Source organism: Vigna angularis, chromosome 9 (genome assembly GCF_016808095.1).
Source record: "Vigna angularis cultivar LongXiaoDou No.4 chromosome 9, ASM1680809v1, whole genome shotgun sequence".
In the NCBI taxonomy this organism is placed as follows: domain Eukaryota; kingdom Viridiplantae; phylum Streptophyta; class Magnoliopsida; order Fabales; family Fabaceae; genus Vigna; species Vigna angularis.
The window spans coordinates 18662898-18734986 of NC_068978.1; the positions used below are offsets into that span (position 1 = coordinate 18662898).

General features: G+C 33.3%; 3 protein-coding genes and 2 long non-coding RNA genes across 5 annotated transcripts; all 5 read right to left on the reverse strand.

Moving 5' to 3' along the window:
* Positions 1-17417: 17417 nt before the first annotated feature.
* LOC128193909 (uncharacterized) lies at positions 17418-17885 on the reverse strand. The gene is made up of 2 exons (XM_052868101.1): positions 17662-17885; positions 17418-17523 (listed from the first exon to the last, which is right to left on the reverse strand). Exons 1-2 carry the CDS (start codon positions 17883-17885, stop codon positions 17418-17420), a joined length of 330 nt encoding a protein of 109 aa, XP_052724061.1.
* Positions 17886-18499: 614 nt separating this feature from the next.
* Positions 18500-18967, reverse strand: LOC128193910 (uncharacterized). The gene is made up of 2 exons (XM_052868102.1): positions 18744-18967; positions 18500-18605 (listed from the first exon to the last, which is right to left on the reverse strand). The coding sequence occupies exons 1-2, from the start codon at positions 18965-18967 to the stop codon at positions 18500-18502; spliced, it is 330 nt and encodes a 109-aa protein (XP_052724062.1).
* Positions 18968-33928: 14961 nt separating this feature from the next.
* Positions 33929-34841, reverse strand: LOC108347057 (dirigent protein 22). The gene has a single exon (XM_017586171.2). It carries the CDS (start codon positions 34737-34739, stop codon positions 34161-34163), a length of 579 nt encoding a protein of 192 aa, XP_017441660.1. The 5' UTR covers positions 34740-34841; the 3' UTR covers positions 33929-34160.
* A 609-nt stretch (positions 34842-35450) lies between these two features.
* LOC108347337 (uncharacterized) lies at positions 35451-37918 on the reverse strand. The gene is made up of 3 exons (XR_001833863.2): positions 37525-37918; positions 37325-37421; positions 35451-35522 (listed from the first exon to the last, which is right to left on the reverse strand). It is a non-coding gene; the product is annotated as an uncharacterized LOC108347337 (long non-coding RNA).
* Positions 37919-38897: 979 nt separating this feature from the next.
* On the reverse strand, positions 38898-46752 carry LOC108347235 (uncharacterized). The gene is made up of 3 exons (XR_001833851.2): positions 46357-46752; positions 46148-46278; positions 38898-39117 (listed from the first exon to the last, which is right to left on the reverse strand). It is a non-coding gene; the product is annotated as an uncharacterized LOC108347235 (long non-coding RNA).
* Positions 46753-72089: the final 25337 nt, after the last annotated feature.

A 72089-nucleotide genomic window follows, 5' to 3' on the forward strand; every position in this document is an offset into this window, starting at 1 on the left:
TCAAAATCATAGCTTTCATTCTCCCCTTCCAACAGATTCATCATGTGAGATTTTTTTTTAAAGTGATCTAATGTTGAACCAAGTTGGATCTAACAATTCAGCTTTTGCTTCTCAGTTTTTCTTATACTTTTTGTGATTTTGTAACAAGAGAAAGTGATGAATGATTTACTTAAAGTGAATGTGCAATGGAATACCAAGCTATGCCTATGTGCTGTTCTTGTCTTTTGTTCCGTAAATGAAGACTTTGTGGCAGTGGTAGAAACAGTTTTGTACAAACCATTCAAATGGGGTTGCAGAAATTGAGCAATTTTGCCAGCAAACAGACAACAAAATTAAAAGGTGTGGAGCAGTGTGAAACATACATCACTATCATGGCGACCATGGCTAAATGACAATTTTTTTATTTTAATAATTACTGCATAAAAAGGTTTAATTTATAACATAATAAACCATTAAACTCCATATCACTAATGGGTTTGTACTGACATGACAACTTTATATTCCACTTGCAATAATTGCACAATAAGAAAAAAAAAACGATTTTTTAATCAAATGTTGGAAAAGTACATGAATATAATGGTAACTTAATTGAGTTTTGATCACATATAGTTAGGGTTATCAACTAGGACAAAGTCTAGCTAATTTGGATTATGCTCTTAATTATGACTTCGAAATTTATTAACCCAGTTCATTCTATTGCTAAGCACACATCAAACTATTAGCCATGGCGCACATTATCTTAAAACAATATTTCTTATCCTTAAATTTTTTAAAACAAAAAAAAAAAACATAACTTTGCCTTTTTGTTTTCTTCAAATACAAATATAAGTTTCTGAATCATATTTTGTTAGCTTTGTCTCAAGTTTAAATATCTAATCTAGATTAATAAAAAACAAACAGCAAATTTAAACATAATTAATAGTTGAAAAAGTAAATAAATAAATGTTGAGTTAATGCGTAAGCCTAGCCCATTGTAAACCAACTTATATTGGGCCATGTACTGGTATGATTAAGTTATGTGGGTTTATTTAAAAACAATATGGGTGTTGTTCCCTCCACCACCACCATTTCTCCTTCCATCTTTCCAATCTTTTTGCAAAAAAATTTTAATTACAAAAATAACTTTTTTCACTTTTAACCTTATTTATTTACTTTAAACTGAAACCCCATTTTTCTATCTATTTTTACTTTTCACTCAGCCCATCCTCCCAACTCTCATTTTCTCTCTTTTCAAATTCCCACCTTCCCTCAATTCCTCCACATCCGTTTATTTTAATTACAAAAATATTAATATAATAAAATTATATATTTCATATAATTAAACTAATAAATAATTTTTTATATAATTATAAAATTTTCAAAGAATACAAAAACCATATATAAAAAATATATATTATACAAAAACATAAAAAAAAAACTAATTATATATAACTGCAAAATACAAAAAAATATAAATATAAACTAATAACAATAAAGATCTTCAAAAATACATTATTAAAATACATCAAAAATATATTAAAAAATAATACATCAAAACCTATCAATTACATTATTAAAATATTTTCAAAATTAATATAAAAAATAAACTAATAAAAATAAACTAGAAAATAAACATGTAACTTTAAACGGATCTGAGCATCCGTCAACAGATGTCAACATTCGTTTAAGGCAAAACAGATATCGACATCCGTTTTCCCTTAAACGGATGTTGACATCCGTTGAGGGATGCTCACATCCGTTTAAAGATTATACGTTTATTTTTTTAGGGTTTATTACGCACCTTCACGACGAATCCTTCAAGTACCACCACACCACCACCACCACACATCGATCTTGACACGGCTGATCAATTGCTTCCACCACCACTTACAATCTCTCACTAAGCACACCAACTAATGAAAGTCCACCACACTGTGAGACCACAATTCTATCACAATTAAAGAATGAGAGGAAGAAATGGAACTTGAAAAAGAGGAAGAAAAACACAATGAAACAATGAGGGGACGAACGATAAAGAGGAAGAAGAGTTGTCGTTGTATACATGTAAAGGATTGAAGTGGGTAGAGGTTAAAAAATATTAATCCTAAAATTTTACTAAGGGTAAAATAGGAATGAAAAAATAAAGAGAGGGGTAAAACAAGAATGGAATGGTGGAGGGAGCGAGGAGTGATGGTGGAGGCAGCAATACCCAAACAATATCTTATGAAAATTTCAAATTCAATCTATACTTTCTAGCAGTCTTAAGAAGTATAAGCTCAAGTCCTGTTTTGAGAGTAAAACATATAAACATTAGGAGAATATCTTTCTTGAGAGTTTTAAAAATTAAAATTATTGAAATGGACTTTTATATAACAAGTTAATAAAAAACTTACGTTCTTCATGGTGAAGAATGACAGTGGTGCAGTAAAAAAGAAAAACAGAGGTAGTCTGGCATTTATTTATGCTTACTATCAAAGTAAGGAAAAACTTAAATTGAATATATACTTAGAAAACCAACTTCTTATACTATATCTAGTATAATTATTGTGTAGATCATATGTTATAAGAAACTTTTTCTAATATAAGTTATCTATTAGTTGTAGAAAACATCTATTAGAAGTTTTTTTTACTAATAATATTAGTGATTAATATTTATTAGAAAAGAGAATTAAACCTACAACTTATTTTATCGTTTCTTATAAATCCATCAATGACCAATGACCATCTATAAATATTTGATTAATTAATTAGATTTCGTCTTTTTAATTGACTAATAATTGTTTTGTACTCCTTTATAAAGGTGAGTGTTGTTCATAGATATGCAATATATGAAATATACATGTACTACAAAACAAATTTGACGTATACAATAATGTTTATTATGCCATATACGAGACATATTCATTTTTATTTTTGAGTTTGTTATTTACTTTTGACTTTCAGTTAGTGTGATTAACTTTATTGTTCTTGGGCTTGTTTTCTGTATTTCAATCGCATCATGCACCCAAATTTCTCAAACTTTCAATTAAACTTTTTATATTGAGTTGCATCTACCTTTCTTTTCGTCCGTTTTCTTTCCTGAGTTTCAGTTTTGGGTGAAAAAGATTTTGTATTTTTTATCTTGTATTTCTTCAAAATATCACCTGCATATGTTTTTTGGGAGATAAAAATATAATTATTTTGTCGAATGATTTCATGCAAAGAAAATATAACATTAGGACAAAATCATTCATTTGAGAATATCATATCATATCACATCCTTCTTGAGGTATGCAGTCATCATTGAATTATTGCTACTAAATATTAATCATTCACTTAAAAATATAAGACTCATAAAAAATATTTATAATAGTAAATTTTAGCATTTTATTAGTAATAATAATTTTAATGGATAGAAAAATTTAAATTTTGGATATAAAATTATAGTAATTTTAGAAGGAGAGGTTCAAATTTTTTATAACTTATTTAAGACTTTTTTTAAGAAAAGTGAATAGTGAATAGTAAAAAATGAATAGTGAATAGTGAATAGTAAACAAAATTGAAAGGATAAGAATTCTTACGTAGCATGGAAGGAGTTAGATCAGATTTGATCAAGTGGATGCTTAAAATATTATTTTAAAATAATATTAAAATAATAAATAATATTAAAAAAATTAATGAATAGTAAATTTTTTTACCTATAAATAGCCATGGGAGGGAAAGATATTCTGCACAAAGAGAGGAAGAATCAAGAGAGAAATCTTGAAATTTAGAGAAGAAAGAGTTAGGAAGAAATTTTGGTTGTAAGAAGAGTAGAGATTCTGAAGAGTTTTTGGAGAACAACTTCTAGTAGGAAAATAATTCTGAAGAAGAGGTAGGGGAATTAACCTTTCTAAGCTTTTATATTATGATTTAGTATTGTTTTATTACTATTCATGTCTTGAAATTCTGTGTGAATACTGTTAATGCTTACTGTATATTTATTTATGTTGAATTTCTGTGTTAATATTATATGCTGTTATTTTGAATCTGTAAATAAGAAATTGTTAAAACTAGTTGAGGAACACTTTGGCTAAGGAAAGACTTGGTACTTAAGTTGTCCATTGTGACGCACCTCTCTTTCCTAGAAGTCTACTCGACAAGTTTTAACTTAAATCTTGTTGAACAGATTATGTACTGTTAAACTATTGTGCGATATATCTCGTTGGAATGAATTCATGTTATTGTGATAGATACGAAATTTTTAATTATAATTGTGATGGTAGGATAGAGGAATCTTAAACACCGGAGTTGGTACATCCCTGATCATAGAGCAACCCTGGTCTAATCCAGTAAGTTGTGACTAGTCATATGTACTGGCGTTTATGGTGAGTTTGATTCGTCAAACATTTGATTCTTCTCCGGTGACCATTTATAGTGATATTTTAGTATTGTTAGTTTATTTATACATTCATTTTGTATGATTTATGTGAGGATTGCATTTTATTTGAATTTATGCATCTGAACATGATATGAGTATTATGGGGAGATTTTGTAATGGTATAATGTGAGTTGAGGAATATGAGCATGGTATGAGTCTCGTGGAGAGATTCTGTAATGATATGGTATTTGTGTATGTGTTGATGTTGAGGGTCCTGTTGTTGGAGGTTATCCTGATACTCTAATAATCATCCAGTCTCAAGTAGAGAATGATGAATTATGTGGTGAGAGGGGCAGGAAGTCCTGGTCTATGTGCTGGTTTTGGACATAGTGTTGAGGACTGACCTTGTGAATGGTATGAAGTATTTTGGAAGTGTATTTGTAAGAAGAAGTAGAAGTCATCACAAGTGCATAACCTCCCGTGACCGCTTATCAACGTATCATCCCGATGAGTGTCTATTGGGTATTGTGGAATTAGTGTCTATTGAGTATCGGGGGATGAGTATTTATTGGGTATTGTGGGACGAGTATCTAATAGGAATTGTGGTATGATGCTATGAGGGTGTCTGACATAAATATTATATGATGTTTGTATCAAAGCAATTATGCATGTTTTATAAATGATTTGTTGCATGTTAGCTCACCTTACTTGTTTGTGTTTGTGCATGTGCGATGATCGTATAATTCGTTATACGGGAGTAGATGAAGGAATGTCGTCTGATCCTGTGCAAATGAAGAAAGAGATAGAAGAATAAATTAGAAGAATTCGAGTTATATTTATGAGTTGGTGGTTGAAATCTGAGTTTAAAACATATGTATAGATATATATCAACTATAAATTTTCAAGTGTGAGATTACGGGGTGTTACCGTAAATGTAATGTTACAATATGTAAATTATGAATTATCAAGTGTGAGATTATAAGATGTTAAAAAAAAAACGTTAATGATAATATCCATAGATTTAGCATATAAGATGTTATCAGTAGGACCTCACAAAACCATGCCACTTAAAACAGGAATCAATTTTATTAGACCATGCTCATGGTTCCTGTTTCATCCCAGACTGAACTTTCTTTAATTATTAATTTTATGTTCTATTTTTCCAATAATTACATATCACGCAGGCTGCTAATCATATATTTGTTGTCTAAAATACTATTCTAAAGGGTTGATTTAAACATCTTGCATTTATTTTGAGCCAAAAGAGAAAAAATAATGAAATTTGTGTAATTTCCAATATATTGTGATCGCTCATTTAATTAACTTGGTAAATTAAAAAAATGTGAATAATCTAAATTTATCTCTTCATTTTTATTAAATTGATCATTAATATTAATTAATGATAACTGAGACACTAATTATTTAATATTCAAAATTTTGATAGCTAATGTTAATAATTAATTTAGTATCTAATTCATAAACTAATTATAATTTTTTATTTATAAAATTAACTATTTTAGTAACCAATAATTTTTAGTTTATAAATGAGTATCTAAATTAGTTATTATTGTAACATCCCAAAAAAATTTTGCCCTATTAAAAATTCAAAATTTAAAATATTGTAATAATACAATTACGGTAACACTTCGAACCTCAAACTTAAATCTATACATAAGTTTTAAGCTCAGACTTAACAGTAAAGATAACCTTGAATCCTTCTAATACGTTCTTCCATCTTTTCCTGCACTTGCGCCGGATCACGCGACATTCCTTCATCTGCTCCCGTATAACAAATACGTTATACGATCATCGCAAAAATATGATTTTCCGATACATGCACAAAAAGTAAGGGTGAGCTAACATGCAATGTAACATTTATAAAATATGCATAATTGCTTTGATATAAACGTCATATAATATTTAGGTTAGATATCCTCGTATACCATCATACCAAAATTTCTACTAGACACTCATACGGATGATACATTGATGAGCTACTCAACGGAAGGTTCTCCACTTGTGATACTATTCTTAGTCCCCTCAATATATCCAAAATTGGCCCACAATTCAAGACATCCAACTACAGTACCCTCAACATCAATATATACACAGATACCGTAACATTACTAAATCTCTTCCTGAGACTCATACCATACTCATATCATGATCACATGTATAATTCCATGTCAACATCATAAAATTTATTCATCATAGTCAATTTATCATATTTCATGTATTCATATATTTTTCCCATAAACCATCTCAAAATATATATCTTCAAAACACATTGCACACTTAAACAAGAGGGAAAAACTTTGGAACCGAACCCTCTTTGCCGAGCACCATTTGGCCGAACGCTATCTGGACGGACGATACTGGACGAACGCTACTGGACAAAGCTATTCCCGAAACATTCTAAGACCGGATACTATTTGGACGGACGCTATCTGCCGAACGCTATCTACCGAGCGCTATCCGCCAAACGCTATCTAATGAATACTATTTGGCTGGATCCCATTTGAACGAACGCTAGGTGATCATGTACTATTGAGCCGAACGCTAAACTCAGAAAACCATAATGACCGAACACTCTCATAATGAACACTGAGATCAAACACTAGGCCGAACGCTAAAAACCGAACGCCAGATCGAACACTATTAGGCCGAACGTTATCTGCTTAAACTTCACAGAAACGAACGCTAACTCAACGAACTTCCTATTTATCGAATACTGTTTGCACGAACGTTAAGATTGATCACTTAGGCTCGACACTAGACACCAAACGCTATTAGACCGGATACCAGTAGGTCGAACACCCGAATGCTAAGTAAGATCAAGCACTTAGACTTCACGCTGAGACAGCGCACTCTACTAGAACAATTACTATTATTTCGAACACTATTCAAACGATCGCTCAAAGATCAAATCTCGCGCACCACAAATTAAGTACTATTCGGACGAACTCTTAATTGATCACTTTACTGGATTTAACACTATCTGAGGGCAACATCATCGAGACTGGACGTTCCCTACGTAAGACCACTAACTGTTAACAATCCTTATGTGAGACAAGCGTCATCCAAACCGAGCACTACCTATGAATGATCACTGCCTGAATCATGCATCATCACGACTGACCACTACTTATTAATCGATCGCTACCTCAACGAATATCAAGGCCGGTCACTCCCCATAAATGATTGCAACCTCAGAGTAACATCATCAATAAAGATCATTCTCTAAGAACGATCGCTACGAGACAGAACACTATAATAACGAACGTTTTGAGTCTGGGTTAAACGTCTAGAGTACTTTGCCGACCACCTAAAGTACTGACCGAACGTAATCAAACTAAACCTCAGGGTACCAATTTAAGACCGGACACTAGCTACCTGAGAACAACTAACATCAAGATCAACAGTTACCTAATAACGCTCGCTACCTGAAAATAAATAACACCAAGACCGAACGTCACTAAAAGAACGCTCGCTACTACCCATAGACCCAACACGTTTTACTTCCCGTCTCTCTCGAAGAATTATTCCAAATCCAACTTTATCTGCACTACCATCTCTCCCGTACCAGTACGATCATCACGGGTGGAAACCACAACCACAACATGCAAGATGAATAACCAGAAGTATCACATCATAAACCCATTACATATACTATAACAATTCCCATGATAAATCGACCCACATGACATTGCAGACTAGTCTTTCATAAACTAATGTCGTTTACTTGTAATTCGTCGTCATAACCTGCTCTCAATAACAGGCGACCCGAATCGTCTTCCATCGCGACTTCAGACCTATCTCCCCGACTCCTCAAGGACTAACGAGTAAAAACATCGATACTACGCGTAACGATGCACTATACTCAACACGAGCCGAAGTCATTGGGCGAGACATTCACCTCCTCGCGCAGAAGAAGGTGACACTCGAATCTCAGTCTCACGCGAGACTAGCAAAAATGCTCAAAAGACAGACGAAGTTACAAGTAAATAACATAGTGTATGTACCACCTCCAACAGAATAAACGTGCTCAATCACGAATTCATACATATTCTCAATAACATGTATAAATAAACCGATATTAGATCAAGAAAATAACCAACAATTCTCAATAATTGACTTAAAATACTCCCAAAGAAATTACGGATTCATACATTATCGCCGAACGTTATTTTCAACTCGGATACAGTCTGGACGAACGTTCTAGGATCAATCATCATCAAAGACCGAACGCTGCCTGTGAACACCAAACGTTATTAAACCGAGCCCCCAAAGGACGAACGCTCAAGGTCAATCCTAGTCGTAACAATACCTCTGACGAGTACTTCCTGAGGATTAACATCATCGAGATCTATCGTTCCCTACGAACGATCACTTTGGGACAGAACGCTCTAGGGACGAACGTTAAGGTCGAAATTCATTTATCTGAATATTTAAAGATCGAACGTTAGAGTCTTGGCCGAACGCCTAGATCATGTTGCCGCTCCTTTATAGTGTTGGCCGAACGTCTGAAGTATTGGCCGAATAATTACAACTTAACCGAACAGTATGATATCAAAACCTGACGAACGGTATTAAGCCCATTCTGACCGTGTGGTATTAAATCAAATCCTGAGGTACTACTATTATTCGAACGCTACAATTTCTAATACACCAGAAACGTTCAACACTTAAACTTAATAATATCCAATTAAGACTGCACATTCCAACCACTAATACAACAAAACCGAACGTTCAAGATTCAAACCTAAGAATCCATATTAAGGACGAATGACTGCAATCACTAATACTCAATACCGAACGCCCAAGATTACTTCTTGTGGATGCCAATTTAGGGACGAACGCTCAAGTTGAAACCTAGAATACCAATTGATAACGAACGCTCACAATCTTTACAATGCGAATACTAAACTAAGTACGAACGTCTAACATCTCTAATTCACTGGATAATATCTTTGACGAACGTCTAATATTTAACTAACTCAAGGACGAACGCTAACGCTCGTTACATGAGAATACAAAACCGAACGCTCATATTAGTTTGGCCGACCACTAATTGGTCGAGCACTGTTGGGACGAACGTCCAATTTTGACTCACCAAAATTGGACGTACGCGCGTTCTGCAAAATTCTGCAGAATCGCACCAGATTCTAGAGAAACCCAGAAAACCCCTTTTTCATCCCCATCGGTCCATATTTTACCCAGATCTACAGCAAACACAAAATATCTCAACAATCAAGGAAATAAATCGAACTCCCCTTACCTCTTGAAGACTTCCTTTGTAAAATTAGTGATCTGACTCCTCCCAGACGTGCAGCTCAAGATCTCCTAACAACTTCAGCAGCTCTCCACTTCCTCTCCTAGATCTTGCTGTAAGGACTCCACTATCACCAGATGCCCAACCCAAATCCTCCTCTCCGCCCTTCTAAAGTTGGTATTGCTTCCCTTCGGTGCTCTTTGGACGATTGAAACGGAAGAAAGGGTTCCCTCCCTCTGGGCTGCTCTCCCTCAAGCCAATAAATGAGACCCTCTCCTTTTGGTAAGCTTCCCCGTAATAATGCACCTCCAATAATTGCATTCTAATAATGCAAGAGGTGGGTGACCACCGTGCCCCCACCACTTCTAAAAATATAGGTTCTTACAATTACTTTGACCAATTATTTTTTGTCTTTAGAATTAGTTGTTATTTAAAGATTTATTTGTAGTGAATTCTGTTGTTCTAACTTCCTTCAAACACTTAGACGATTTAATTTTATATAAACATGTTTTTACTTATATGAACATTTTAATATGTATTTAATGGAAGCTTTATCTAAGAAGTAATTCACCTCCACCTTTCGAATTTCTTTAGTTCATGATATGAAGCCTTGAGTTCATTTTTTCCAATGTGTCTAATGAAACATTTTAAATGAAGTCTTGCATATCGTTTGACATATGTTATTTATGTTGGTTAAATCAAGACGTGTATAATAAAATAATTAAATAATCTAAAATTAATGTGATTTAAAACATTGTATTGAGAAAGTATTGTATTGTATATTTGAGATGTTACAAATTGTGTCTAACCTTGGAACAAAAGAAAATACCATAAAATTGTAAATATCTAGTTTTTTCTTGTATCCTTTTGCATTTAGCTTTAGCTTTGGAGTAATCAATTTTTCCTTTAGTATTATAAATCCTCTTGTATATCCACTTCACTTAAACGTGCCTTATATTTCTTAGCATATTCATTTCTTCCATGCTTCATTCTTTTTCATTGAGTGAGTCTCATTATGTATGTCTTTTTTCTGATTTTCATCACTTGAGAATTGTTTGAAGGTCATTAACTCGTGATATGTGTAAGTAAAGTAAAATTGATAATCTCTTCATCGAATTGGTTGTGGTATTATCTATTAGGGTGACAAAACGAACTAGTCAACCCATTTTACAGTTTTTTATGGTTTATAGATATGTTTTAAGTGCATGTTTATGCTCTTTCTTCATTTTGAATACATGAATAACTTTCAAACTTCTCACAAAATTTGAGTTTTCCTTTCAAATAAAATTTTGACAAAAATACAAATTAAACCATTGGAATTGAGATTTTGGTCATTATGTCTTTAACTGAAGTAAGTAACCATAACTAAAATCATAACTAAACTCCATCTTGTGGTATAAACATATATAGATATCCAAACAAACTAAACTTATTCCAAGTGTAGTAAAAAAAATAATACATCACAAGTATAATAAGAAAGTCATTGAGTATCACAAATTCAATTATCCTTAGTTAAATTATACTAGTTTAAAAGCGTTAAATATGCTTTTAGTCTCTTAACTTTCACTTAAAATTAAAGTTAGTTGTTCTATGAAACTTTGAACCAATTTAGTCCTCGTCTTTAAAACTTCAAGGGTATAGTCATTTTAACCAAATTTTGTTAAATTTATTCGATGTTTCAAACATGATAACATTTAAGTTGTTTACACCATTGGACACATTTAAGTTGTTTCAAATCTACGCATTTTTCTAAAGTTGAGGAATAAATTAAGCCACAGTTTTGAAGATGAATTATTACTAATTTAACTACAAGTTAAGAAACAAAAAACATATTTAACTCTAATATAAAATACTAATTTAGTCTATATTTTCGTTCAGCTTTGTCAATTCAGTCCTAATATCTTTTTTTGTTCAATAAGATCCCAATTTCATCAATTTTGTTCATTTTTGGTAAATTTAGTTCTATTTTTTTAAATGAAACACCTTTGTCTCTTTCTAAATTGAGACAAAATTTAATTTATATATATATGTTATATTGATATTTTTATTAAAATGAAAATTTTTATTACCTAGTATTTTTGGAATCATTTTTAATCTAATTATAATAATTATATTGTAATAACATAATTAGAGTTGGTTTAAAATATGATAAAAATAAATTAAAATAGTAGAAAATTTAAAATGGAATGATAATATAACTAAAATTAATAAATCATTTTTAAATTTTTTTAATATACATATTCGAATTTAGAAAAATAGAATAAATTTAAATTAAAAACAACTATTCAGTAAAACACGAGACTTATTTTTGTTTTCTTCCAAATTTTACAATTAAGTTGGCGGCAGGAAATTTAATGTTGTCACATGATTTTTAATATTTTTAAAATTATTTTTAAACCAACTCTAACTATATTATTAGAATATAATTATTAAAATTGGTTTAAAAATAATTCGAGAAATACTAACGTGAATTTTAATAAAAATATTAATATAACATTTATATAAAAATTAAATTTGGTCTTACTTTGAAGATGAACAAAATTACTCTATTTTAAAAGTAATTGGAACTGAATTAAATAAAAATAAAGAATATAGGAACCAAATTGAATATAAGATATTAACACTGACATGTGACACTGATACATGACACTACTATTGCCACGTGACATGATACTGACTTGAATGTGAACATTTTTTTAAATTAATAAAAATTAAAATAAAATTAAAAATTTACAAAAAGTTATGAATTGACAAATGACATACAATGTTCAATGTCCAATAATTATTTAAACGACATTAGCAAAAAAGACTAAATTAAACAACATAAACAAAAATTGGGATCTTGCTAAACAAAAAAAAGTTAGGACTTTCACATTAAAATATAGTCATCGATAACTCAATGTGACAGAAAAAATCATATTCCACAATAAATTGAAACTAAAATCATTCACCATGTTCCTTTCCAAGATTATTAGAGAAATCCATAGAATAAGTCTCATTTACTCTTCCATCTTTGTCACTTTCTTCATCATATTTAATAATATGACATGAAATTGAAAAAAAAAAGTTAGAATTTAAAAAATTGTTTATCAAAGGAAAACAAAATAATGAGATTCAAATTAGACAAATTACCATCTCAAAAACTATAATTCTAATTAGAAGTACAAATAATTATTTCTACATTTTCTAGCAAAAGATGACTTCTAAACTTATTAAGAATACTCAAACTAATGTTGAATACAAATTCAAATGCAAATGTAGTAAGCAACTTTACTTAGCAAGTCCCTAGCCATTAATGAAAGCTTTAAAAAAGATTAACTGATGCTCTTCCACCATGGATGAACATTCTTATGTTAAGTAAAATTAAGATGTAATGTTGATTTATCCAAATATATATCAAGTTGATTCATTCTCGTAGTAGCTTTAAGTTTTTGTTTCTTTTAATTCCTAACATGATAAGCAAAAAATAGTTTATTTATATGAAAAGCAATAACTAGTTAGAAAAAAAATAAATAGCTTACATAAAAAAGGCTTGACTTTATGGAAACAACTAAGCATGACAAATCACTATGCTTACATTCTAGAACAATTGAACTTGAACTCTTTGTACAATATTGAGAGAAAAACATGTACATTTTTTCTTTTATAGTAGAATCTCAATGTTTCCAACTTCATCCTTAAGTCTAAAATTGCTCCAATTGCAAAAAAACACCACCATATTCATCCCACTATTTATCAAATTTCACCAGCAATTTTTTAGCCATATCACTTATAACTTCATCTTTATCTTTTACACTTTCTATTAAAAAGCCTTGAATTTTCCAAACTTATAAAACCTACAAGTTGGATGTAGGATAACTTGAGGGAAAAAAATTAGATTTGTAATATAATAAAATATCAACAAGGAAACTTTGATGAAAAATCACATGGACAATATTTGTAATTTTCATGAACTCGGTGTAAACTTGCAAAAACTCGTTAGTACTTAAGAACACTTTGAAGTATAAAAGAAGTTTAGTTCCATCTTGTAGGAACATCTAGACACAACCCATTTGATGCATCAATGTCCTCTATTTCTTTAAGAAATTGTATAAATTTAATCATTATACTCTTATAAACCCTAACATACTTAATGATCTCCTTAATTTGATCTAAAGCATCACCAAGTACCTTCTATTCTTCTTGAATAATCAAATTTAAAATGTGGGTACAAACAATGCACACGAATGAACTCACCATCACAAACTCAATGGATTTTGCAAAACATGTTGACTTTTTAAAGTTTTTAGAAAATCATCAAGCTAGAAACATTAAAGATAGAATATTTTTTTTTTCAATTCTCCCATCATGCAAAAATTCATTTATCTTCCAATTTTACAAATGGAAAAGGTTGAGAATTTTGAAACCATATTTCCAATTGGAATTGACACAATGTTTTCTCAAACTTATATAACATTCATAGTGCAAAATTCCCGTAAATCAGAAGTTAAACAAATATAACTTGTAACGTTGTTCAACTCTTCCTTCAGCGTGCTCTTTTCTTTCATAAGTATTCTCAAAACGTCGATCTTAATAGTATCTCTAAAAACTAGAGTTCCACCGAGAGTCTAAAACTTTTCCAAGTCCTAAATCTCGATACTCAACAAATTTGAATGGTAAAACATGTGAGATAATTAAATTAGCACACAACTTACTAGATACCATTTGATATATATTTTTTGTTTAAGCTTTCTTTGCATTTCCATAATCATTTGACTCACATCTTCCAATTTTATTTTACAACATCTTTAATATTACACTTTCAATGGAAAGTTCTATATTTTTTACTATCAATAATATATGTTTTTTGTTAAACCATTACACCTTACACTCTTTTTTCTATCATCACAAACATCAGTCCTAATAAAGAATTTCCAACAATAAGAATTTGTAGACTTATCATTTTTATTAAGTTCAACACTTTTGGTTCTCAAAACCATCTTGAACTTCATTCTTAATTACGTGATTGTCATGGACATCAACCTCACCACCACATGTTATATTATTATTATTATTATTATATTGCAAAAGTTAAAACATTAATGTGGAAAGTTATTAGAACGTTGGTATATATATTAATTGGCAACGGGGAAAAGAGGAACGTTGTATTGCAACATTAGTAATGGGTAACGTTAATATTTTTTAATTGTCAATGGTAACATTTTAAGAGCAACGATAAAAAATTTTAAGTGCTCCAACTTTTATATTACAACGTTCATTTTACAACATTAAAAATATTTATGTTTTTTTATTTTATTTTATTTAATTTATTCTTTCCTAGCTCTATAAATAGAGAGCTCTTCCCCCATTCCAATACACATCCGAAATAAGTTTTTCTCATTCTCCTTTCTGGGTTATTTTTCATCCTTTAGCTCTTTTCCTCTTCTAAAAATATTCTGGGTTATTTTTTATACTTTTTTCAGAGATCATTGCTAGTTCTGAGATCCTCATAAATATTCTGGGAAGTTCTTGTTGTATCTTGGGGGACTTACGCAATACACCGCAGATAAGTCCTTAAGGATAGTGGAACTACATGCCTCAGGAAATTTTGTTCGTGATTCAGTAAGCTTTTATACAACAATCTTAAGGACTTATGGCTGACATCAACAACATGCCTTTGGGGAGCCAAACCATTGTTTCCGAAACCCAAACGGTCTTCGCAAAATCACTTTTGGACATGTAAAAAATAGAGGTTTTCTCTGGACAAAACTTCTGACGCTGGCAAGAATGCGTCTCCACCCTTTTACTCATGTATGGACTTGTTGTTGCTCCCAAAAGGTACGTACACAAACTTGATCACAAAAGAAAAATAATTTTCTTAAATTCCGTCCCAATGAATCTAAACCCACCTGGCGTAGAGTAAGAAACGACAATCCTCCTAGGGCAAATATAGTCGAAGAAGATGACATTATTGCTGCGGTCGTTTCTCAAATAAATCTGATGACCAATGTGAACAAATGGGTGGTAGACTCTGGTGCTACCAGGCATATCTGTGCAAACAGAAGTGCCTCTACCTCTTACACTAGTGTAGGGGATGGAGAAGAACATGTCTACCTCGGAGATTCCAAGACCACTCATGGTTTGGGAAAATGGAAAGTTCTTCTTAAGCTCACATCTAGAAAGACTCTGGCCTTGAGTGATGTGCTACATGTGCCATTAATCAGAGTTAATTTAATCTCTGTAGCACTATTGGGAAAGGTGGAGGTTAAAGTGTCATTTGAGTCTAACAAGATCATTATGACAAAAAATAATGTTTTCATAGGGAAGGGATATTGTGATAAAGGACTCTTCATTCTAAATGTTTTTGAAAATATTAATGAATCAAATTCTTTTGCTTATATTGTTGACTCGTATGATATATGGCATGCTAGATTAGGTTATGTGAATTCCTTACATGTTTTCAAATTACAACGACTAAGATTAATTAATATGCATGATAAACAAAGTAGTAAATGTGATATATGTGTAGAATCTAAATTAACAAAGAAAACATGTTTTTTGACCTTTATAGATGATTATTCTAGATACACTAAAGTTTACTTAATCAAACATAAAGATGAAGCCTTCGATGTGTTTTTAACCTATAAAGCACAAGTCACTAGTGCAGTAAAGGAAAACGACAATAGTTATTTTCGCTCATAGGAAACGGTTCCTGAATCGAGGCATATACAAGCGAGGCAAAAAGGGGTAGGCTTTTTGCCTCGGTTCAGAACCGAGGCAAAAAGGAGTGGGATTTTGCCTCGGTTCACAGGTAATCGAAGCAGTAGGGTTTTTTCTTTTTTTTTAAGGACTTTTCGCCTCGGTTCCTTCTGACCGAGGCAGTAAAGCATTTTTTTTTTACTTTTTTGCTTTCTATATCTTAGCTCCAAATGGTGATCAAGCCTTTTTTTACTTTTCTTACTTTTCTTTAAATATCTGAGATCAAGACTTTGCCCATCATCTCAAATGATGTATTGGGTCTTGAGCCTACTACATATTGATTTGATTTGATAGGTCTTCTAGATCTTTGAGTAGCCTGCAAAAATAAATAACAACTAATCAATACTTCATCAAAAATTAAAAAGCTGATGAAGATTATAGGAAGCATATATCCATAGTAAAAAGTTAAAAGATCATGATTCTTACCACTCTTGTTCATGCGTATTCCTCTTAGATTTCAATAACTTATTATTAATTCAATAAAGTAAACAAAATGAATATTTCCATTGACGAGAATATTTCCATTGACGAGCATATTTCCATTTGGCCGTGAGACACGATGACCAAGTTCATCTCTGTTTTCCTCTCCTCAGGTGGCTGATACCTTCGAATAATAATATTTGTTCTCAACCACAAGTATAAAACTCTGCATCAGTACTTAACTTCATAACTTTGATTCCCGAACAACATATATGTATTAATATTACTAGTGATTTTATCATACACATCAGCCGCGAATTTTCCATCAGAAAATCGGTAGAAGAAACAACCATAAAGCTGCCGAAGTGCCTTTTCCACTCGCATCTTTTCTCTGTTTTGAAAATCTCCTTTTGAATCACCAAAAGTATATATCTGTTCCTTTCCTGTCTCTTAAGATTCTCATTGTGTCTGATGATCATTGCCAGCCGACAACCATCCACAACGAACTTATCATGCGCCGTCGGCAGCCATCACTGCAACCTAGCACCACCGCTGATCATCTTCACCGTCATTATCGTCGTCATCAAACCCTAATTTGCACCACCACCATCAACACAGACCTGTAATCAGAAAAACCCCATTCGAAAGTCGCCGTACTCATCTTCTTCACTAGAAACCACCACCATCACCACCTAGCGCTGCCGCCAACCTCCATGTTCGTCTCCATGGCGCAACCCTATTCAACCTCCATTCATCATCATCAAGGAACGACAACCTGCAAAATTAAACCAAACCCAAAAATAGATAAATCCTAAATCCTAAGTCGCGCCTCCATGACCGAAACCACAAAGCTTCCACCTCCAACGAGAAAAGCACCATACAGAAATCGAAACCTGCAAAGGATGGTCTGAACCTGCAAAGGATAGTCTGAGCCCTATAATCGCAGTGAAAAGGGGGAACCTTGACTTTTTTTGTGTCGACGCCGAGGACGGAGCCTCCACCGTGGAAGGGTCCCAAGCTTTGACAAGCCACCTGGAGCCACCCTCCAAAAGCGCAACCGAGGTCGAGAACGGTGGTGCCACGGTTGATTATGTTGTGTTGCTTTTGAATATGAAGCAGTTTGAAGGCGTAGCCCATCTCTCCCCATGCTTATAAGTTATTCAATTAATGTGCTTCGGGTCCCCAAGAGGCAGAATATCAGGATTCAAAAAGCAATTTTTCAAGTGTTAAGGCCACTGCGTGTCATATGGTGTATATGCCTCGGTTCCCCTTGAACATAGGCAAAAAAGTTCAACTAAAATACGAAAATGCCACTGTGTTCTGATAGGCTTCGGTTGCTCCTAAACCGAAGCCTATTGTGCGAGTTTAAATCATTTTTTCTTACTAGTGAGTAGAAAATCAGTTGAATAAGAAAATCGGTAGAAGAAACAACCATAAAGCTGCCGAAGTGCCTTTTCCACTCGCATCTTTTCTCTGTTTTGAAAATCTCCTTTTGAATCACCAAAAGTATATATTTGTTCCTTTCCTGTCTCTTAAGATTCTCATTGTGCCTGATGATCATTGCCAGCCGACAGCCATCCACAACGAACCTATCATGCGCCATCGGCAGCCATCACTGCAACCTAGCACCACCGCTGATCATCTTCACCGTCATTGTCGTCGTCATCAAACCCTAATTTGCACCACCACCATCAACACAGACCTGTAATCAGAAAAACCCCATTCGAAAGTCGCCGTACTCATCTTCTTCACTAGAAACCACCACCATCACCACCTAGCGCTGCCGCCAACCTCCATGTTCGTCTCCATGGCGCAACCCTATTCAACCTCCATTCATCATCATCAGGCAACGACAACCTGCAAAATCAAACCAAACCCAAAAATAGATAAATCCTAAATCCTAAGTCGCGCCTCCATGACCGAAACCACAAAGCTTCCACCTCCAACGAGAAAAGCACCATACAGAAATCGAAACCTGCAAAGGATGGTCTGAACCTGCAAAGGATGGTCTGAGCCCTATAATCGCAGTGAAAAGGGGGAACCTTGACTTTTTTTGTGTCGACGCCGAGGACGGAGCCTCCACCGTGGAAGGGTCCCAAGCTTTGACAAGCCACCTGGAGCCACCCTCCGAAAGCGCAACCGAGGTCGAGAACGGTGGCGCCACGGTTGATTATGTTGTGTTGCTTTTGAATATGAAGCAGTTTGAAGGCGGAGCCCATCTCTCCCCATGCTTATAAGTTATTCAATTAATGTGCTTCGGGTCCCCAAGAGGCAGAATATCAGGATTCAAAAAGCAATTTTTCAAGTGTTAAGGCCACTGCGTGTCATATGGTGTATATGCCTCGGTTCCCCTTGAACATAGGCAAAAAAGTTCAACTAAAATACGAAAATGCCACTGTGTTCTGATAGGCTTCGGTTGCTCCTAAACCGAAGCCTATTGTGCGAGTTTAAATCATTTTTTCTTACTAGTGAGTAGAAAATCAGTTGAATAAGAAAATTAAGAGGATTAGATCAGATAGAGGTGGTGAATATGTGTTCTTTAATTACTTTTGTGTTAAAGAAGGAATTATCCATGAAGTGACCCCACCATATTCATTTGAGTCTAATGGAGTAGTTGAGAGAAAGAATAGAACTCTTAAGGAAATGATGAATGCTATGCTTGTTAGTTCTGGTGCACCTGATAACCTTTGGGGAGAAGCCTTACTTACTACACGTTTTTTACAAAATAGAACACCACATCAGAAAACCAGTAAAATTCCTTATGAGCTTTGGAAATGATACCAACCTAACCTTAAATATATAAAAGTGTGGGGGTGCTTAGCTAAGGTGATGTTACCCGATCCTAAGAAAAGGAAAATAGGCTCTAAAACCTCTGATTGTAAGTTCTTAGGTTATGCTGAACATAGTGCTGCCTATAGATTTTTAGATGTCAAAAGTAACATACTTGAGAGAAATTCTATAATGGAAACGAAAAATGCTGAGCTTTTTGAACATGTATTTCCCTTAAAGGTTAATGAGATGTCTCAACCTGTTAATGATAATGCCATTGAATACAGTGGATTTCTCGTTGTACTAGAAGGGTACAGTGATGCTAACTGGATATGTGATTCAAATGAGACAAAATCCACTAGTGATGATGTATTCACACTTGGGGGTGATGCGATTACATGGAGATCAGCCATGCAAAAATTTATTGCAAGATCAACAATGGAATATGAGTTTGTTGCTCTTGAGATGGCTAATAATAAGGTTGAGTGGTTGAAAAACTTCTTAGCGAACATTCCACTAGGAATGAAATCAACCCATCGATATCAATTCACTATGATTGCCAATCGGCAATAGCTATAGCTAAAAACAAGAATTACAATGGAAAGAATAGACATATACAATTGAGACACAATTTGGTGAAGTAGTTGCTAAAGAGTGGAACTATTTCCATTGATTATGTGAAGTCAGAACGAAATCTAGCAGATCCTCTAACAAAACTCCTAGGAGGAAAAATGATATTAGAAACATCGAGGGGAATGAGACTTAAGTCACTTGCAAACAAACAAGTGATGGTAACCCGACCTTTGTGATTGGAGATCCCATGAATAAGGTTCATATGGGTAAAAACAAGTCACTTGTTAGTTTTGATAGCACTAAATTTATTTTAATCAATTATGGCCATTCCTATGGTGTGTGTGAAAGTGCTAAAGACTGCATTATTGAGAGGGTAAACTTTGTCATTAAAATTCTATGTGATGAAAGAATTTTAGCTTAAACAAAGTTTTTAATGATTTTCATATCCCTTATGGGTGGTGTATGATTTGCAACATACACTTGATGAAATCACCGATATGAGTGTCGAGTGGGGCCGCTTGCATGAGATCTTGGCATGATCTCTAGAGCACTCATGAATACCTGGCACGCGCATGGCCTAGTAAGCGCAACACAGTGATAACAACAAGAATTGTGGGGCTGTATTGTGATTGATAAACCTCTAACACACGTCAAGTGTCTTTGGTTCATATAGCTTGCTATACCAACTATATTGTGTGTTAAGTATCTCAATATAAGACTGGTTCATATAGCATGCTATACCAACTCTGATGCATTACATCCTATGAGATCCAAAATAAAAGTTTCTTATCTTTTCTTTCAACTATCTTTTACAATATGTGGGGGATTGTTATAATATATTATTATTATATTGCAAAAGTTAAAACATTAATGTGGAAAGTTATTAGAACGTTGGTATATATATTAATTGGGAACAGGAAAAAAAAGAACATTGTATTGCAACGTTAGTAATGGACAACGTTAATATTTTTTAATTGCCAATGGTAACATTTTAAGAGCAAGGATAAAAAATTTTAAGTGCTCCAATGTTTATATTACAACGTTCAATTTACAACGTTAAAAACATTTATGTTTTTTATTTAATTTATTCTTTCCTAGCTCTATAAATAGAGAGCTTTTCCCCCCTTTCAAGACACATCAGAAATCAATTTTTCTCATTCTCCTTTCTTCTTTGTTTCATCCTTTAGCTCTTTTCCTCTTCTAAAAATATTCTGGGTTATTTTTTATACTCTTTTTAGAGATCATTGATAGTTTTGAGATCCTCAGAAATATTCTGGGAACTTCCTATTGTATCTTGGGGGACTTACACAATACACTGTAGATAAGTCCTTAAGGACAGTGAAACTACATACATTAGGAAATTTTGTTCGTGATTCTGCCAACTTTTATACAACACCATCAAGTTTACTAATTGACTCATCCATCATTTATAATGTTCTATCTTGTTACAAATTAAAACGTAAACTCAATTCCTAAAATAAAAGTAACTTTTGAACAAAACATTTATATTTTTCTAATTAACGCAAAGTAGTACTATAAACTATTTACCTTTTTGTTTTAAGGCCTTCCTTTTCTAGTAGAAATAATCTATAAATATTGTAATTTTTGTCTTTATGCTTTTAAAGTTAAGTGATATACATAAAAAAAAAATTCATAACATGATGTGTCTATATCACATGTTAAAGGTGTCAAGGGAGAAACCACAAAGAAGGGAGAAAAATAAGAAACTGTTGAGAATTCCTTTGTAATAGCCAACACGAAACATACACGTGACACAAAAGTCAAGGAAGGACATGAACCTTACGTTGAAGTTTAGAAACAAAATCATAGCAAATATAAATTAATGTAAAACTAAAGGATGAAAAAAAATCACCAAAATACTTAAGTGTTTAGAGAGAAGCATTAAGTCAAAAAGTAGTCTTACTGAAACACCAAATTAGGGAACATTAAGGCAAAAACCAGAGAAAGCTTTGAACAAAAGAGAAAATGAACCTAGCGATGAATAATGGAGAATGATTGTGACTTAGACAAGATGGGATCTGCTCTGCTTCAATCCTAACTCTCCTCTACTTGTTGATTGAAAGAATATACTGAGAAGAAGATATGATCTATTGTGTGTGGTCGAAAGATAACACTTTAATATAATAAGCTTACGAGCTAGCGTGATGACCCGCTCCACCTTGCATATGGCCTGACGGGTTAGCATGCTAGGTGGGCTAGGCTACTATCGATTGATAAGTTAAAAAATTTGACCCAACCCATGTAAAGATTGTCAAGTTAACGGGCGAGCCCATTGAGCCTGACCCACTTTTCCACCCATATTAACCATAACCCATTATTGATATATGATTGGAAGTTGATGATTTTGGTACATAAAGTGCTCAAGTTAATCTTCTTTCAATTTTATTTGTTGTTGTCAAGAAACATTATCTTCTCCTTTGGGGACATTAAGGACCAATCCCATATGCCTTTCTCATCATATGTTGCATATCGAAATGATCAATTTCCTTATTTACAAATTGTAAAACCTCTATACTTTTTAGTTTGTGTTATAACTAATGAAGACACAAATTTCACCTTTGTCATCTAGTTTTTTTAGTTGGTCTAGAACGTGTGCATATGCTATGCAACCAAAATCTCTTAGGTGTTTCATTGATGGTCTCCTTATGCTCCAAGTTTTTTTCAATGTCTTGTCACAAACATCTTTCATGCACCTCTATTCAAAATGTACATAATATAGTAACCGATTTCACCCAAATGTTCTTTAAACATTTTTCTTTTAAGAAACTCCAATTTTCTAATCTTGCATCCAATCTTCATTTGGTTTTGAACTCATGTTAAAAATATTTGTACATGTAAGGTGTTTTTGACCTTTATCTATTCTAAGTACTTTGATTCTAATCTCATTTTGCTTTCTTTTTTTAACAAACATCTTGAGCATCGTGAAGAAATCACATGCTTATGATTTCTACTTTATGAAGTAAATATTTAGAATAATCAAATATTAAGTCTTGGATGTATTACCTTTTGAAGTGGTGCAACAATTATTAAAAATGATTGAATGTTCAATTATTAAAAATGATTGAATGTTACCTTAAGACAATGCCTCCAATTGCTAACTTAGAAGTCTCAAGTTAACTTCTAACACTTTATGGATTCACCTTTAATATAAGTGGATATAATCTAAATTTGAAAAAAGTACATTAAACATTTTATTTTCACCATAGGTCATTAATATGCATTCAGACCATAAGAAACTTCCTACTCAAATGATCAAATAGTAGCCTTAGAACTAATCACACCTAAAAGTTTATACATAATGATAATAATAAACATAGTTTGATTTTAGAATTGATCATGCATGCATAGAGTTATGGACCAAACTAAATTGAAAAGCCAACAAATAAAATAATTCTAATCACAACATAACGAGAAGCAAGCTATCATATGTAGAAGGGCAATGACTTATTGATTTGTTTAGTTTACAAAGTCTAACTTCACCTTGCAAAAAAGGTTTATAACAATAGCATTCCCAATTTTACTAATTTGAATCCTTTTCTTTGTGGCCATGTCAAAGGACAACATTACTCATCCATTTCCAACTTTAAGGAATCTCACATTTTCAACAATTAGCAAACCTAACTATATAGTCCATTATCTATTCAATGGAACTTATTCTTGCACAACCTTCCCTATAAAATGGAAACACTCGCAAGAAACCTACACCACTATTCCACACTCTTCAACAAAGTTGATGTACAAAACCACTTATTAAACATATTACTTGATTCATATTCCTTTACATTTTACAAAATCAATATTTAAATAGAGTCACAAGCACACAAATAAACAAGAGACAAAGATTTATCAATGAGTGAAAGTTAGATGGAAAAATATACAAACCTGATTTTGGTTTTGGTGATGTTGAGGGAAAACTGTTAGGATACAAACAAAGTCCCACATTAGATAAAACAAGAGATGAACATGAGTTTATATACACATAAGATACCTTCCTTGGTAAGAGGCCTTTTGAAGTGGTACCAAAAGCAAATCCGTGAGGACTTGACCCATAGTAGACAATATCTTACCTGTGGGGAGATCTATGATTGTGTTGAACCTCCCTACAATTGGTATCAGAGCCGATGGTTCAGGTCTGGTGACCAGGCTCAGACGAGTACGTCTCTCCATGGTAAGGTGAAACCCTAGCAAGTAGCCGGTGACAGATAGCCAAATGAATCATGAGAAGTGGAGAGCAAGAGATGCTCGGTTGTGTGACCATGGGTGTGCAGACCATGGTATACTCGAGGATAAAAAAAGACTTTTGTTATAGGGGAGGTGGAGAACCATAGTCTTTTATTTGAGGAAAAGATTGTTAGGAGCCTTTTGGAATGATACCAAAAGCAAATTCATATCGAGAGAACAAAATGAAAAAGGCAAAGAAAAGAATGTTGAAAGGTATAAGACGAAAGTTTAGGGTTTGAAAAAATAAATACAAACAATTGAAGGACTTATGAACATAAAATTAACATAATAAATTTAATCTTTATTACAAATATACCACTACACAGTTTATACTTACTAGGAGATTACACTTACACTTTACATAATGAGTTGATGCTCTTTGATAATTTTTTTTTCATGAACACTATCAACTCTAATTTTTTATAACAAGTAAAAACACGGCATTTCTAACTCATTCAACTTTTGTTTTTTCATTCACATTACCCACCTTACTTTCTAACTCTAATACCAACTTTATATTACTGGGATGAAATATTGATAACCTCATCACACATAATCAGGATCTTGGAAAAAAAAGAAGAAGAAAAATAATAGAAACTATTATATCATTCAATATTTCAACATTTCAACTCATATGCAATGTATGTGTGCAACCCATAACTTTTTTATAAGCGAAGTTTATCAATAAAAAAAACCTACATTCTTCATGGTGAAGAAATGAAAGTGGGAGGTGCAGCAAAATCAGACAGTACTAAGGTAGTGCGCGGTGAATTCATTTATTTGTGCTTAATATCTAAGTAAGAAAACACTTGATTGAAAAGAAAACAAGTCTTCATGCAAGACAATATATATATATATATATATATATATATATATATATATATATATATATATATATATATATATATATCTTAAATTTATTTATTTTCTATAGAAACCTATTTTGCATATATCACTTTCAAGAGGGGAAGAACTATTACAAGAAATGAAATGGGAATATTATATGCGTTTTCTTTCCTTTGGTATTAGTATTTCTTTTGAACGTCTTTATGCCTTATACGGAGCAATTTTGTACTATTTTAAAAAAGTGTGGAAAACACAACTCCATTCTCTTTTGTATTTTTTTTTCACCCTACAACATTCTAGCAAGGGAGTAGAAGGTTATGTGTAATTTAGTATAATTTTCAACTTAATTTAATTAAATTTTGTCATATTGAGTTAATTTTTTTATTTATCAATCTAATCCCACTATAATTGAGTAAAGTTAAATCATTCAATAGAGTAATTAAAAACACATTTTTAGCTCTTTAACTCTTAAAAAGAACACCAAATCAACATTTTTAATGTTTTCTAACATAATATTTATAAGGTAACATTACGCAACAACCTTCTAAGATATTGTTGTCAAATATGAAATATTTAGTCATAACATATGTGGTATGAAATGTTTAGTTATAATAATATTCATAAAAGAAAATTTATATTATCAAAACCAAAATTATTACTTTATAGTAAAATGTTAGGGAAATTAATTTTATTATACATTTATTATGTAATTTGGTTGAATTGAATTAATCGGGTTTAAAGTTCATAAATATGTTACCAATTTAATATTTTAACTGGTTGTACGGAAGGGAATCAACTAAACCTAATCACTCAGCTACCCACAAAAAAAATATAATTTAATTGGGTTGATGGGTAACATATTTAGATCCTACAATTTTAACTGTGTAATTTTAATTAGATTTATCAAAATAGGTCGGACGGTTTAATTATAGGGTCAATGTGATGACTCAAATCAAAACATACTGTAAATTTTAAGTTCAATTCGACCTCATATTATATAATAAGTTATTTTGATCCCTTTCTAAAGAAATTAAAAAAAAATTAGATCCAAAATTTAAAAGGAATATATTTTATTTTAAAATCTAAATCACATGAATGAAATTGATTTCAATTTAAGTATAACAATTTGATATAATTATACCACATATATTAATGAAGTAATACTTATTTTTTTTATTTTTTAATAGTATAATTAATATTTTTTTAAAACATCACAACCCCCAAAAAGCTGAGTCCACTTCATCTAAACCCATTTTATTTGCATGTTAAAAGCTCTAATTAAAACAAGGCAATTCAATTTAAATTACAAATTCACGTTTAGAACTCATCCATTTTAGTCACTCTACTCCTAGTTTGTTTCTATTTGTATAAATGTTATGAACTACAAACATCTACTCTCTCTTTTTGTTTGTTAACCTACAACCATCTACAAATTTAGACCAGGAACACCTAAATATTCGGGGAAAATTTGGACGTGGAAGGGGCTTAATTAGGTGTGAATTTCATGAATTAGGTTGATTGGTCGGTAACCTAAGTTATTAAATTTGAAGAACTTCAAATCACTTGCTGGTTATAAAGTTTATCTACGAGAGTCCATGACTATTTGTTAATTGCATACAAATTTACCTTAAGTGTTCTATAATATAATCTTCTCTCAACTTGAATGGAACAATTGAATAGATTTTTGAACCCTTTTGTTAAATCCCAAGCAACAATGGGGATACTATAAATATGTTCATACTTGTCATATGTTCCTTTATCATATAATAATAGGTGTAAAACATATGCCACACACATTCTCAAACTTAAGAAATAAGTCACTCAATACCTACCATCATAACTAAAGTACCACATGAAGAGCACAAAAGCAAGAAAACACCAACATATATGGTTCCAAAGTCCAATATTTCTCTCACCATGTACATGGCAAATGACTAAAATGTCTTTTCCCTGAAAGACGACACAGCTATGTTTCACTACAATCGGTAATGGAATCTGCAAGCAACAACACTAAGATTGGGTTTGTGTTTGTTTCCACACCAATTTAATGTGCACGCAGTTAGAAAAGCGACTGCTTCATCTGCTTGTTTCCAACTATTGCCAGCGGTTTTACAATGTGAAGCATTAAAAATGAATTCAGGAAGTTATTTTACAACTATTATTACTTTAATGTGAAGCAGAGAGCGTAAAGACAACTCATCTCTAAGAGTTATTTTACAACTGCCCTTCCCATGATATGAAAGGCAATAAGCAACTACACAGTGTTCTGCTATCCTGAACACTGGAAAACCCTTCTCTGCATCAAGAGCACTGAGATTCAACTATCATGCGTAGCATTCATTTTCAGCCAAGACACGATCAATTCTCTTCGGCTTTCAACATCTCTCTTCTCAAGAAACATTGAATAATGACACTGAAAGGCCATACCACAGACACTCATTTCATCTAGCACCTTCTGCATACCTCTGCATAATGCTGGTGCCAGAAACAGTTCCCACAGTTTCCTTCACTCATCTCATTCATAAAATAAAGAAAATTTCAAGAGAGCTTCATTGGGTCAGAAAAAACAAAAGTTTGAATCGCACGCAATGTGTTACATATACTGTCGGAAATCAAATCAACCACACAACCACGTTGCAAACTCTGCAACTTCATTGTACGGCAACGCTATAGCTACAATTATTCTGGAGTGCTTCTCCCAGTTCACATCCTTCATTTAATAAAATCTGAAAATAATACAATAATGATTTAATTAAAAACCACAAAAAGACAATAAATTAAATTTAAATTAATAAACTAATCAAAAACTAAAAAAATACAACAAATAATTAAATAATAATTTATATTGAAAAATAAAATATTAATAAAGAATTATAGATTAAAAAATTAACAAACAAATTTAAATTTGGAAATTAACAAAATTAATTACAGTAAAAATAATATTTAAATAAATATCAAATATAAAAAAAATACAAATTAAAAAATATTAACGGTAAAATATTAAATATTTAAATAAATTAATAAAAAAATAAAAAACAAATCAAATTAAAAAAAACTAGTAAATCAAAACAAAACAGAAAGAGTAAGAAAGCATTCTTCAGTACAATTCAATTCTAGACCTAAATGAGTTGCACTTCGAAGTGCGGCTACCGCAGTTCCCACTGCGGTGTGATATGAACTGCGTTTTCAATTACGACGCGATGTTCACTTCCAATTGTGGTTACGGTGGACATTCAATCGCACTTTCAATTGCGGCAACCTCTGCTACCATTCTTTCGCTGACATGCTCTCAACCACTAGGCCTCGACTCGATCTTCATCCCAACCAACCCAGAAATACATCTAACCCATACCTTCGTCTCATCTAACCTAAAAATGCATTCAACCCAACACTGACGTCCTCTCAATCACTGCGATTAAGGCATCGACCTTATTCTTATTCAACCCAGAAATGCATCTAACCCAGAAATGCATCTAATCCAGAAATGCATCTCAGCACATATAAACAACACATACAAATACCACATACAAACAACAGTGAAAAGATTTTTTATAGTTACATGCTTCTGACAAGGGCACAATTGAAATAATCGAAAAATAAAGAGATACAGGATGAGACTGGTGAGGTGCAGGAATAATCACTCGTTATTCTGTCACTTGAATCCTATCAATATGTATACAGTAAAATATGGAAGTGGTAAAAAATTAAAATATAAATAAAACATTATAAAAGTGTGATAGTTTTTATAAGTATCTTCAATATCTTGAATGGAAAACATATAGATACTTAAGGGCAAATCTTAGAAGCGAGGCTAAAATAATTCTCAAGCTAATGTACGAAAGAGCCTTATTATGGAAGATTTGGAAAACGTCACAATGACGATTCTAGAAAGCACGATCCTAGAATAAAAGAAACATATACGACAGCTTTTGAGGATTTTGCCGCATGACACTATTATTAAAATTTGAATTACTATGGTTTGGATCACATTAGAATCGGCATTACCTAATCCACCACACAAAGAGACCAAAAATTACAGTTGAAAACACGAAAAGGGTACGATTAAATATAAAAAAGAAAAGAAGACAAATTTTAAAGGGTATATAAGATGACACCACTGTAATGTCAATGATTACATGATATCAGTTCGAATTCAAATAAATTTGACTTCAACAACCCCATTTCAGGGTTGGGCATTATATATTCAAACATTTGAATGTGTTCATATCTTATGTTTCCTTGTAAATAATAGGTACACATGAACCACAGCTAGATTAAAAAACACGCGTGTATCATAAAACCTTTCGCAACTTATAAAGTTAATCGATACTTTAGAATAACGTCAGGATGAAGACCCAATTTTATTAGAATCTCTTAATAAATTTTGGTAAAAAAAAGACTTTCAATATGGCAAATAAATTTTTGTTTTATTTTGTGATTTTGAGGTTATAGATTCTCAATATAGATTTTTCTTTTCATATTTAATTGTAAATAAGAAAAACCTATGTAGAGAAAAATATTAAGCAATTTTAGAGTTTATCCTTTTTGCACAAAAATATTAAGCAATATTAAAATGGCACTTTCAAGATAGACTTTCAATTGCTCCAAGTCTTTTCATAACTTCATCATTCATCAATAATAGACAAATAACTTTCAAAACTTATTTTCTTACACATTCTTGACAATATATTAACATGATGGTTATAATTTCTCGAGTCTTCAGTAAATAATTTCTTCTTACACTTTCTTCAATACATTATCTTTACACCTTTCATCTTTGAAGACAATTATCTTTTTTATACGAATTTACCCACCAACACTTTGGTTTTTAGGGCTAATCGATATATCTAAAATATGTTGATTTACAATTTTATTATTTATCTATATGAATAAATTGAGTCGACTACTTTATATTTTTCCTTCTTTTTTTCGTGAAAATCTTCCATTTATAAACGTTACAAAATTTGAAGATCAATAAAAAGTAGTAATATTCATAAAATTGTATAATTTATATTAAACTTCAAGTATATTCAAAAGATTGTGATAGAAACTAGAAAGTGTTTTAATATTTCTCTCACCAAGAAGGGTGAAAACAGTAACATATAAGAAACATTTTTTCGTCTTAGAAACTAATATTATGAAAAGAGTTAGAAAATAAAGTAACTTTTAATCGAGTTACTTTTGGTAGCATGCGTAAAAATGGAGTGAGACAGCCTAACTCACCTAAGTAGGCTGTAAAATTTTGATCATCTCAATTCATATAAACTCTTTTCAAATTGTACATTTAATAGATTATATTGAATATAAATAAATTATTTTTGTGTAAATAGATATTTCATTTATTTCATATATAATCGATGAGGTTGGGACATAATTGATTATACCAAGCTTTTTCAAAAAAAAAATTCAATCTTTCGAAAATAATCAATTAGGTTTAAACAATAATCAACTAGACTAGTTTTGAAGTATTTGGTCGATGATTGAACATATTAATAGATTATTTTTAATGATAACCATTTGTTTATTTATTTCAATTTATTTTAAAGGGAAGGTCTTAGAATTACAATTTTTTACCTTTTTTTTTTAAATCAAGACAGGTTTTTATTGTAATTTAAAAATATTTTTGAAAAATGATTTTACATAATAGAATAATTTTAAAAGAAATATTTATCGAGGTTCATCAAGGAAGAGTTATCAGTTGTTAGTTGATTTGTTGTGAAATTTGTCACATATCATTTGATATTTTTTCTTTTATTGTAATTTGATTTGTTAGTCTGCATAACGTTTTTGGTGTATGTATTTTAGGTATTTGAGTGAGTTTCACCTAATGCAGATCCTCTTAAAGGTGTTTCAATAAAGTGTTTTTAGTTTTCTAGATGCTCTAGTTTGGATAAATAAATTGTTTAGTGAAAAAAAATTCAGTTCAGGTTTTTTTTATCAATTGGCTAAATATTCAAAAAGAATTGAACTAGTATACACATTTTTGGGTATTCATATATATGTTTTATTTCCTATTGTTAAGAAGTGAACCTTAAAACTTTAAGTCTAACTCAACCTCATAAAATCAGTTTATAAGGTAAGGTTTATACCCACTTATTTACTATAAATTGACCTTATCTCTAATCGATGTGAGAATTTTAAGACTTATCATTATCTTGAATTCTTTGTTGCTTTTTGATGTTCATTGAATATTGCACTTAATTTTTCTTATCATCAACAGTTTAAAACCAATTTTATTCAAAAATTATAAAAGGTTTTTTTTTTCAACTAATTCACTCTCTCTCTTTGTTGTGTTTTTAGTCATTTTTTGTTTACATTTTTTATGTTTTTATGTTGTGGAGAATAAGAAACCATTTTAGGTTATAAAAGAGTTTGAATTTGGATATGGTTATATACACAATTCAATGACACATCAAATTATTAGATAATTCCTCAAATAGTCTTCGGAAAGAACTTAGACTTCTACAAATCATTCGGAAGATGTCTAATGTTTTTGATGGATTAAAATCAATACTGATGGAGCTATTAGAAGATGAAGTCATGCTGCTTGTGGCAACAATTTTAGAGGAAGTCATCGTGAACACGTTGACAATTTCTCTTCTTGTCTTGAAGTTAATAAACTTCTATGTGTAGTTTTTGGATGTTATTTTTGCCATAGAGATTTTATTGGCTTGTGGTTATACATATTTGTTGTTGGTATGTGACTCTACCATGATATGTCAAGCTTTTTTTTCTCTTTAGCCTATTTCTGGGCCTCTTAGAGGAAGATTGATGAAGTGCATTAAAAGTTGTGATGATACAGACTTTAATATCTCTCGTATTTATCTTGAAGACAATCATTATGACGATAGTCTTATTAATTTTATGATTAATAATAAATTATATTTTAAGTGATTTATTGTTTTAGTTCCTGTGATTAGTCTAGAGTTTTTTCACAATTGATATCAATCTCTCATTTTCGTTTTGCTTAATTATTTAGTGTGAGTCTTATTTATTTATTTTGTTTATGAGCATGAGTTTGATTTGGACAGGTAATGTTTTTGTATTTGTTCCTCTTTTATATTCAAATTTCCATGTAATATCATATTATTGTTACACTTTAGACGTAGTAGAGTAGCTAAAGTGTCAAAGCTCATGATATTACTTAACATATGCCGTTTTTTTTTAATTATCTTTATTTTAAATTTTAATTAAAATAGTGGACTAACGAGTCAGTTAGTTTTGTGATGCCTTTAACTTGGGAGACAGATTCCGCGAAAAAATTACATAACTTGTATTAATTTTCGTGTATTGAATGACTAATTTTAATTTTTAAAGAAAAAATATAAAAAAAATCAACTAAAAAAATTAAGCAAAATTACGTGAATTTTCTCGTAAAAAAGTCACTGAATCCGTCCTCCTAATTGAGAGGTTTGTTGGATCGGATGAGACAATTAGTGAATTGAAAGTTCTAACTTAATCTACAAAAATTTAATATTATGGGCTAATGAATTACTTTGCTTGGCGAAACTACCCTTTAACCCCTATTATTAGTTTTAAAAAGCCAAAATGTTGAAAATAATTAGAAAATAAAGTCCTATATAGATGCATCCTGAATCTTGTAAAAGGTAACGTATTGGTGGGGTTTCCTTGATGGTAGATATATAGAAAACTTTTCAAATGTTGGTGAAGAAAAATGTTTGAGCACTTATTACATCTATGTGTTGTGGGACTTGGACATGGCGTTTGTCCTCAAGTTTTATGACTTGAACGTGTCGTGAGGACTTGTGAGTAGTGGGTCTTTGAGATTTTCTACATCAAATATAGTACATATATTAAAACGTAAGTTTTGGTTAGAAAGCAAGTTGTTTGCTTTTCTATTGGTCGAAAACTAATTCTTGTTCGTCAAACAACTTTTCAAGAGTTTTTATGGAATTCATTAGATTTATAGTTTTTTTTTAGTTATTAGAAATCTATTTTAATAAGTTTTATTCTATATCTTGTGAAAATGAATTATTTAGTAAGCTTTTATTAAATCGAGAAATTTTTTGTTTAATCAACCAAATTCTTATCTTTAATGGCTCATTTATATCAGAGGACCAAACAATATCTAAAATTAACTCATGTCAATTAATGAATATACTCTTAAGAGTTTTCTTTGAGGTACTCTCAAAGAGTTTGTAATTTGATACCAAGAATGAAATAAATTATTAGATATAATATTTCAAACTGATGCTAGAAACCCTGCACCTCTGTAACCAAAACCAGATAACATACCATCTGTCCATCTCTTGCAGAAGTGACAATGTAACTTTCATGTCAATTAAGTGATTAATCATAAGGTGAAACAACGCCATGATTCTTAAAATGTTGCGTCAATTAGGGAAATAAATCTAGAAAAGCAGTGTGAAATTGATTATTCGAGTTAGAGACACTCCACGCAGGTAAAATATATCAGCAATTAACACTGTAATGTGAAAGTTCTGGTATAATTTCGCTTTCCGTCTCAGTAATAATTTACCCTCCTGAACTATGTACAATCAAAATCTGCCAAGTGTAAGATATGGTGCCACATTCTTATGCAAGAAACCATCCATAGTTTATTTCATTTCAATACAATCATAATGTGGAAGATGCAGAAGGAAATTTCACACTGCTAAATGGACCATACTTGAGTTTCTTACATGTTAGATTGTGTCTATTGCAGAAAGCCTTTGCTCCAATTGAATCAGTTCAAGACATCATACATTGTTTTCCAATTGCATGCAATATAAAGAGGATCATAAGTTATTATTCTAAATATCACACCAACCACAAATACAACATAATTAAATAGGGAACAGAGATGGGTTCATAGCAATAAGCCCCATTTCATGAAAAGGCAAAGGTAGGCATCAAAAGCAAAAGCAAATGCCATATCCCTCAAAAGAAACAAAGAGTGAGAATTGCTAAAGAAAAAGCCAAGTGTATATGATCTGTTCTATACCATAATCAAATAAATAATCAATAATGCATAACATAAACATTGTACTCAACAATAGCATCCCCACTCTTGAAATCAACCCAATGGGTCCTAGCCTCTGCATAGCCTCTTGCAAACCTGAAAAGCCCACTGCCTCCGATCACAGGCATCTCCCTCACCTTGTTGAAAACACAGTTCCTCCCCAAGATGGTGATGGTGCTGCCATTGTACTTCCCGTCAGAGAATGCAAAGTTCATGGCCATGAGAAGATCAATCTCGGTCTGGGAAGCTGAGGCATAGAACCCCTGAGCCTTCCCCACAAGCTTGGAACTCAATTCGGGCCCCAAAGTCAAAGGGTTGTCGATCATGTTGACCAAGCCGAAAGCTGTGGTGGTGTTGAGCTTCAAAGACGGTGGAACAACCGACACTGAAGTGGGGTTGCGCCCAGTAAGAATGTCATGCCAATAGAACTTGAAATGACTGAGTTTTTCTTTCCTCTTTAGGCCTAACAGCTTGCGGTCTACGGCATGGCCAAACTGAGAGTGTTCTTGGGCATTGAGAAGGTGGCAAGAGAGGAGAAGAAGGAGAGAGAATGTGAGGAAAGAATATGGGTTTGGCATGGTGTGTTTGGTGGCAAATTTGGATGGAGAAGAAGGGTTTGGGAGTGGAAAAGGGGTGAAGGGTGAAAGGCTTATAAGGAGACAAAGAAGTGGAGAAAGTGGGGAAAAAGATGAATGGGTGGGTGTGGTTGTTGGTGGCATCATTTCCTAGAACTCATTGGTGGTGTATAGTGTGACCACATTCATTACTTTCTTTCACAAAATACAAACAAATTGTTGTGACAAAAGTCCTTAATAGTACTTTTTACAGTGCTTCTTTTTTTCATCTAATTTTATTAACATTATTTTGCTCCTATAAAAATTATTAAGTGATATTAAAATTGTGTAGAATAATATTTTTCTAAATTGTTGTGTAGTGTAAAACATTTTTATATTTAAAAAGTATTGATTGAAATTTATAATATCCATGAACATTAAGATAGGTTTTGTAACATCCCAAAATTATACAGTCATCAACCATATACCTAGAATAATTACACGTATCAATAACCCAAAACAGTTTTTAAAAGTAAAAGAAACAGATTAAACAAATGGCCGAACGGCCTTTCATATATTAGAATTAACGAGCGTTTACAAAAAGGGTAAGGACGAACGGTTTTCAAAAATAGTGACCGAACGTCCAACTATCTACAGTCAAAAGAGCGCTCGCTCACAGCCGCTCGCTACTCTAAATACACTAACTAGAACCGAACGTTCACTGTTCGGCCTTCACTTCAACTTCGACGAGGTTGGCGTCCTCCAAATTTTCTTCTTCCAGCGTTTCTTCAAGTAACGCCTCACCATCTGCTCACATCCACACGGATGATCATTGCATTTGACAAGACGGATATACATAGACAAGACAACACAATGGAAATGCAAGGGTAAGCTTATTGAATTTAATTCAAGTCAAACATACAGTTCATACATAACAAACATATCAATTTATTCGTAACACATGCATTCAATTCATACATTAACTCAACCAAAATCCTGATACTAGACCGACCGTCCGGACTGTATGAAACCTGTGTAGCTAAGGCGTCCGTGCACCCAGGTGAGTGACTGGAATACTCATCAGTAGCCACCTGAGGTTAGTCTTTTATGTCCAAGTTACAGTTATGGACTAGACCTCCTGCCATTCCCCCGCATGACATACTCATCTCTACTTGAGAACGAGCACTCACGGAATATCAGGATGGACCACCATCTAAGCTTACCACGTTCATACTTACAAATCTCAATTTCCAACCAAGAGTCGTTCCTCCCTGGAACGCTCGTTCAAAACCAACAATCACAATTTCATTTCTCATGGTGTTCGCACATCTTAATATTTCATCTTATTAACACTTTCATTATTAGTTTCACTTCCATAAAAGAACGAACGTCCAGCCCTCTTTGTAATAGAGGACGAACGTTAATGCAATACCAAGAAGGCCTGTTCACGAACTTGAGTCAGTTAGATGAACTGAATCTAGAATGATCTGAAATTTACTTAGAATAATTTAAATTCAATAACTCTGGAACGAATCAAATGGATAGATATATCACAACTTATTTAGATAAAGAATACGAACATGATTTAATTCAAGAGACAGCCGCCAGTCAATGACCGAGCACTAATTGAAAGTTTTGGACGAACGTCACTGAAATATTGGACGAACGTTACTAGGATTATTGGACGAACGCTATTTAGATTTTAAGGACGAACGTTATTTCAAATTTGGGACGAACGCTATTACCATTCGTTGATAATTTAGGAAGGAACGAACGTTCGGTATAGGACCGAGCGTTCTTTATCGCATACGCATTTTGGACGAGCGTTCGGTATCAGACCGAGCGCTACTTATCATTCACTCTTTTTAGGACGAGCGTTCGGTATCAGACCGAGCGCTACTTATCATTCACTCTTTTTAGGACGAGCGTTCGGTCTAAGACCGAACGCCACTTCAGGACGTACGTTTTTAGGTAGGGAACTTTCACTGATTCAAAATCAAAAGAAGTTTGGGATTTCTATAAGATAAGATACTTCAAATTTTTGTCTTACAAATTGACTAAGAGTTCAAAAGGATGTTATCAAGTTTCTCAATTCTCACGCAACACTCATGAAGTGTACGTCTGGCCAAATGCTCAAACGTAAAGCTATTTAAGAGGGCGTTCGTCCTCAAAGGGAGTCCTTTCCAAATGAAAGGGTCCGACTACTACAAGAATTTACTGATAATACCGAACGGTCAATGACCGTATCGATACGAACGTTCATTTTCATAGGATTTTCATATTTACATTCCACATACAGTAACCATATTTTCCAGTATACACTTTCATGCATTAAATCAATCATACCATAGTATTTTTCCATGCTTCTCATGCTTTTAATCAACATCATATACTAACATTCAGATATCAAAATCATCCACATACAACGTTACAGAACATTCATACACTCAGCATAAAATTTCCAGTACATACATGCATCGTTTTCTCATATCATCTCAGAATCATATTCATAAACTCCAAAGTCCAATATCATAAATCATATTTCCAGCATCACATAACGCACATGCAGTACAGAAATTGCATGAACTAAACCAATAAGCTTCCCTTACCCGGATTAAGCAACGTGCGTTCGTTCTTCAGAGAGAGAGAAACAGATTCCAGTATACTCCTCTACCCTTAACGTTTAAAACCCCAAAACTCCTCAAACTAAAATTACAGAAAAACCAATACTGGTTCAGAGAAGGTGCATGCAGATTAAAACGAAGCTTGCATGTTGAAAATGAAGAGTAGTTGAGGACGTGAAACTTACCCGTTTCAGAATCCAAAACCAATCGGTTTGATGGAAAGCTCACGGTGCAGGGACGCTTCTCACGGTGCTGAAACGTGAACGGAGCAAAGGAGGGTGAGTTGCAGAAGAGAGAAGAAAAAAGGTCTCTAGAGAGATGGAGGAGAAAAATGGAGGTTTGGTTTTCTGAGGAAGATGAAGGAGCACGCAGAGAAGGGAAGAGTGTTTCAGAAAATTAATTTTTTTCTTCCCAAGTCAAACGGACACTCTCTCCTGCGTTGCCACTTGGCTTCCACTATCAAACTCAGAACCTTCCAATTTGACACCTGGCGGTGGCATGCAGAGTGAGGGTGTGTGCTTCTTTAATGGCACGGAACACGTGTCACACGTATTAATGGAAGCAGGGAGGTGACTAAGCAGAATAATTAATGGGGCGTGACAGGTTTAGCCTGAGATAGTTATAATTTTAAATAAGGAAAAAAAACAGAAAACAAATATTTAATAAATGTATTTGTATCATTGTTATTTATATTTTTATTAATTATATTTTAAATAATATAAAATTGAAGTTCTTAATTTAGAAAAAAAAAAGTTAATAAAATTTAGAAATTGCCTAAAGTTGAAATAAAAGAGAAATTGTTGCATAATTTAAAATTACTATGTATTTATATTTATTAGGATCCATTTATTTATCAGGTGAAGATGATTTTTTTTATAAATAAATTAAAAATATATATTAATAGAAATTACAGTGTTTGTTTCGGATTTTTTTTATCGTAAGAGAAAATTAGAATCATAGATAAAATAAAGCCGAATGATATTTTTTTCGAATGCAATTTTAAATTTAAGTTTTATGTTGGAAGAATCTTGGAAGAGATTAACTTAATTAAATATAATAAATGGGCTTCCCATTATAAATATAAGAATAAAATTTTCCCTCTCGCATACACTGCTAATTCTTTTTCTTTTTAATTTATAATTTTAAATTAAACAATTTTTTTGATTTTATTTTAAGAAATTATAATAGCATCAGAATATGTGAAATGAGATCCTTCTATAAAATGTTTCGCCATACATTGTTATAAAATCGTATATTATGTGAAACAAGCACTCCCTTATATTCTCTCAATAAGCACTCCCATGGATCATGTGACATTGATTTAATTTATTTTAGTGTAATGATTTTGAGTCAAAATCTAATAACTATTATTTTTAGGTCAATAGTCAAATTTTAAACATGGTATTATATTTAGAGAGAATTTTGTACCTTTTATAACTATGTTTTAACTATGTTCACTTCAATAACTAAAATACATATCGCATTTAAAAAAAAACATCCCAAAAATAGAGTATAAAACTATATTATAGAATATTCACAATTAACAATATTACAGTTCAGTTCTAAAAGAGAAAAGGTACGTTTTGGCCGAACGACCTTACAACAATACTAGAGAATTTAGTCTCTTCAAAAAGAAGGACTAAACCGAACGATTATAAAACTATGCTTATACCAAATGGTTATACAAAATAAAATAACTCTAACTGCCGAACGGTCTTAAGGTTCAGTCCTAACTTCCACTTCTTCCAAAGCTTCTTCCAGCATACACTCGTCCCCTTCTGCTCACATCCACAGGATGATCATTGCAACAAAAAATGACGACCGAACGGACAATACAGACAAGACAGGAAATAGGGTAAACTTATGTAATTTAATCAATTCAGTAAGCATATAATTCACATAAATATGAGATAAATCAATAGGTCAATCATGCAAAAACCAATCATACATTTCCAATAATAACCATACAGTAAAGAATGCAATGATCGACCACTTTACTCTGACTGTCCGGACTGTATGAATTCTGTGTAGCTACGACGTTTTTGCATCCGAGTGATGTAGTAGCTGGGATGCCCTCAACAGCTGCCACCCGAGGTTAGTCCGTTATGTTGTCGTCCATCTTACCCTATGGACTAGGACCTTCTGCCATTCTCACACATGACTTACTCCTCTCTACTTGAGAATGAGTAATCACAGAATATCAGGATAAATGCCACCTTAGCATGACCACATTCATACTTTACCATTCCATAAGAAATCCTGAGATATTCCTCCCTAGAATACTCTTTCATATCCATACTATTCAATTCATATCACATTTTAAATATCATCATACTTCATCATTAATCCAGTCAAACCAAACCAATGAAAATCAGATCCCATTTGAGAACATAACTGAAAGAGATAACATCAATCTTAGAAGCAAGACCGAACAAGAGAATACTTTTTAGATTATCATAACCGAACGATTAGTGTAAGACCGAGCAGTCTTTCACTTATCCGAAGAACAAGACCGAACGGTCCATTCGAGACAAGACTCATCAGAAGCCTAACACTTATAATAATAAGGAACGTTTCCTAGATACTCAACCATTTTGACCGAAAGGTCTTTACTAACAGAAATCAAGGAATGTATGAATACTATAGATTACATATAACTAAACCTAACAAAAAATGATGAAAGTTTTTATCTGAGACCTAAGAGTTTAAACCGAACACTAAATGAGGGTTGAACACTTTTATTCCAAAAATAATATAACTGAGTATTATGATGAGACCGAGCGCTTGGTTCAAAACCGAGCACCGCTGAGACCGAGCGCCTGGTTTAAGACCGAGCACTACTTAGCTTATACCAAAATAATGAATATATATATATATATATATATATATATATAATACAAATACATAACACTTATTTTCAATAAAGAATAAATATAATTTCTAAACTTTAAGTATTATAGATTACCTTAACGAAGCTAATTACAAAGAGGAAGCTATACTTAGACCGAACGCTTATTTACCAGTATACTAAGAGAAAAACCGATCGGTCAATAATGACTCTCGGTGACAAACATAGAATTACGCAGAATGCTGCAGACTTAAGATCAAACCTTATCTTAACCCAGTTCACATTATTTATAAATTATCCACTCATTCAAACAAACATGCAGTAACACCAATACTTCGTTTTCATCAAATGATCAGACAAACATACAACCATTCAGAACAAAGAATCATAATCAAATTATATAAGCTTCCCTTACCTCTTAAGCTTAGCCGAACGCTCACAATTTGTATAGAATAGCTCACCACCAGAAATCTTAGCATCCTACGGGTCACGATTTATGAAACTAAACCAAACAAAAGACCAGAAGTGTGCTCAAAATGAGATAATAAACTCATGCAACTAGAAACTTGGTTTGCATGTGCCAGAAAACAACAGTACTAAGAGACGAATGAACTTACTAGCTCAAACCAACAACTTGATCGGTGTAATAGAAAGCTCTTGACACTAGGAGATCTCAGACGTGGTCTGATTGTTGATCAGAAGAGGAAAAAGATGAGAATTCTTAGAGAGAAGTATGAGATTTGTAGAGAGAAGGAGGAGAAATGAGAACCTCAGAATGTTGAAGAAGAAGGGTGCATGCAGAAAAAGTGACATGAAGTTTAAAAATTTGATTTTTATATCACCGTCAAAACCGATCGTCCACTCTGAATCTCACACATGTCTTCCACTTTCTGAATTTCAGAAACCCTTGCACCTACACATGTCTTCCACTAACTTGGGGTTTTAAGAGTTCTAAAAGTATATAGTCAACTGTTAAGTTTACATAAAAAAGAAAGATAATGAGAAAAAAACTTAGGAGAGAAAAAAAATTCATTAAATTATATCAACTCGATTATTATTCAATCTATTATAAATCTAAATAATTTATCATGTTTTCTAGAACAAGATCTTGAATTTTTATAAATTCAAGCAATTAGATTAAAATTTAATATAATAGTTTCTAAAAAAAATAACTTGAATATGTATAAATTAGTTTGATATTGATTTTAAAACTTAAGTTTTTTTTTTTGTCAAAATTGTTGTAAATTTAAAATTAAATATAAAAAATATGTTTAATCGTCCAAAACTTTATTAACCGAAATAACATGGAATATAATATGATAAAAAAAAGAATAGTATATAAAGTGTAAAATATATTTATATATAACTTACATGTATAAATAAATAAATGTTAATTGTTTATATAACAAGAAAATATAATTTTGGATTCTTACAATTTAAGTATTAAGCAAACCCAACGAAGCAATTGTAGCAATTCCACTACAAAAAAGTAGGGCATTACCGAAGGCCATAAGCCCTCGGAAATTGCCAAAAGCCGTCGATAATGGATGTTTACCGAAGGCCTATCGACGGCCAAAAATCCTTCGGTAAATCGCTTGTCGCTAACCATTACCGAGGGCTTCTGCCCTTCGGTAATTACCGAGGGCCAAAAGCCAATTACCGAGGGCCAAAAGCCTTCGGTAATTACCGAGGGCCAAAAGCCTTCGATAATTACCGAGGGCCAAAAGCCTTCGGTAATTACCGAATAGCTGAAAAAAAAAGTATAATGGAGGGTACTCAGTCAAGGGTCTGGTAATCGTTTACACCAACCCTGTAAACGATTGCCCGAGAGAAAATTGGAATTTGTACAGAAAGTCCAACACAGGTACTCAGTCAGGTGAACAGGGGTCACCATTGAAAAAAAAGTGACTTTTAGGCACTTTTGCACTTGTCTTAGGCTGTTCCTTGTGTTTCAGTGGTGGGAGAGGGAGGTTAGTGATGTGATTATGTCCCAATGATGGAGGAAAGTGATGTTTTGGCACCCCATGATGGAGGAAAGAAACAATGTTTATGAGATGAGCAACTTGAGTGAGTTAACATGCTGTCAACTTTGACCTTTGCTGGCTATTTTACTGATAACTTTTCCCACCGACCTCCAAATGATGTGATTCTTTTTTTATTAGAAACTAGACTCAAACATCTTTCCAATGACTACTATTTTGTAATTTTTGGACATTTGAGTTGGTACAGTTTATTGTTTCAAGTTAGCGTTTCATATATTTTTGCCAACTCTGACCTTTGCTTGTTCTTTTGCTCATAACTTTCTCCACCGAACTCCAAATGAGTTGATTCTTGTTTTGTTGGAATCTATACTCAAAGACCTTTCAAATTATGCCTTAGAAATCAAATTTACACCTTCTTTGACACTGTAATCGATTACAAGGACACTGTAAACGATTACCCGAGAGAAAATTGGATTTTGTATAGAAAGTCCAACACAGGTACTCAGTCAGGTGAGTAGGGGTCACCATTGTTAAAAGAAGTGAGTTTTAAGCACTTTTGATCTTGTCTTAGGCTGGTCCTGGTGTTTTAGTGGAGGAAAGTGATGTTTTGGCACCCCATGATGGAGGAAAGAAACAATGTTTATGAGATGAGCAACTTGGGTGAGATAACATGTTGTCAACTTTGACCTTTGCTGGCTAGGTAATTCTTTGCTTTTGACAAGTTTCCTAGCTTCATTCCACTAGTTTAGACATGTTAGGATGTTCACATACCTTAGAATGAGTCTACATTAGGTGAAATGACAATTTGTCACCTTATAAGTACACTTTTTAGGTACTAAATACTCAAACTTTGAGTTTTAGGTGAAGAGAAGCCACTTGCAGCGTGAATGAAGTGAAGATAATTCCACCAGCAGCTGCAGCTACCTACATGGTCTAGTTTGCAGCAGTCTAGCCACGTAGAGAAGCTTCACTCACGGCCTTTGAAGGAGGGGAAACATGTCCAGCAGCTGTAGCTACCATCACATCCAGTTGGGAAGAAGAAGGAAGCTCACGGTTTCTTTGAGAAGCATGGCAGCAGCTCACGTTCAAAAGAAAGGCTTCTATGGAGTGGAAGAGCTAAGAGAGAAAAGGAGATGAGTTCAGGGCTGAATGGAGTTGGACGTGTGAAAGAAGAGGAATAGGGAAGGAAAGTCCAGCCACCACTCATGGTTGGCAAAGCTCCAGCTGCAACTCATTACTTTCAAAGTGAAGAATTTTGCAAGTTGGACAACACAAGGGCCACCACTTAATATCCAAATGTTTGTGTAACAAGTAATAAGAAATTGTCACCTATTTAGTACACTTTTTAGGTTCTAGGGTGTCATATTTTGTAGTGTGAGTTTGTAGTTAGACTTCTTTATGGATGTTCTATACTGTTTTTGATCATATAACTCCATCTGGAAACATCATACCAGCTTTTGCAAATCCAAAAATAAAGATTAACGTTTGTCAAATTTCAAACAGCACTTGAAATGCACACTGCACCAGAAAATGACTTTGAAAATGGTGGTTCATAACCCAAAAATGCTTGGAAGTATTTCAACAGCTCAAGTGATGCTTCAAGCAAGTTTATATCATCAATTTGAAGGTGTGCAATGACTTAAACAATAAAGAAAAAGACTACACCAGAAAATGACTGCTCTACTTCCAAACATGAGCAAAATTTGGTGGTTTAAAGGGTGATTTTGCACAAACACGTTTGGACACATAATTTGATGTTTTGAGCAACTTTGTATCATCAATTTGGATGTGTTTAAACACTTAAACAACCAAGAAACACACTGCAGCAAAAAATCAGTAGTTCACTTCCAATTTTAGGCAAAAGTGATGGTTTAGGAAGTGATTTTGCATAATGGCTCAAATTTGACCAAATGAACAGTGCATACAAGGTCCAAATGACAAAATAAACTTGCACTAATGGTAAAAATGCACTAAAACAATCACATTCATCAAATCACCCCTGCTGCAGCTAATTATGCAGCATTTTTTACACCAAATTTGCACCAGAATTGAAATTAAATACTAGAATCAAACTGGACAGCACAAACAAAGCTTATGGAAGTCCTAATTCACTACATCTAGCTGCAAAATACTAGCTACCAGATGTTTAAAGATGTAAAACACATGCAAGGATAACAATCACAGTGAAAAGATTGATTAAAATCTGTGACAGCACTTTGCTAATGGATTTTAAGCAACTTAGATATGCTTTTTGCATTTTATGGATTAATACAAGTTGCCACTACTTGAGACATGTGTAATAACATCAAATGAACATGTTCAAATCTTCAGAACAACAAAATGTGCACTAGAATAGGTTTTGGATATTGCACCAGATTTGAAAATAATGTGCAGACTTTGAAAACCAGAATAACTTTTTTTATGTAACTTTATTTGATGATTTTAATTGTCTTTAAACTCTAAAATGAGTTATAAACAGCCTGCAACTCAAAATCACTACTCCACTTCTATTTTAACTCAAAAAGTTATGGTTTTCACAGTGTTAGATGTCCTTCAAATGTCCAGTTCCAGTTTGATCATGTTTAGTTGTATTTTTCAAGCTTAGTTTTGTGTATTTACACTTTCTACAGTCATTTGCATTGATAGCTAGCTGTTTGAATCATTATAACTTAGAATGAGGTGTGTAGTTGTTTAATTTGCTACCTTATTAGCTGTTATAAGGTCAAATTTTGGAATATACTATTTCTATGCCAAATAATAACTCAAAATACTTTGTTTTGATGATTTAAAGCTGTTATAAAATTCTAATTTAACTTATAACCACTGTTGTGCAATTTCACAACTCAAAACCTCAATTTACAGTTCATTTTTCCTAGTGCAAAGTTGAATCAACACTTTGATTTTTCAATTTCTGTATTTGTAATTGGTTTAGGTTGTAACAAAAGCTAGGTTGTGATTTGAATTGAAACATGTGAAAAAGAAACATTATACACCTGCTAAAAGATTAATAAACAAGCATCTGAGTTGAAAGACTAAGACCTATTGGGCTATTTCTTTGTTAGACTGCAGGGAGATATAAGGAGCCAAATTAGAACCACAACCCCAAAGATTTGTTGAAATGAAAATTTCCAGGGACGTTAAGGAGGTCACCAAAGATTCTCGCAACAATAGGGGGCACCCAGCTGGAGTAGTCAATCAGCTGGAAGGTATTAGGGAGGTTATGGGGTTATTTTGGGCACAGAAGTGTTCATAGGAACCAAAACCATACATAGTACGAAGAGTAACCTTAATACAGCATGAAAGGAAGGAACTAGTACCACTAGAGGTTCCAAGATGGACAGTAACAATGGAAGTAATATCAGATATAGGGGGTTAAGACTACGTCAACTACTAGCCAAATCCTATAACTATTATTAAAGAGAAAAGAATAGAAAGAGCTTATCAGCAGAATTGTAACAATTATGACAATACTGGTGAGAGACATAAGTATAATAATCAAAATAATCTTCATATAGGGAGCGGTAATCATCCATAGTCACCTCCTTCTATGGTCTTAGTTCATCATGCTAAAAGTTCCAACTTATTAACAACAGAAATATATGTATTTATGTCCTCCAAAAACAATGCACAAAAAGTTTGTTCTACAGCAACTAATGACCATCCATAATATCAAATCAAATGCATAACAAATAAGATACAGATTACAAGTATATAATTATTTATACATGTCAACACAGACACACCTTTAGAATCACAGAAATAATAGAAAGATCAAATTACAAAGTAAAATTTGGATATCACTTGTGCTCTGGTTCATAAAGGATGAGGAAAACTTTAATGGCAATAAAGGAGGGCAATAAAAACAGAAAACCTTTTGATGTAGAGTAACCCTGCCTAAGCTTCATTTCATTTCCAGTAAAACTAACAATACCACGACCCAATGAATAAATAAACAGGAAAGGAGTGAAGGTTGCTTACTTGTTACAGTAAAGGCAAAGGGATTTTTCAGCTGGTGCGCTAATAGGCACTTCTCTTTTCCTTTACTGTCCCGTGTTCCAATCTCCCTATCATTTTCTTTTACTGCTTCGACTCCTCCCAGGTGTCGTCTTCTGATATGAAAAAAGGACAGCAAGCCATCAAACTGATATCAAATGATTAAATACCCATCAACCAAACACAGAACTTACCTCGCACAAAAGGGAAGCCCCTGCACATCGCCAGCTCTGAACACAAGCCTGACGCGCACAACCACGGACCACCACTCCTATGGCGCCAAAGCGTAATGACGACGAAACACCACCCTTGTGGCTACCCCACCCACAACGGCACCAAGAACCTCGATGAGACCGAACAGAACGGAGAGGCGCACAATGCCACCGGACAGACAGAGGTAAACAACAGAGGTAGACGAGATAATGGAAGCACAAACGAAAACGAGGCCACGAGAGAGGTAGCCGAGAGAATGGAAGCACGAAGTAAAACGATGGCAGACGTAGACGAGAGAGGTAGGGCAGGGAGGTTTTCACAATTTCAGGAAATTGGGGACGACCTCGATGAGTAGAACGAATCACTTGGTTTAATGGGTCTAGCCTATTACCGAAGGACACATATCCCTCGCTATTGTCTTCCTAACCTTCGGTAGTTCAATTTCACTAAGCCCGTCGGTACTTTTCTTTATGGCCGTCGGCACCTCACTTTCACAGACGGCCTCAAGGCCTTCGGTATTAAGCCGCCGGTAATTAGCCAATTTCTTGTAGTGTTCTCGATATTCATTAATTTTGCACTTTCTAACCTTTTGAATTGAGAAAGTCTCGTTACACTCTTTCATTTATGATTTTACAAGCATATCAATATAGTGTAATTATAGTTCTTTCACCAAATTAAAGTCTTTTAAAACCTTTAAGTTACAACAATCATTCAAAATACAAAACAAGAGTAATAAAATACATCATATGATCTATCTATGTACATCACCTCCAAAACACAAGCCTTGACCTATTGGCTAGTACCATTAATCACTTGCAACCTCGTCTACTTATGTTATAGAAGTGATCATTGCAAAAGAAAATACAAAACAACTGTCATTCATCAGCATACATATAACCTAAACTCAATTATCTGGATGCATGCATCCACTCAGACTCTAGAAACTTTGCTTTGTAATGTAAAATGAAAATTCTTAGTGTTACAATTCTAGTAATTGTACATGGTCCCCCTTTCTCATGACAAAGTGATTTCTCTTATAGCCTATTAGAAAAGGGATCCATAACTCGAGAGCTAACTATAAGAACCCTTTTCCCTCTTCACCACCTAGACTCCTTCCTCTATATGAGTTTGAGAGTTTAGTAGAGTATAATAATAGATTCCAAGGAGTGTCCCTAGTAAATGGATAACAGTAGATTCACATGACATACCTTTCCTCCTTAGGAAGGATATGACCATACAATTCAAACACAAGATTCAATCAATATATCACATCCCTTAAGCCCTAGAACATCTTATTGAATAATTCACATAAGTTATCTCTTCGTAATTTTCATCAACTATGCATCAATGAATTATGTAAACTCTCTCATCGAGGTCACACACTCGCTCAGCGAGGTAACCCTTGAAGGCTCTCTCACTTAACGACTGAATGCCTTACCCAATGAGTCCAATATTGGAACAAAATCTAGAATAATTCATCCAGGAAAAACAAATTCACTCAACAAGTCCCCTTCCTTTAACTCTCTATCAAACTCGAGTTCGGAATTCGCTTATCGAGAGTGTACTTTTCCAATAAGCAAGCCTCCTTTGACCCTCTGCCAAACTCAATTTTGGTAGTTGCCCAACGAGAATAGGGCTCACCTAATGAGTCTGCATAACGCAAAAAAATATATTCTGCAATTTGATAGTGTCAAACCAAACCAAAATACCATCAAATGCTTTCAACAATCCAATAGCACACAATCACAAATAGAAACACCAATATCAACTAACAAAATCGATTCCATATTTTCATCCCACAAAGAACATCAACACACCTAATTTGATATATTTCACATTCAACATGTTTTATATTCAATCCAATCACTCAATTAAAAAAAACAATACAATTTAGGTTCAAAAATGTAATTTCATTGCATAGTCAACAATTAAATATAAAATTTGACATGAAACAACAAAAATTAGCTTTCCTCACCTGAAATAGATTAAATGTGAATTGTGTGGTGATGGTGTGTGATGCATGGAATGAGTTAATCTGTCTTAGAATTTTAATTTACCTATTTGAAGTGATTGGTTGAACTGATTAGTATTGATGAATGAGATGAATTTTACTAGTTAGAGGATTGATGAGTTGTGTTTATTAATTTGAGTGATTGATTCTATGTTTGGTGTGTTAGCTTAATATATCTATTTTGTAATCTACTTTCTTCCAATGATTCATGTAGTCTTGAGTTAGAAATAACTAAATTTGAACCATATTTAAGTATATCAAATTAACAAATTGGTATTATAAGTTAGCATCGACCTTTATGTACTTGAAATGGTTCTTCTGTGTTGGATGAGGGATTTCTCTATGAGACAATTAATTCTTCAAATTGGTGTTTCTTGGTTAAGATATAATTATATTACGATCTTATAAAGTATATTAAGTGGTGAATAACTCATGAAGAGTCAAATTGATCAATTAATACTTATTGAGAAATTTCACATATTTGGTGTAGTGTTGGGTGCTCTTGCAATACTCCTAGGCACCAATCAAATTGTGCCTCACTGAGTTGTTGGTGTTGGGCACCACCAAAGGACATCCAGGCATAACTCTCGGGTGAAAATCTTAGGAAATTTAGGGGATTTGGTGTTGGACGCTATGTTTAGGGTACCATGCGGAACCTTGTTTTCAACCGTGAGTCATCTTACAAAAATTAGGATTTTCGCTTTGTTAACCGTTAGATCGAGCTAAAATTTTATCGTAGACATATGAATCATCACTTTGAATCATAAACCTTTGATTTGAGGTCTGTGATTAGATAATTGTTTTTCACCGTTTTGATATAATTATTGGTAATAGTGTATTTGAATATTATGCTAATGAAATAGAAATAAATGATGTATTATTTATATTATAATTAAATTAATTGATAAATGATGAGTTTGCATGGAAATAACATACAGATGTATGACATGGATGAATTATAGATGAAATGATAGAGGTGTGAGATATGTGAATGATATATATATATATATATATATATATATATATATATATATATATATATATATATATATATATATATATATATATATATATATATATATATATATATATATATATATATATATATATATATATATATATATATATATATATTTTGTTTTTGTTGAAATTCTCCTTTGTTCGATGTGAATGATTTGGGATGAGAGTGTAGTAGTTCCAAAGGTGAAAACTCTACTGTTGATTTGTTGTGTGGAGTGTATTGATGTGAGAATTAGAGCGAGACTATCATGACTCTACTAAGTATTGGAATCACATAAAGTAAGATACGTAAAGTCAAAGTTGAAATATGTCCTTATCGGTAGATTTGACATTTACAATTAAATGTATAGATGAGTGATTTACCCTAATATATTCGATGGTATAAGATGTGGCCATGGAATGGCAAGAAAGGGGAGAGTGAGTATAACAAATATATGGTCTCATATTCTAATCAATATATAGAGTCCTTTGGAAGTCGTGTCTTGTATGATGAGTATGATAAGTATGAAACTCTTTGAAAGTGTAATGTGAAACTACGTAATTGGTTGAGATATTACTTGTTTTATAAAATGATGTATGAATACAATTATATGATAAATCTTTTATTATGACCATAATTATGTGTAAATCTATATAAGTATATGTATGATTTTTTATTTTGGCTATAATATAGATATGTTAGTAAAAATTTAATAATTTTAGTTTACCCTTATATTTTGTTTTTGTTATAATTTTATCCATTATGATCGTATGTTACATGAACATATGATAGTGTAGGTGAGGAACAACAATGAAATAGTTATAAATATAGATAATGGAAACTATCTTGTTAGATATTTAGGTATTACGTATAATTTCCATCCAATTGTTTTAATGTTTCTTAAAAAATACTGAATAACAATGTAATATAAGAAATATACCCATGTAATTTTTCTGTATTATGATAATATTTTAGTTAATAAAATAATTTTACTAATTCGGAATGTGACATTAATGGTTTAAATAAATATTAATATAAAATATAAAAAGTGTAATGTGACATATACATTCACATGTAATTTACCTACTTAAATTTATAATTATTAAATATGTGAAAAAAGAGAAAATAGAGATAATAATATATAAATATATTTAGTTTTTTTCTTCTTCTTTTTAACTTTTATATATTTTTTAGTCTTTTTCTTTAATATTTTTTATCTATTTCAACATTTAATTTTATCCAATTTTTAAAAAGAATAAGTTCCTATTTATTCTAAAAATAAAAATTCTCTTATACTAAAGATGAAAGATTAACTTGCTTATATCATTATTTAAAACATATTATTTTAACCAATTTTTTCTTTAAAAAATATTTTTAAAACATATATTAATTTAAAATTCATTTTAAAACTGACAATTTAAGATATCTATTTTAAAAGAAATATGAATTTAGATATAGTACATTATTTACTATGATTGGAAAGTGATCTATACTCAAATTTAAGAATTTAAATTTTATGTAGTACCAAACACTACCTAACTTAGAAAAAAATGTATCATATATCAAAATTTTGATTTACTTTTGTAGTTATTAAATAATTTCATATTTTATGAAATATAAAAGGAACAAGTAAACTTTTAGTCTAAAAATTGTTCTTAAAAAATATATTATAATTTTAAATTATTTCATATTTAAAATAGATTGAATTCACTCTAACATAATTATTTAAATTTAAATTAAATACTTAAAATTTAATCTATGTGGACTCTTAAAATAACTGAGAATCATGCAAGGGTAATGATCAGGGAGCATGGAAAAAATATGATTGTAATTTGGCTGGAAACAAGAGTTTCTCTGAAGTCATTGCTTTGCCACGAAGATATATGGCCCCGCGCGCGTGACTCGTGTTTAATAATTTCTATCAGAATATTCTAAACTTTTTCTGTAATAAAAGCAAGTATTTTTTTTTTATTATTATTGAGTTGTGTTTAAAGAATACCTGTAGAACTTTACTGAGAGCATCTGCATTCATGATTTTAAATTCCGGACATAAATTTGAAGTTTTGATGAAAGTATATCAGATCTAAAACAAATAATATAGAGCACAACTGGTACAATAATTTTTAAATGTATAAGAACAATTATCAATAATAAAAAAGTTAGGTTTAGCAACACTATTTTCATGTTAAAATGTATTTTTCTTTACTGTTGAATAACATTAAATTAAAATTTAAGTATAATAATTAATTTTAATAATATTCTCATAATATTTTTTATTTGATTATAATATTTTTCATATAATTATAATCTTATTAAATTATAATAATTAGTTTATTTTCATTTAACTTAAATGGGTTAATGAAAAAAATAGAAATAAGAAACATCATGAATTTGGAGAAGAGAAGAGGAATGTAATTGAAGAATAAATAGACCTGTCATAATTTAGAAAAGTAAACATTGAAGGATGGGATGAGAGAATAGTGAGAGTATTATGAGTTTGAGGTGTTCTAACAAAGGTATGAAATTTTCATTTTTGTGAACTTGAATGAGAGTTATTTTTTCTTTTTTTCCTAAGTGATTTTATTTCTTTGTAATTGATAATGGTAATTGTTAGGCACGCTATTTGGTTAATTATGTTATTTAATGTGAGCACTTTTGTTCAGTAGATGATTAATATAGTTAGGTCGGAGTGTTTATTCACCTTAGAAAAATGTTAGATTGGATTTAGTAGAACATGGCTTTAACTGGAATTGATGTTTTTAACTTGTTACAGTAGTGTTGAAATAGTGAACCTTGACTTTCGACAAAACTTACATTGAAGCAGTGATTATTTTTTTGGTTTATTTTCATCACCATTAACATAAAAATCACCATTGTCATAAAAAGATATACATACACTCACACGATCAATCCTAGTTTTGATAATAACGTATCATAATAATAATGTTTTTTGACAAACTAGTATTTATTGATGTACACCTCCAACAACATTTGAGTTATAAATTTTATTAATTAATTAAGAATGTTCCAATTTGATTTGCAAGTTAAAAACCTAATCAGTATATATTAATAATTTTAAACTTACCCCTTCAAATAATGATTTACGTTACCAAAATAATATATTATAAGAGATGTTTAATTTTAGTGGTTTTAAACAACTTCAAAAATTTCCGATAACTTTATTAAAATAGTAGATAAATTAAAAATATTTTTTTATTAAAAAAAATTTGGCGATTCAAGAAGGAAACCGTCGGTAAAGTGAAAATATTTTTTTGTTTTCTTCCTCATTTTCACACTACACTTATATTTTCGATCTGAACTAAAACACTTTCTCGTCTTCTCCAAAAAAGAGCTCATGAGACTTCATCTTCTTCTCCTTCACGACTAGAATCACTGCTAGTGAGAATGATATCCAACGATGTCACTAGTGCGGCAAGTTCCACTCCCCTCTCGTTCTTCTTCGCTCGTGAAACAGTAAGCAAAAACCTTTCTTCGTGATAACAACCTTCTTAGCTAGGTTGGACAAAGCTTAGAAGGAAACAATGAGATGATCCCTTAGAGTATTATGATGTAGAAAATGGTGGGAAAGGAAGGTCAAGGTGGCACAAATGGTGGTGGTGAGGAGATATGCTCAAGGTTTTTGCGAGAAGGTGGTGGTGGTTTGATGTTTGGCGACTCAAAGAGAGGTTATGCTAACTCAATGAGGAAGGTGACTAGAGGGACCTCTAGGTTACTTTAGTCTTGATTTAGGAAGTATATGGCCTAATTTGGCAGCATAACATTACACTAAACCAAGATGAAATATGGAGACACCTCTATTTATAAGTCAAGGGTGTCTCCTTCTAACCCTAAAGGCATATTTTGAAAACCTAAAAGCAAACCTAGCCACCATGCAAGGTGTTGGCCGAATATTGCACACCAATAGTAGGGAGCCATGTGTCACAAATCCTCTTTAATGGTGGAGGGACATGTGACCACTACAAAAAAGAAATCATCTCCACTTCTAGGGTGTCATGTAGCCACTTTTAAAAAGCAAATAATCTCCAATAGAAGCATGACACATGGTACACACTTTCCACTTGGTTTGGATGTCTAACTTGAGGAAAATCCTATGCTACTTAGGCCTTAATACAAGCCTTAAACAAACCTACACTACATGGCTGAATAGAATGACCTAAATATCCTACACTACTATTCAATTCATGCTTCACGATGGCTCCAAAGGTGGTCCACAAGGTAGAGTTGACTCCATTTTCAAGGATGACTTCCATTCTCTTGAAAGTGCTTTGACCATGGCTAGGGGGTATGCCATCACTTCGCCTTCATCCACGACAACTCTTGTCTTCATCATGCCCAACACCATCGCAACTATTCATGGTTGGCCACTGCATCTCCTTTATTCGCGACTGCACCTTTGTTAAACAGTTGAAGCCACCACCGCCCAAATCTCGCTAATTTGAAACCAAGTCATCAACGAAAATAGTTGCAACTGCACCTTTATTCGCGACTGCACCTTTCTTACTTTGTTTTTACCATCTGGTGAGAGGAGTTTTGTTCCTCCTTCTTCATTCTTCCCAAATTTGGTTCCCCATGGAGGATCTAGCGTGTGTCACCCGATTCGGTACCGATAAGAGTAATCGTCGTGAGATGAAACATTGGGGTTTCATGTCCCCTTTCTTCTACTATTTTTTATTTTTCATTTTGGATTAATTGTTAATTGGGTTTTTCATTTTGGTATTAGGACGAAGAAAGTAGTAATGGTCTTTTTGGTGTGATGATATGAATTGTTTGAAAAAACATCCTACAAAATGTTTTTTTTGGTAATATGAATTTAATTTTTCTTTACGTTGATATCATTGAATCCTAATCCAATAATAATCTTACTCTAGCGAGGCTTTGTGTCACTCCCATTCGGTACCAATCAAAATAATCGTCTTGAGATGAAAACATTGGGGTTTCATCTTCCCTTTCTTCTACTATTTTTTATTTTTCATTTTCGATAAATTGTTATTTTGTTTTTTCATTTTAGCTTTAGGACGAAGAAAGTAGTAACAATATTTTTGGTGTGATGATATGAATTTTATGAAAAAGCATCCTACAAAATGTTTTTTTGGTAATCTAAATTTAATTTTTTTACGCTGATACAATTGAATCCTAATCTAGTAGTAACAGTAATCTTATTCTAGTGCCAACCTTGAATTTTGTTATATTCATCCTCATTTTAGGTGGTATAATTTTGAAATTTGTAACCACTAATTGATTTTAAATATCATGAATAAATGTAAATTTTATTCTTCCTATACATTACTTATCAATCAATTTCCCTTCTGGAGGAAACTAATAAGCAAATACGAGAATGAGCTTCTAGTAAGCAATTGAAACATTTGAAAGAAGTTCGATATGTATATAGAGAAAAGGTTATTGATTGTGTTAGGCATTGGGCTTGGTAAGATGATCATGAGAGGTGGCACTTAGGCTTTATTTGTCTCGTTTTTTTATTCTTTCCCTTATAAGGTTTTTGCTTTTTGAATTGTCATTCTACATCTTCCAAATGGTATTAGGTTGTGAGGGCTAGGTTGTAGTTCATGTTCCGATTTCTCGTTATGTAATTTTTAACCTAATTGGATAACTTCATTTGGATGACAACGGTGTGCAAGTGTTTTTTTACTTTTCCAAAATTTTGGTGGTACTCATTCCTGCCATGTTAATAACGAATGTGGTGATTTAGTGCGTTAATAATCCATTTCCTTTCTCTTCACTATTTACATTTTTGGTTTATTGGACCTACTTAGATTACCGAGTTAAACTAGTTTTAATAAAGAGAAAGTTGTTGAACATAATTTTGGAAGAGTTTAAATATAGTTCTTATTTTGGAAACAGCTGGACTATGCTATAAAAATTATGTGTTTCTTTATTCTGTTTCATATGTGCATTCATTTTTCATGAAACTCTTGTTAACCTAAGGTTCTAAGATGTACATTATGACTTGCAATAAATTGTATCAGTCTAAACTTTGTTCTCAGTTTGCTGTTTACTTTGAGAAACTCATTATAATATGCTCTAGTTTCAAAAGTGTGTTTAGAGTTTCATATTTTAAATTTTGTTGTTAATTGTTATTATTAATAATTCCTTTTATTCTAATTGAAATTTTAAGGTATCGGTGTTTTATAGATACCTATGCAATGTGCATGTGAGTTGTCCAGTTGCTACTTGTTCTTAGCAACAAGCACTAGTGCAGCGAGGGGCTTTTACCGCGGTTATTTTTCATTATACGTCGCGGTTTACGAACCGCGGCATATTCAGCCGCGGTAGTAAGTCAGAGACTTTATGCCGCGGTTATGACCGCGGTATATAGATTGCAGAATATGCCGCGGTTGTCCAAAGAACCGCTGCCTAAATCCTTTTTTAAAAAAAAAAAATTTGTCCACTATATGCCGCGGTTGGGGTTACAACCGCGGCATATTCCCCTACAGTTTTTTAAAATTGCAGGTCTGTTTTTGTGATATCCACTACCACAAAAACAGACCTGCATATAGTAGTGTCTTGAATCTCTGCAAAAGACAATTCATATTAATTAGTGTATATGAATTCAACATTTGGGAAAAAATCAAAATTTGTTAAAGTTATCAAAATTTGTTAAAGTTACCACTAATGAAGAAATCATGTTAAGAATGTAAAAGGGCATAAATACCTGGAACAGGGGCGGCGAAAAAGCTTGGTGCAACAAAGGGGAATGGCAGCGGAGAGGAATGACAAGCGTTTCAAACGATTTTGATCGGCTAAAACTGTTTTTTATCGTCAAAAATGGGAAATGACCGAACAATTTTGAGTTTAAACGGTGAAGAACCAAGGAACTGAGATGGGTGGTCGGCGGGAGAAGAAAACTCGAAGTCCAGAGCGTCTGCGCGAACAAGACGATATTGTTCCAAAGTTTTATTTTTTAACTCTGACTGGGGAATCTACCGCGGTTCACTACTTAACCGCGGTATAAGATGGCATTTTTGAAATTATTTTTAAACTATATGTCGCGGTTCGCCGGCAACCGCGGTAGAAGATGGCATTTTTAAAATTATTTTTAAACTATATGCCGCGGTTCGGTGGCAACCGCGGTAGAAGATGACATTTTTGAAATTATTTTTAAACTATATGCCGCGGTTCGGCGGCAACCGCGGTAGAAGATGGCATTTTTAAAATTATTTTTAAACTATATACCGCGGTTCGGAGGGCAACCACGGTATATTCCTCTAAATATTTCAAATTCATTTTAAATTTATTTCATGTAGGAGAATAGGTTGCGGTTACTCTGAGAACCGCGGCATATAGGTTGTTATTTAATTTTTTTTTCAGACGTGGCGTCAAAGGGGATGGTTGACTGGCGTATATGCCGCGGTTCCCCTCTGAACCGCGGCATATTCCTTCGATTTATTTACAAAACTGCCACCGTGCACCATTATGCTGCGGTTTCTAGTGAACCGTGGCATAATGTGCGCTGTAAAAACCCAAATTTTTACTAGTGAAGGTAAATTCTTTCTCTCTTTGACCTAACTTGGATTTTAGTTATTATGTCTGAAAGAATGAATACACTGTTTCTCTTTCTTGAAATTTGAAGAAGCAACAAGCAAACAATTAACTGACAAGTTTTTGTATACAATAATCATGAATATTTTTCAACAAGCCATTGAAATTACTGAACGTGTTAAATACAATTATCTATTGCATTGCAATGGTTAATGAACTATGTACATTATATAAGTCTATTTATATACTAATTAAACAAGTTTGAAAATGTTATAAAAAGAGTATCATTATATTGCAAAATATCTTCCAAAAGATATGATTTCGCGATGGAGCTTTCTGTTGCATCCTTCTTCCGAAATAAGTGGATTCACGTGGCTGCAACCTTTCGTGGTCAAAACCACTCCCGCAAGGCTTGGGATTAAACCGTGAAGAGGGTTTCTCAAGATACAGGATTTTCCCGTTGGTTTTGGGCCTTGGGCCAACTTCGGTTATTTTCTTCTCTATAAATAGAGAAGCTGCTTTCATTCCAGGAATCATCAAACCGAGTGTTCTCTTTCTCTCTTGTTATTGAGCTTTCTCTCATTCCTTTGCATAGATTTTCTTTAGTTTCTTTTTAGTTCCTTTTCTTCTCTTATTCTGGGTTTCATTATTTCTCTTTAAGAGATCCTTGTTAGTTCTGAGATCCTCAGAAATTCTGAGAAGTTCATGTTGTATCCTGGGGGCTTGCGTAATACACCGCGGATAAGTCCTTAAGGACAGTGATCTACACGCCTCAGGAAGTATATTGTTCGTGATCTTTATCCTACTTTTGTCAGCTTTTACAACTTTGAAAATACACAATAGATGAATCTAGTAATACATTTTAGATAAGTTTATCAAGAACTAATTAGAAGATTTTAACAACATATATTTAACCAGTTTTTCCATACACTAATTTATTATTTTTAGTGAGTCTGTTTTATATATTTCTATATAGTCTATCCTTTGTATTTTTAAATATTGTACTCTATAATTTTGCATGTATTCTATTATTTTTACTTTTACAAAGTCTTTTCTTTACATATTTACAAACATGTTAACTTTAAACTTATAAATATTTTTCACGTTAATTTTATTCATAACTTAATTATGAATTTAAATATATTCATTATTTCTTTTTCGATCTCTAAATCTCTTTCAATATAATATAAAAAACATACAAGCAAACACCATCCGTCCATATAGGCGCAAATTCAAAACTAGTTTTCGCTAGAAATAAAAGATTCTAGCGAAAAAAAGATGAAAAAAAAAAGAAAAAAAAACATAAGACATGTATTTAGTAGAAAGAGGGGTGTAGAGATAAAGAAAATGAGTACATTTAGTAAAAACAAGAGGTGCCGATAGAATTTTGTCTCGCTCTACAACTTCACCTTCTTGGCCTAAGTAGAAATCGTTTCCACTTTCTTCATCTTCCCAGCGTCGTGGAAGGAGATTCTGGGTTTGTTAATGGCTACACTGTGGAGGGATCATGGATGGATGTGGCGGTGGTTGTTGTTGATGTAGAGTAGATGCTAGTTGAGGGTATTGGAGGTGTGACCCTGGAACAGGTTCCACAAGGCGTGGCGGAGTATGGTCTCTAGCTGGGCAGGGGGACCACCGACGAAGTTGTTGACGCGCTCTTGTACTTGGGCCTGGGAGGGGTATTGGAGTTAGATTCTCGTGGAGAGTTGAGAGAGAGGAGGGAGGGTGTTGGGTTCGCGTGAAACAGATCACAACATTCCGATGCAAAAAAAAAGAACAAGAGAGTAAAAGACAAAGAGAAAAATGATCTAAATAATACTTCAATTTGAAAAACTTACTGAAACTGCAAAGACATGCTACAATATATAGCCAGTCAAAACACCAATAACAAACACAACAGAATGACTGAACGATTATTAATAGTAGGAGGCCAACACAGGTCGAGCACTAGCTAAAGTCCAAACAGCCACACACAAGCTAAAGATCGAACAACATCGACAGTCAAAACTGAAAACAAGAGACCGTTCGGTCACAAGCAATAAATTGAGTCTATCCAACAATTCTCCACTTAGACTCAATATGACAAAAAAAAAAACTAAACTGAGCGGTAAACAAAATTACAGACCGAACAGTACAGAACCAATCCTGGACAAAAACTTCAGAATTTTTTCCTTTGTGAGCGGCTTAGTTAACATATCTACAGAGTTGTCTTCAGATGCTATTTTGCAGATTTGGACATCACCGGATTCCACAATATTTTTGACAAAGTGCAGCTTGACATCAATATGCTTTGTTCTTCAATGGTAGATTTGATGGTTGGCCAAATGTATGGTGCTTTGACTGTCACAATGAACACGGACAAACTTTTGATCAATACCTAATTCCCGAATCAAGCCTTTTAATCAAAGTGCCTCCTTTACCCTTCAGCAAGCGCACATTATTCTGCTTCTGTGGTTGAAAGGGCAACGACTTATTGCAATGTAGACTTCCAGCTTACAGCAGTTTCAAACAGAGTAAACACATATCCCGAACAGGACTTTATTATGTCCATGCACCTAACAAAATCTGAATCAACAAAGCCTTCAATATAACCTCCACCTTGAAATCTATTTTGAAAGAGTAATCCAGTATCAAGAGACCCCCTTATGTATCTAAGCATCCACTTCAAAGCTTTCTAGTGGATTTGTCCAGGATCAACCATAAACCGACTAAGAACACTTACTCCATGCGCCAGGTCAGGTCTAGTGCAGACCATGCCATACATGATGCTCCCAATCCCATTTGAAAACGAAACAGACTTCATCTTCTTCCTCTCATCCTCGGTCTTCGGGCATTGTTCTTTGGTGAGTTTCAAGTGTTGACCAATCGGTGTGCCAATAGGTTTGGATTAAGACATCTAATACCTTGAAACCACCTTCATTAAGTAATTCTTTTGAGATAAAAACAAGTTTCCCCCCAGTTTATCTCTCTGTATATCAATGTCCAAGATCCGCCTTGCTTCCCCTAGCTCCTTCATCTCGAAAGCACCACTCAATTTTTCTTTCAACTCATGAATCATGCACCTGTCACTACTGGCGATGAGAATATCATCCACGTATAGTAGAAGATACAGTACCTTACTGTCACGGTTCAGAGTATACACACAATCATCATAATTGCACTGCTTGAAGTTCAACTTTATCAGGAAATCATCAAATTTCCTGTACCATTGCCTTGGACTTTGCTTCAAGCCATATATTGACTTCTGCAACAGGCACACTCTATCATCCAAAGCATATCCCTCTGGCTGCTTCATATAAATTGTTTCCTCCAAGTCTCCATGCAGAAAAGCAATTCTCACATCCTATTATTCTAGGTACAAATTTTGATGAGTAATTATAGCCATTAGGACTCTAACCGAACAGTGCTTCACCATAGGAGCAAAAATCTCATGATAATCTATACCTTCGATCTGAGTGAAGCCTTTGGCTACAAGCCTCACTTTGTACCTTGCTTTCTCACCCCTTGGTATAGTTTCCTTTTTCTTGAAGATCCATTTTGAACCTACAACCTTCTTACCCTTTGGTAGATCCACCAATCTCCAGGTGTTATTCTTCCTTAAAGCCTCTAGCTCTTCCTCCATAGTACCTTGCCAAAGTTGTCGATCGCTGTTATCAAGAGTCTCCTTGTAACTTCTTGAATCATCCAAGCTTTCAAGATCTTCAGCAACATTTAAGGCATAGCAAATTAAATCCGCCTCTCCAAACTGTTTGGTTGGCTTAGAGATCCTCTTTTCCCTATCACAAACAAGTTGATAATTTCTCAATTCAACACCAGCCCCTCTTGAGTGACTCATATCACCAGACATTCCATCTGTATCATCACCAAGATCTGTGATAGAATCTTTTGGAACTCCACTCGTTCAGTTCTCAGCTAATGATCGAATGACTTCATCTTGAACTTCACCCGTTCGGTCTTTCTTAGTCAACGACTGAATGACTTCATCAGTAGACTGCTCCACCTCAATGAGAGTCTTCTTCTCAAATTCAGGATTTTCAGCATGCATTGCCATTCTTGTCTCATAAAAAATGACATCTCTACTAATGATCAATTTTGAAGGTTTATTATCCAACCTCCACAACCTGTATCCCTTAACTCCTTCAACATATCTAAGGAATACACTTTTCACCGTTCGGGCCTCTAGCTTATCCCCTTTGACATGTGCAAATGCCAAATAATCGAATACCCTTAAGTTTGAGTAATCTGCTGGCTATCCACTCCAAACTTCCATTAGCGTTTTATGATTGAGAGCTGAAGACGAACTCATGTTGATCAGATATACTATCGTATTGGCAGCCTCTCCCCAGAAAGCTTTTGACAATCTTGATCCAAGCAACATGCACCAAACTCTCTCTAGAATTGTTATATTCATCCTTTCTACCAAACTGTTCTATTGAGGAGTTCCCACCACAGTCCTATGCCTCCTGGTCCCTTTAACCTTGCAGAACTCATTAAATTCTTCTGAAACTAACTCCAGACCATTGTCAGTTCTCAAGAATTTCAACTTATACCCCAATTGATTCTCAATCTGTGTATGCCGCCACTCATTGAACCTTTGAAACGTTTCAGACTCATTCTTTAGAACGTAGATCCACACTCTTCTTGAAAAATCATAAATTATACTTAGGAAATACGCTCCTCCACCATTAGTTTGAGTACTCGCAGGCCCCCACAAGTCAGCACGAGCGTGCTCGAATGGTCGTTAGGTTAAGTGTTTCCCTTTACCGAACGATATTCTGTGTGATTTTCCCAAGACACAGGGGTCACAGACATCCAGCTTCTGCAGTTTATCTCCTAGAAGTAAACCTTGCTTCTCCAATTCTTCAAGGCCCTTCTCACTGATATGTCCCATCCTCAAGTGCCAAAGCCGAGCGGTATTTTCAGACTTCTCACTTGCTATCGAGGCATGACCAATGACAGTGGAACCATCCAGAATGTACAAGCCATTCTTTCTTTTGCCTTTGACAACCACAAATTCTCCAGAATACACTCTCATCACTCCATCTTTAAATCTCGTGGAGTAACCTCTAAGATCAAACGAACTGATAGAAATCAAATTTCTCTTTAGTTCAGGCACATATCTCACATCCTGCAGCACCATCTCCTAGTTATGAAATATCTTCATCCTTACCGACCCCAATCCTTGCACTCGACAAGCCTTATTATTACCAAGCAGCACATTTCCATGCTTATTTTGCTTCAGACTCTCAAAGAACTCCTTCATCGGGCACATGTCATAGGTACAACCAGAATCCATGACCCAGCTCCTTTGAGAATCTTCAGATGAAGCCACCAGAACACCAGCAGATTCATATCCCTCGAACGCCTCAGCCACATCAGCAGTTTCCTTTGACCGAACGAATTTGCCCTTCTCTAGACAAATCTTCTTGATATGTCCTGACACTTGAAACATCTCACCTGTTTCGTACCTTCTGGTTTTGACTTCTTACAATTTCCCCTTGTTCTTCCCTTTGCCTTTCACCGGAACGAGCCCAGATGCCTCCACCTCGGTTGCCTTCGAATCTTGAAGTTTTGGGAACACTTTGGTTCAAATTGATGTCACAACCTCCTCTAAAGTAATTACCTGATCCTTACCATAGAGCAAGGCATCCCTGAAAAGCTCGAAGGTTCTTGGAAGCGCATTTAGAAGAATAACAACCTTATCTTCATCTTCCAACCTCACGTCAATATTCTTCAGATCATCAACAATCTTGCTGAACTCTGCAAGTTGCTCCTCTATGGTTCTTGATTCTGTCATCTTGAACGAATAGAGTTGTTGCTTCAGATACAACCTATGAGCCAGCGATTTTGTCTTGTACAATGACTCCAACTTTGCCCATATTCCAGCCGCAGTCTTCTCCTTCGCAACCTCCCTCGGTGCCTTATCACTAAGACACAGTATGATTACACTTCTTGCCTTATCAACCATTCTTTTCTTCTCTTCTTGCATCAGAGTAGCACCCATGTTCAACTCCCCCTTCAATGCATCATCGCAGCCTTGCTGTATCAAGATAGCCTCCATCTTGATTTTCCACAGCCCGAAGTCATTTGATCCATTGAATTTCTCTACGTCGAACTTGGTTGCCATCGTTTCTGGAATTTCTTGATTCACAGACCCACGGTGGGCGCCAATTGTTGGGTTCGCGTAAAACGGAGAATAAAAAACCCAAATGCAAAGAAGAAAGAATAAGAGAGTAAAAGACAGAGAGCAAAATGATCTGAATAATACTTCAAGATTGAAAAACTTACTGAAACCGCAAGACAGACTACAATATATAGTCAGTCAAAACAACAGTAACAAACACAACATAATAACCGAGTGGTTATTAATAATATGAGGTCAACACAGACCGAACACTAGCTAAAGCCCGAACGGCCACACACAAACTAAAGACCGAACAACATCAACAGTCAAAACTGAAAAGAACACGATCAAGCGTTCACAAATAAGAGATCGTTCGGTCACAAGTAATAAATTGAGTCTATCCAATAGAGGGAGACACCATGGGTCTAGCACCGGTGACAGGACGACAGAGAGAAGTACGATAAGGTAGAAGGGCCTCACGGATGGGAATGGCTCTACCGACACCGGAGTGGAAGGAAGCCGTTTGAATCCCAGAAATAGAGGTGCGAGGCTCCATCCTAGGCCAGTAAATTCAACAACACAATATGAGTACAAAATGGCTGAAACCTTGGTGCCCTTTTAAAACCAAGGGTTTGGTACCATTTTTACATGGATTCAATTAAAATATGCCATGTGTGACCAGTTTAGATGATGTGTCATTTAAAGTCAATGTAGGGTCTGTAAAACTTGCCACACCTATAGGTTTGAAGTTTTAAAATTAATAAATGCATTATAATTTAAAAGATCTTTTACAAAATAAAATATAAATATAAATTTACTCAAATTTATATTATAAATATTTATAAAGGATAAATGAAAATAATTATTTGTTCTTCATACAATTTTTTTTTATCTTTACATAGTTGAGTAATTATAAGTGAAAACTATAGTTAGAAGATATAAGACAAATAATTGATATTAAATCATAATACATATAATATTATTATAATTAATTTAATTTAAATAATTTATATTACATTAAAATTTATATATGATTTTTTAATAAATTCATTGATTTTATTTTATATTATTTTTATAAATATTTAAATAAATTTTCTCGTATTAGCTAGTTAATATAAATGAGTTTCTTCAAAGTTATATTTTAAACTTTAATAAGTTAAATTATTCTGTAATTGTTAGTCAAGATAAATGAATTAATACCTACTTATTTAAAATCCCAATTTCCAACGTTATATTTTCAACTACAATAAATCAATTCTTTATTTCTTATGATATTTTTTCCCATTAAATAATAATTACTACATATTGAAACTCACTGAATAATTTGAATATAAAGTAAATAAATAAAAATGAGACTAAAAACATTAAACAAATTAAATATAAATAAATGAAATTAAGTTAAGGACATCTGGTTAAATAAATGAAAATAATAATAATAAATAAATGAACCTGAGATTATAAATCTCTCATTACAATAATAAAAATAATATAATAAAAAATAAAAATGAAATTATAAAAACCTCACCAATAAAATAAAAATAAAAATAATAAATAAATAAAAATAAAGTTATAAGTATTAAACTAACAAAATTATAATAATAAATAAATAAAAAATAGAGTTATATACACTCACTAATAAGATAATAATAAATAAATAAATAAGATAATAATAAATAAATAAATAAAAATGAAGTTATAAACACTCACTAATAAATAAAAATAAGGATAAAAATCAATAAATACAGATAAATAAAATATATAAAATGATCAATGTTTTGTTTTGTTTCTCTTATTGTAGAAATTCTTTTAGATCTTGTAAATGATGGATGATAAAAAGATAAATAGGAAAAGAGAATTTAAAACTTGTGACGGAGAGTTTAAATATCAAAGCAGAAGTGGTGACTTGAAGAGAAAATATGTAGGTATTTATAGAATGATGAGAAGAGATGACGAAGGTAGAAAAATGATAAAAATATTAGTGAAAAAATTAGATAGAAATAAAAGAATATAAAGGAGTAATTAGGTAAAAATAATAAAATAATATGTGTACCGTCCGGTCTTTCCGACACATAGACTGAGCGAGAGGTTAATCCAATGCCACCCACTCAAGTCACAATCATGACCGAGCGTTCAAACTAACGTTGTCCGAGCTTACAGAGACCGAACGGTCCTCTAAGATCGTCCATCCAGGTCGACTATCAAGAACGAGCGTCCAAGCTAGGACTGACCTTTGGCCAACCGTACATAGAACGAGCGGTCTTCCAAGGTCGCCTTCATCCGGTCGCCTAGTAATAATATGCAGGCCCTATATTAACGAGTACATAACAAAGCGATCGTCAATAAGCGATCGTCAACCTCTAAGAAAGGACGATCCTGTGACCGTGAAAGGTAATGCCAGTGAGGCATTCGTCGGACACACGTCAATCGCCCTCACTAGCGATCGTCTTAACAGCGATCGTCGACTTACAAAGATAAGCGATCAACCAACACCAAGACAAGCGAGGGGGCTTATGTACCGACCGGTCCTCCCAACAAATAGACCGAACGATCCTCCAAGGTCGTCCATCCAGGTCGACCGACAAGACCGAGTGTCCATCGTGACCGATCGGCAGAACCGAGTGGCTTCCCACCCAGGTTGACATCCTTGGCCGGTCACCCAACTGACCGGCCGTCACGACCGTCCCTCATTATGTCGACTACGCGGTTAAATACTAATGACTCATTAAAGCCCTTAATGAAGATTAAGGTATGATTGGGCCGTTTTCAGGTCCACGAAAGGTAAAAGCCCATTACAATCAGTATAAATAAAGGTCCCAGGTATGATTTCTGGACATATTGCTTACAATGCAATATACACATGCATTATAGACCATTTGGTCATGTTACTGACTTAAGCGTCGGAGTGCCTTTGATAGGTACCTGACCGCCCGACTTGGAGAAGTAGGAGAGAACGAATACTACAAGCAGGATTCGAAGATGAGAGAGTCCGTCCGGCCCTTCCCAACGTGTCCAACCCTAAACTGTCGGTAATCGTCTGCCCTCCTTCTGGCGCCAACAACGTCCGTCCGGTCTTCGACAAACTTTTGAGTGTTTTAACAGGGTCCCGCCACATCCGGTCAAAACAATATGATTGAAGTAGGTTGGGCTTGTTCAAAAATTGGAAAGTGAAGACCTAACAAATTACATTGAGTTAGTTGATCGATTAGAAGGAGAGGTAAAAATGTAAAATTTTATTTTAAACTTTTTTTTTGCCAAATGGCATACATAGAATAACATTAATTTTGGGATGTTATAATTCTACCGCATTTATATAAATTTCTTCCTCGAAATTTATTTACTAAAATAAATGAGGATAATTTTTTTCTAATTATTTCTTCCAATTACCACATAGCATTTCCAGTGGCTTTATTCCAAATGACTTTCATTTATGAGATTTGTTTGTTTCTTAGTTTTTTTATCTTCTTGTTTATAATATCTACAAACATTGTGTCAAATGTGAGATTATCTTTTAATTGTACTATATCAGGTTTTATTACATGAGATGAGTTAAGAATATATTTTTTGAATTGAAACACACTAGTAAAAAAAAAGTTTTTTAACTCGTATATTACGTTTTGGTTTCAGAAAAATTGAAAGCGTAAAAAAATGCAATGACAATTTCATAATTCTGGCGACACTATATGTCTCGGTTCAATTGGAACCGATACCTAAGGGAGTATACTGTCTTGATTCTCTGACCAACCGAGGCAAAAAATCTACTAAATTAGACTTTTCACTTGACAGCTTTTACGAAATAGGTCTACTCCCTCGGTTCTTTGACCAACCGAGACAAAAAACCCTAACAGTTTTTTAGAAACAGGCCTACTGCCTCGGGCCTCAAACCAACCGAAACAAAAAACTCTAACAGCTTTGTCAAAATAAGGCTACTGCCTCAGTTTTCTGACCAACCGAGGTAATATGTCCGGCCAAAAATTTATTTTGAACGTTTCAAATCCATTTTGTAAACCTCTACTACCTTGGTTCCATTTAAACCAATGTCATAGGTCCTTTATGCCTCAGTTTAAGCGGGAATCGATGCCTATAGTTAGTAAATATTTTCAAATTTTTCATTTACAATTTTATTTTGAATTTTTTCTGGAAGGTTTACGCATCAGTTGTTTTTATAACCGAGGTAATAGCCTCTTCGATAGTTAAATTCCAAAAGCGTAAAATAGTAAGCACATTTTTGCTCTTTCTTCTTCTTCTTCTTCTGCTATAGAACGCAAACGAATGCTTCCCATATCGCTTGAACAGTTTGCTACTCCACCGCCATTGCCTCCACCACTGGTCGTCGTCGCTGCCTCCACCATTGGTCGCCACCGCTGCCTTCACCACTGGCCGGTAAAATTTCTTAACTCATTGTTCCGCGTTTTTGCCTCTATTTCTCTTGCGCGAACCACAATGTTTGTTGTTGCCATCAGTCGTTCGTCGTTGTCACCGGCTGTTCGTCACCCTCTTCGGCCATTCGTCGCCGCCTTCGGTCGTTCGTCATCGCCTTCAACCGTTCGTTGCCGCCCTCCTTCGGTTGTTTCGTCATCGTCTCCGTTGTCCCAGATAAAAAGAAAAAAAACTGATTTTGAATAGGCAAAGTCTCCATTTTTTGGAGAAAAAAAAAACATCTACTGCCTCGGTTCGAATCCAACCGAGGCAAAAAGACCCCACATACTGCCTCGGTTCATAATCAAGGTAAAAAGGCTACCCCTTTTTGCCTTGCCTGTATATATCTCGGTTCATGAACCGTTGCGTATAGACAAAAAATAACCGGTGTTGTTTCCCTTTACTGCACTAATGACATATATGAAGGTTAGAAAGAAAAGGAGTAAGGAAACTTCATATGCAACAAGGCCTACTTTTATGAGAATTTGATAAGGGCTAATAAATTAAGGTGTGAGTTTCTTTGATCTCATTACTCTACTAATGCCAATTGTTGGTATGACTTTCAAGAATACGTTATCACTGTCTTGAAATTTGGAAGGTTATTTTTTTATCAGCATAACCTTTTTTGTGTACTTTGAATTGTTCTCCATTTGTCACTGATCATTTTGATTTTTTTTCAATTGTCTATCAAACTAAGTCAGGACCCAAAAGTAAATTTTCTCTAGTCTCAAACAAAAACAAAGGTGTTCTACATTTTCTGCCATACAATGCCTCATAAGGTGTTATATTGATATTGGATTGAAAACTGTTGTTATAGGTGAAATCAATCAAAGGTATCTATCCAAACTATAAAAATCTTCTAATACACAAGCTCTCAGTAAGTCTTCTAAACATTGAATGGTTCTTTCTGATTGTCTGTTAGTTTTTGGATGATAGGTCGAGATAAGATGAAGTTTAGTCCTTAAGGCTTGATTCAAACTCCCCTAGAATCTTAAAATAAATATAGAATCCTATCAAATATGATACTAGTTGGAACGCGATGCAACCTCACAATCTCTTTTATTTATAATTCAGTTAGTTTTCCTAACGAATACCTAATGTTAATGGGTAAGCAATGATCATACTTTGTTAACCAATCAACGATAACCCAACTATAAAATCCATTGCTATACTATCCAATTTCCATTAAGGTATATATAAGGATTGTAGCATTCCTATTCGTTTTAGCATTTTGACAAACTAGACAAGTTGCTACAAATTGTGACACTTCCTTTAGGCCACAAAAACATTTTCTTAAGATCTTGAAACATTGTTTTTTGTGTCTGGATGTATCCTAAATTTGCTCTTATGTACCTCTTCTAAATCTTCACATCCTTAGGCATACATATCTTATCCTTAAATTTCAAAATTCATGTCCTATCTATACCAAAGTTTTCTTCATTCTTTTATCCTATCAATCTTATTTTCTTTTGAATGAAGTCGTCGTTTTAGTTGAGTCTCATGAATTTGTTCTTGTAAATTGTTAGTGATCTGAATAGATTTTGATTTCATCCTATCATGACTTAGTTAATGTAATTGACAAATTCATGTCCTTAATTTTTCTGACAAACTCATTTATTGAATCATCAATGAGGAGACATATAAAGATTTTCTACTTAAAAGATCTGCTACTACACGAGCAAATCTTGAATGATAATGTAACTCAAAATCATAATTTTTCAAAAATTTCATCAATCTTCTTTGTTCTCATATTCAACTCTTTCTCATGAAACAAATATTTTAGATTCTTGTGCTCGCTAAAAATCTTAATTTTTCCACCATAAACATAATGTCTCCATATTTTTAGTGCAAAAACAATAATAACTAATTCTAGATTATGGGTTGGGTAATTTTTCTCATGTCCTAATAATTTTACTCCTTCTAACAAAAATTCACATTTATACCGTTTAACATAGAATTGTTTGTCTCTCAAAATCTCTAATACAATCCGAAACTTGTTGTAATATTATTTTATTAAAAAATAAAATTAAATTAAAAAGGATTAAAATAATAAGATGGAATTCAAAATATTAAGACAAATGATAAAAAAATACAATACCTAAATTAAACGAGAGTAACAATTTTAGTGCATACTTATAAAATTTATTCTTCTTGAAAGTGATAAAACAGAGTATCGAAATTGACTCTTAAGTCCATATTTTTGAAGTTGTAACTGTTATAGAATCAAATTTTCATTTTGCAAGACGTTACCAGGTAGTGTTATTGATCACTTCTTTTTTTGTTCCTTTTCCAGTTGTAGGATTTTACTTTTTTTATTTTTTTTTCTGAGCCAAGAAGGTAAAATAAGGGCTCTAATTGTTAAAATTAAGGAAATTAGGGGCTGGTCCAAATATTAAAATTTAAATAGCTTCTACATTGTTGACCAATCAACGTGATAAAGTTGATTTTGATTGACTGTGATGTTTTTCTTTCTTGAAAGGTAGTTAAATAGTAACTGTATAAGTTTTTAGAATTATTTGGCTCCTTTCTGAAATAGTGGAATGCATTGTGCAAGTACAGTGTTTATGCATATTTTCAGACTGATTATTGGCAAAAGGAATCATCAGAATTTGAACTGATTCTTATAATTGCAAACTTGACTTCTGTTACTTTTGATTAGGTATAAACAAAATAATTGATGCAAGTGTTATTTAAAACACAAAAGTGCATGTGATCAAGAATAGGTTTTAAGTATCCAAAATGATGTGCGGTTTAATGATAAGAGCAAATAATGCGAATATCGGCACAAGTTAGGGTAGTACACAGCCTTGAGGAAAATATAAAGCGAAAAAGATTATTACCTGATATATATTATTTCAACTTTAAACCTTATAATTTATTAAATAATATATTTAAATTTGGAATTTTCGATATTAATCGGAATTTAAGACCAGCACATAATTTTTTCATTACTTCCTTTTATTGTATCTTTCTATCTAATTATTTTAAAGGGTTAAATATGTTTTTAGTCCCTAAACTATTGACCGTTTCTGGTTTTAGTCCCTCTTTCAAAATAAGGTATAATTTGGTCCTCATTCTTTTCGAAATTTTGGTTTTAGTTCTCTAAAACTAACACCGTTAAAAATTAGCCGACGTGGCTAACGGTAAACTGACACACGATTTTTTTTTTCAAGTGTTTCTCACCTTTTCTCCCCTTCTCTCTCTTCCTTCCATCTTCCATCCAACTTCATCTTTCACAGCATCCCTGGTCACATCTCTAACGTAACCAGCTTTCTTTCTCATGGAAATGGCAATCCTTTTCTTTGTCTCCTCCATCACCAAAGCAATTTTTTCCCCAATATCATGACACTTAACTTCACAACTTTTCCCTCTTGCAACCTCCATGCATATCCCAACCTCTTCCTCCAACAACTTGCAGTTGTAAAACTACTCCGCCGCCGTCGGCCATCCCAGAATAGGCACCGCCTGACTCAGTGATTCCAGCACCGAGTTCCACCTGTAGTGACTCAGAAACACCGAAACCGTAGAATGCCACAAAATCTCCAACTGGGGCGCCCAATCACAAACCACCAAACCCTTCCCCGATTCTTGAACCCTCTCGACAAAACCCTCTGGCAACCATTCATCTTCTCTGAACTCCGAATTTATGTCGAACCCGATTGGTGGTCTCACAACCCAGATGAAACTCTTTCCACAACCCGATATCTGGATACATGCATGTACCATTATTAAGCAAATGTTGGCCAGAGCTTATTTTTTCTGCATGATAATGGTGCTTACATAATATGCAGAGTTTTAAAATTGTTCCAAATGGAAAGGATAATACAATAAAAATGGTGCTTACACTAGGTCTTTAAATCTCGCAATATCTAAATATTCCCTCCTATGTTTGCAAGTTTAAAGCATATCAGCTTTATAAAAATATTGTATGTCAGTAGCTGTTTGGCCCATCATATTTTGTAAATTCTTTCATAATATAAATTCTTTTATTACATTGTTTTTGTACTCAGTAGCTTGAGTTCATGAACACTTTCTTCCAGCCAGTAAAATTTGATGGTATCAGAGGGGGTATTTTTCGAAGAGTATAGCGCAGCGGAATTAAAACTCAGAGAGCGGGAAGCGTATTCGATCACAATTAAAATTAATTTTGTCCTTTTAGTAAAAATAATTTTCTTTCAGAAAATTAATCAAACAGTTGATATACGTAAAATAATATGAGTGTAGGGAATAAGAAGATCACATAGATATTTTTATCCTGGTTCGATTCAACAGAATCTACGTCCAGTCGTTAATCACTATAAATAGTGATTAACAGTTCCACTAAAAATGGTTTAACAGATTACAATCAAATGAACAGGAATAAAACGAAAAGAACCACTCTACCAACTTGAAGAGAACCGCTCCGGCAATCGACCAACGATTCGCAAGCTTCTCCTTTCACAAGACCAGGCAGAGTACCTTGCTAACTTGAAGAGAGTCTGCTCCGACTATCGACACACGATATGCGAGCCTCTCCTTTCACAAGACCAAGCAAGGGAACAATGAACAAAAAGCTCTCTAAGAACGTTCCTCTGACACACAGTGTTCTAAGCTTTCTCAGTTCAAAAAACGTTACCTTCTGATTTCTCCAAATCAAATTATATAG

Coding starts and splice junctions, on each gene's coding strand:
- LOC108347057 (XM_017586171.2), bottom strand. CDS start 34,739: ATGCCAAACCCATATTCTTTCCTCACATTCTCTCTCCTTCTTCTCCTC.
- LOC128193910 (XM_052868102.1), bottom strand. CDS start 18,967: ATGGGCTCCGCCTTCAAACTGCTTCATATTCAAAAGCAACACAACATA. Junction 18,606..18,743: donor GCTCAGACCATCCTTTGCAG/GTTCAGACCATC, acceptor TTGATTTTGCAG/GTTGTCGTTGCCTGATGATG.
- LOC128193909 (XM_052868101.1), bottom strand. CDS start 17,885: ATGGGCTACGCCTTCAAACTGCTTCATATTCAAAAGCAACACAACATA. Junction 17,524..17,661: donor GCTCAGACTATCCTTTGCAG/GTTCAGACCATC, acceptor TTAATTTTGCAG/GTTGTCGTTCCTTGATGATG.